This window comes from Triturus cristatus, chromosome 2_2, assembly GCF_964204655.1.
Source record: "Triturus cristatus chromosome 2_2, aTriCri1.1, whole genome shotgun sequence".
Classification (NCBI taxonomy): Eukaryota; Metazoa; Chordata; class Amphibia; order Caudata; family Salamandridae; genus Triturus; species Triturus cristatus.
This window is the reverse complement of record NC_140582.1, coordinates 436,985,382-437,057,470: the sequence shown is the minus strand read 5'-3', so window position 1 is coordinate 437,057,470 and position 72,089 is coordinate 436,985,382.

The following is a 72,089-nucleotide window of genomic DNA, read 5'->3' as shown; positions in this document are numbered from 1 at the left end:
TCTATGTATTTCTGAAAGATACCAGAAGGGGAGTTTAGGCATAGTCACTAACACATCTAGTGATGCACCCAGAGAGGGACTGATATACTTCTTTAGATATGCAGTGAGAACTGAATCCCCTAATCACCCATGCAGACAAGTAGTCCTTCAAACATGTTATAGGCCTGCTAATGCAGAGCTTGTGGGCAGTTTTAGTCCCCGGTTGAGTAGGCATTTAAAATAACTTGCCAATCTTAAACTAGCTTTATTGTAAATATAAATCAGCACTAAGGTAGGCCATAGATAGACGTACAGTGATGCATAGACTGACAAACCCAGATATAAACGTTTGTATGAACACACTCATGCTCACACTATCACACACAGGCAAACATTCATGCATACACCTACACACCCAGGCACTCTAATGCATACGCTAAGACAAACAGGCACACATTTATGCATACACTAACACACCAATGCAGAGTCTGGTGCATACACTGACACACCCAGACACACACTTGCGCATACACTGACATACAGGCATGTAGTGCTGCACACACTAACACACACCCAATGACACACTGAGCCATTCAGTAAGACACCCAGGCATATATTGATCCATATTCTGACACACCCAGGTTGACAGAGATGCAGATGCTGACTCACCCAGATACACTCTGAGGCATGCAGTGGTATACCCAGGCAGACACTGATATATACACATACATAACCAAGGAGACAGTGAAGGATAAACTGACATATCCATGGAGGATGAAACATTGCCATCAAGTGGACAGATTAAAAAAGTGGATCAATCCAGGTCAGAAGAAATGTATTAACAATAGAGCAGCCATCCACAGCATTCTGAAGAAGTTATTTGTGATGCTATTGATCTCTTTCAAATCAATCAAGCAAAAGGTGCTCCCATGAATTTGTGGGAGAACAGTTTAGAGGCTCGCTGTTTTCCATAACTATTTCCCACTGGAGCAGGTGGCTGCTATGATGGGCGCCCCATATAAATACCAGCAGCTGAATACCGGTCAAACAGATTATATTCAATGGATCCCAGATATTGTTAGTGTATTATATGCATATTCCATCTTCTATTTGAGAGTAACTGAAACCACATACTGAAGGCAACAGTTAACCTACAAAATCTCTCTGCGAAGGAATTCATTGACAAAGTTCATGGCAAGGACAAAAACTTGGAGTACAACTTGATTAATTTGAAGGGGTGCCAACACGTGACCAATGAGTATTGGTACCGTCATCATGGAGTACGGAAATGTATGTTAAGAAACCTAGGTGCACCCACTTGGTTTGTGACACTGAGTTGGGCAGACTACACTTGGGATGACCTGCTTGAATTTTTTAGAGAAGCAAACTCAAACATTAAGGACATGAATGTGAAGACAGCAGGAAAACTTTGCTCTTTATATCCTGCTAATGTTTGTAGATATTTTAATCACAGGCTTCAAGCCATGGTGTCTTTCATCTGTAACAAAATTAATTCTCCTCTTAGCGAAGTAATTGATTTCTTTAGTTGTAAAGAGTACAAAGCAAGTTGTGCTCCTCATATTGGTATGCTGTTATGGATAAAAGATGCATCAAAATTTAGAACAGAGTGTGATGAGTCTGTTCTCTCTTTCATAGAACAGTATGAGTCCCGCCATCCTGAAAACAGTGGTAAAAAAGGTCTGAGACACCAAGTTCTGCGTTTTCAAACACATAGATGTGGAAAGAATTGTCGTACAAAATACAGATGCAAAGGAAATTTTACACAAGATGTCTGTTTGAATGTACATGACCTATCATTTCCCAAGGAAAAGTGAACAGTTTTTTGTCTGCTCTCAGACATACACTGACACAAAAATCACAGAAAAACACATACTTGAGCAGAGGCCTCTAAGTTCATTAATAACTATAACCCTGCGATTCTAGAATGGGAAATGCTAATATAGATATACAATTTGTTGCAGACAACTCCATCACTGTTGCTCATTATGGCACTTCATATATTACAAAAGCAGAGGATGAAGGATATGTTGGAGCAGATTTCAGCAGAAAGGACTCTAACCAAGAAATTGTACAGCTTTAGCTTGAAAATTGCTTCTCTTGGAGAGATAGGGTCCTATGATTACTGTGATCGGTTGAGCTCAGCCAGTTTGTTCTCAAAGTCAAGGCCTAGCAAGTACCTAAAATAGAGTGTTGAAGTATTTCCCGGATATTTAGCACCTAACAGAGTTCAACCGGGAAAGTACAGACATTGTGAAGCCAAATTTGTTGGACATACACTTTCCAAGAAGGAGTCAACATCTAGAAAACATGTTACTTTACAAATGACATCAACACTACAGATATAGAAGCAATGTACGAGAATCATAGAAGAAGGGAAATAGGCAGGAGTTGGATGTGACAGTTGTTTTGTCAGACGCACAAAAGGAAATCTAATTAACCACAGAAAACTTGGTTGCCAAACTCCAGACAAAAGAGAGTTTTTCTATTAGGAACTTCTACAACTCTTTAATGGTGGAAGTGCTGAATTATAATTATTCTGAGACTATGACGGCTACGAAGATTCTTTCAACTCTGTGAAAGACAAAATTCAATGTTCAGTCTTTCCAAACTATCTGAAAATGTTAAATGATGAGATTGAGCAGGAGGAAACAATTGCTGCTGAGATAGCTAAGGAGAGTTCAAAAACAGCCAAAGTTCTGGACCACTGAGTCTAATCCTCTTGGACAACCAATTATTGAAAATGAAGTAGGGGTGGGCGGAATTTGCGTAACCGCGTTACGCAAATCTCCGTGAAACGGTAAAAAATCTCCGCGACCATGCAGAAATTCCGCGAACACGCGGAATTGCTTGTTCGCGATGGTTTTTCTCCTGTTCACAGTTGCTGTTTGCGTGCTCGGGGAGAAATATCTCGCAAACACGCATTTTGGGAACGCGAACAAGAAAACATTTCGCAAAGTCGCGGAAAGCAGAATTTTGGGCAATTTTGCGTTCTCTGTGGAACGCGAAATTACCGAAATTCCGCGAGCGGAACGGAATTTACCGCCCAGGCCTAAAATGAAGCTGCAATGGCCATGAATGAGGAGGAAAGTGCAATGGAACAAGGGAGACAGGAAAGTGTTGATTTGGAACAGTTAGTTGGACAAAGTATGACAAAAGGAAAAAAATGTACATGTGGTAAAGAAGAAACCACAGCATGAATTCATTCACAAGAAGAAAAAATGTACATGCTCATCATTTAAGCCAATACTATTACACATCATTGTTCAAGCTGGCACTGGGAAAAGCTTTTTAATTAAAGTTCTCACCGCCTACCTAGAGAGGACTACAGACTCAAATTTATCATGTGTAGTAACAGCAGCAATTGAATTAGCTGTACACAACATCAAAGAAATTACTTTACACCTACTACTTATGTTACCTGTTGAACATGCCAATAAACTGGAATACCAGAAGTTATCCGGTGAAGCTTGTCATGAAGTCTCAAGAGTACTGAAGAAACCAAAGCTTTAATCATTGATTAGGTGAGCATGGTCTCAAACCTAATGCTTGTCTTCATACAGTTGAGACTGCAACAGATTTTTAAAAAGGAGTATGACGAGCTATTTGGAGGAAAGCATTTACCAGTCTTTGGTGACTTAGTGCAACTTACCTCCATCAAAGAACTGCCTGTTTTAAAGACACTTCTCCACAATGAAACTCGGAACTCGTTGGGAAGTAAATTGGCAATATAAACATTTGGCTAAACTTCCAATACAAGGAACCACTTAAAAATTTGCAACAAGCATCTGTTGTGGAATACGAAAATATTCTGAAAGACATTAGAGTAGGAAATCTGACAAAGGAAGGGAAACGTTCCTTAGAAAGATGTCTTATCAACAAACTATTTTCCTCTAACAACACAAAAGCACAACTAATATTCAATTTCATTGAGGAAGGAAAATCCATAGTCTGCTTAATGCCTACACTTCAGGAGTGCTCTAATTTTAACGAAGAATTACTAAAACCAGAACAAGTACAAATTTGAGAAATTATAGCAATCAACAAAATGGAACACCAGGGGGTAACAGTATTGCTAAGTGGAAAACTACAAGAAAAAGTTGGATTATTTGGAGAAATCTGTATCCAGGACTGCAGTATTAAAAAACTGTTTATGTGTATGCAAATGTTTTGCGACGTAATTTAAATGTTACGGAAGGATTAGTAAATGGTGCAATGGGTAAAGTGATTGATTGTATTAATTTTCCAAATATGGATGAGGTTGAATAATTAGCCATAAATTTGATCACATTGATGGTGTGAATCAGATAGGTGGATATGTTGTACATTGTATGATTGTAAAGGACTCATATGTCCGGCGGCAGCAGTTCCTATTCTCTCTAGCCTATGCTTATTTATCCATAAATCATAAAGTTTAAGTGTAGATGCAGCTTTTATTAATATTGGTGGTACTGTATTTAAAGAAGGTATGTCATATGTAGCATGGTCTTGAGTTAGAGGATTGTCTGGTTTGTTTTTGGTTGATTTTAATGACAGGAAAGTTAGTGTCAATGCAAATTGTGTCAGAGAGTCCACTCGGTTAACAAGTGCATACACTCCTCATTTAGGATAGTATCTCATTTATGAAAAATTGATAATGTGTCCAAAGTGGAAGCTTACAGAAGAATCAATGGATGTTGCTGCACAGAAGGAAAAGAAGGAGAACAAGGAAGGTGTTATGAAGAAAAACCTGGAGAATGAGGGAGATTTTGTAGGTTGTCAGTTGTCAAATCCTTCTGGTGTCAACTGCTATGCTAATGTTGTTCTCGGTGAACTCTTTCATTTACCACATCTTCTAAATGCAATTGAACTGAAACCACAGATGCATTCTGTTCTGGACTATGTGGTTTGCTGCAACATTTACAAAGGGAGAGGACTGTAATACATTGTGCTTCAGGCATTTGACATCTAGGAGATATATGTAGTGTACCAGTACTATTGACTCACAACAGTCAACAAGATGCAAAAGAATTTATAACGGTCATCCTTGGAGTTTTAGAAGAAGAAGAAATAAATATGCATGACTTATTTGGACTGAGTTACACATGGAACAATCACTGTGAAGATTGCTCTTTTATGTCTACCACTAAAATACATTCTGAACTATTTCTTTACTTAACACGTTCAGAAATTCCAGATCCCAAAACTGTATCTTTGATAGATTGATCAAGAAGGCTAACCAAAATATGACCTGCACAAATTTTAGATCAGATGGTATGCCTACATTGCATACACAAAGAAGTGGAAAGTACCTTATATCAACCCTACAACAATGCAGAGCAGGTGTATCTAAATAGGAAACTAAAATTACAAACTTCAAAGCTGGGAAAATGTAAATTTCTGGAAGAACTTATACTGCTTTGGCTATTAGCTTTCATGAAGGACTTAATGGTATATCTGGACACTATACTGCCTGCTCTTTCAAAGAACTGTATTCAACATGTTGTGGCTGCTGATCCTCTTTGCCACCAGACCCCATTTGATTTCCAAATGATTTGAAAAAACTGCACCAAAATTGAATTTAGCAGAAGAAAATAGCAATTTCGGAATTGAGAACAGGGTTTTTTTCTATAATCTTTATGATTGTTTTTCCCCTTTGTTCAAGGGTGAATCTTTATACAGTACATCATTTATGATGTACGAATACAAAAGCTGAGAACAGTAAAAAAAAGGGAAAAGGAAATGCTTTACTATAATGTGAAATACTACTACTGTAGAAAAAAGTCTACTGTTTTGATTATAATATGTACTTATGCATTGCAAAAATGATTTTTTATTGTGGAATTTTGTAAAAAGTGATAGTAACCTATTTTATGTTATTTTTGTTTTTAAACAGATGCATGACACCATCTAATAGAGTTAAGAGATTTCCTAATCACTTCTTTCTGTGTAGTTCAGCAAACTTACTTTTCCAGGTACATGCCAAGGGACAGCCTGATACAGCCACTGAGACATCCAGAGACACACCTATACAATCACTAACACACGCAGTCACTCTCCCATGTAACTACTGACACACCTAATCACTCACCCATACATTTACAAACTCATCCTCTTACCCAGACAGTCACTCATAAACCAAGTTAGTCGCCAATACAGCTACTAACACAGCCAGTCAGTCACCCATACTGCTAGTGACACACACAATAAGTCTCTCATAAAGTCACTGATGCTGTCACTCACTCACCCATACAGGCAATCACACATCCACTCACTCTCCCAGACAGACACTCACGCCCAAACTCAGTCACCCATACAATCACTAACATACCCAGTCACTCTCCCATGTAACCACTGACACATCCAACCGCTCACCCATACAGTTATAAACACATCAACTCACTCACCCAAACAGTCACTCATACACCAAAACAGTCACCAATACAGCTATTAACACAGCCAGTCAGTCACCCATACAGCTAGTGACACACAGACTAAGTCTCTTCTACAGTCAATGACACAGACACTTACTCACCCATACAGGCATTCACACACCCAATCACCCACCCATACAGTCACTCATAAAACACTCAGTCAACTATACACACCCAGTCACTCTCCATATAACCACTGACACTCAATTACTCACCCATACAGCTACAAACACACCCATGCACTCATTCATACAGACACTCATACACCCACTTAGTCACCCATGCAATCAGTGACACACCCAGTCACTCTCCCATGTAACCACTGACATACTAAATCACTCACCCATACAGACACTGATGTACCCATTCACTAACCCATGCGCCCAGTCATGCACCCTATCATTCACCATTTATAGCCACTCACACCTACTCATGTACCTATAGAAACCATCACACACTCATTCACAAACCGATAAAGCCACTCACACACCCATTCAGGCACTCATACATCCACTCACATACCTACTCAATCACCCATACAGACACTCATGCATCCACCCACTCTCCATACAGCCATTCAAATACCTATTCACACACCCCTACACCCACACACACCCACTTACTTACCAATACAGCCAATCATGTACCCACTCACTTAGCCATACAAACACTCACACACCCATTCACAAATACATAAATCCACTGTCACACCCACTCATCCACATCCACTCATTCGAATACTTACACATCATGTTGCTCACTAATGCACCCACCCCCTCACTAGAAACTCACTCACTCACACTCATGCTCTTTCTTAAACATACACACATATAGTTGATCTGTTTTTAAACCAAGAAAGGCGCTCCTAACAAGAACCTTTTTTTTGTAATTTTTCATAAATTTTTTTATCAGCATTTTGGGGGTTTTTTACAAATAAAGTGGCAACTGGAAAATGTATTAACTTGAAAATCTCAACATTGGGGATACAGGTGACATTCTAGAAAAAAAACACAAAAAACAATAACAACACTTGTGGTGTTTTGCTGCTTCCAGAACTGCAGCAAACAATTGTTCCCCTACAGTGAGGCCTTTCTTGCAGTCCAAACAAAATGTCAGATTCTTAGCAGCTCCAGGAGCTTCACAGGGAGATGTTGCTCAACCTCAGTAGGTATACTGTCCACTGGTTCAATGGTTGTTGCATATGACATTGATGAATCTGTTGCACAGCACTCCCTCTAGGCTCTGGTCAAGTGCTTGGAATGGTATGTATTCAGGGAGGTCAGCATGCTCATTGTGCCACAAAAATCTTTCTTTGATGTATCTCTGCAGAGGGTTTTTTTTTACACAAGGTGCACCTTAGCCCTTTGCCACTGTTTTCTTTTCCCCAGACAGGACGGTGAAAATTTCCTGCATGATGGATTGATGCTTCACCGGGGGCTCCTTGTGTGATACATTCTCCTCCACACAGCTTGGCTCTTGTTCTCCACTGCCACCAGATGCCATTTTATTCTTAACAAGAAAGCCAAAAAAACTGCAAAATGATTCCCCAATATTGGAAAACAGCATGTGCTAGAATATGAACCTCCAATCTGATCACTGGAAGTGTGAAAAAAAAGAAATTGGGTGGGACCTTCTTTCTCGAATATTGAAAAGTGTCTTGTCCAATGATATCCGTTTCTTCCTTAGTCATGTGATATTCATGAACGCCAACATCATTGCGAAATGCCAACGTATTCGTGAAAACGGGAAATAGAATAAAACAATATTGAACCATAAAATTACTTATAAAACTCTTACTGTGTATCTCATATTAGTAAACTACTGATCACAAACATTAATTCAAACATGTGTATATATGTTTTTTAGACTTTCTAAAACTCACTCCAATTTCATGAATAACCGCGGTACCAGAATGTACGTATCGCAATATTTAATGACAAATTTGTAAATAAATAAATAAAAATTAAATAAAAGCCTTCTTGGCACACCTGATTCTTGATGCCAAAGAAAATGATGCCACGTTCTTGATACCCAAGAAAATCACAACATCTCTACCAAACAAAGAAACACTTCATATTGTTAGGAGAAAGTGCCCCCCTTTTTTGGTGGAGATTCGCCTCTTTGTAATCTCTTTGTCTTCTCTAAAGGAGGATTCATGTTATCACAGGTTTCTGGATGAAGACACACAAGGAACAATCACATTACCAAAACATAAAGAAGGTCACTGGATACATTTCCTCATGATCCATTATTCAGCTTTAGTGTAGAATACGCACCTGGCATTTACTCAATGAGGCAGCACTTACTACTTAACCAGTAGAAACTACTACAGTTGGGTAGACATTGTGTGAAAAACTGTGGACTCTTGTTGGGAAAACTGGGAAGTGGGGTTCCTTTCTAGCCCTGATACTCATTTCACAGTAAACCTCAATGGGGAGCACTTACAAATATAAAAATAGCAGGTGCCCCAAATGAAGCTCTGCTCTGTAGTGACTGTGATGAATTAGTTATTTCTTGGCCACTCTAGGTGAACGCAAAGAACATGGTTCTCCCTTTAAATAACTATGAGTATGCAAAAGTACAGAATAACCTGGAGGCATCGCCTGTTTGGCCCCGCCCGTCCACATTAGTAGTATGCAACTCACACACCCATACAGCCACTCACACACCAACTCGCGCACCCACAAAATCACTCACACATTCATACAGCACTTACAAACCCATTCACAGACCACTACATCCCCTCACACCCACATAACCACTACCCACTCATCTACTTATACAGCCACTCACATGCATCCTCTCAAAGGTTACAGGTTAAAGCTAGGAAATAAAATGTGCAAATTATCTTCCAAATTTACAAACAAAAATTGAAATTATGGGGACATTATAGTTAGGAAATAACATTCAAATACCTTCAAAATTCACTGAATAAACTAAAGGTTACAGGGACATTATAGTTAGACAAAAGAATTTAAAAAACCTTAGAAATTCACTGACAAAAAGCAAAGGTTGCAGGGGCATTGTTAGAACTGGGGGTCTCTAGTTGTCTGAGGTAGGTACCTTAGTCCAAATAGGGACCCTTGCTTCTAAGTCAGGGAACGGAAGGACACCTTCTCAGATAACCCCTGCTCACCCCCTCGGTAGCTTGGCACCAGCAGCCAGGCTTTTCTCCAAGGCAAATGTGTAAAGTATTTGCAACCACGCTCTCAGTAACACAGTGATAACACCACAAATAAACTCCACACGAGTTTCATAAAAACAATTATATGTTTATATAAAAAAAAGATATACGATGAGACCACACGATAAAAATCCAACATATGTGTATTTGTAATATTTCACCTTGCCGGTTATTAGGCCAGCAAGCACTTGATGATCCAATGCAGTCCTAATGCAATGCTATACAGTTCATAATGCAAGAATCAGGCACTTCGTAATGTAAAAATAATGCAATTTGTAATGCAACAATCAGGCAGTTCGTAATGCAAAAAGAATGCAATTCATAATGCAACAATCAGGCAGTTCATAATGCAAAAATAATGTACTTCGGCACCGATCACGGTGCTCTGGACGGTCTCTATGCCACTCTTATTGACTCGTGGTCAGCTACTCCCAAAATATGCCCCCAACACTGATATGATGGAAAACAAAGTGCAGCTCCACACTCCGGCCCCGGTACTGCCACACCTCGGCAAGTACGGGCTGCGATAAAGACTTGAGCGGAGGCTCATGCTGCAAAGCTGGTAAAGGCCGAGAGCGTTTCTCTCATAGCCCGCACCCCACCCCAGGCAGTGACACACGCACGCTCGCTGAGCGTTACCTGGGAGGTGCGATCTCAGTCTCCTCTAATCTCCTCGTGGCTAGGGCCTCTGGTGTGACTTCGTTGATCTTGGGCAGTGGAACTCGGTCCCCCGACGGTGATGGTTCGAGGTCTCTCCTTGGCAAAGGCAGGCTCGGGCCAGCAGTGGTGAATTCTCACAGCTCCTCTGGGGATGCCGATCCGGGCCAATGGCAATGACAATCGCAGCACTTGTGGTCACGCTGTCGATCGAAGCAGAGAACAAGACTGCTGCGGGACAAACAGTCATGGGGCAATTTCTCACGAAGGTCTCAGGCTGCAACAGGGCACACGCACACATTGTTGCTGAGACTCACTTGAGCTCCGGGTGCACATCATCACAGGGCAATCCTCACGAAGGTCTCAGGCTGCAGGAAGTACACGCACACTGCATCACTGAGACTCACTTGGAGTTCGGTGCACACGATCACAGGGCAATCCTCACGAAGGTCTCAGGCTGCACCAAACACACGCACACAGCGTCGCTGAGACTCACTTGGACTCTGGGTGCACACGATCACGGGGCAGTTCTTACGAAGGTCTCAGGCTGCAAAAAGCACACACACATAGCATCCCTGAGACACACTTGGAAACTTTTATGTTCCTGAGTTTCCACAACAGGGAGCCAGGTCTCCTCGGACCCTTGGAGACACGTTACTTTGGGACACAGCAAAGTCCTTTCAAGCAGGGGGACACAGCACACAGCTAAGTCCCTTAGCCTCTCCTTAGTTAAGTCAGCAAACTGCATGCCAGCCACAGAACGACAGTTGTTTTACAGAAGGATTACAAATTTATTGAATTGTTTGTGGATGTTACAATCTCACATTGCCCCTCATGAATAATTTGGAAAGTGATGATCCTATATGCAATGTTTGAACCTTCTGGGTAGTCCACACTATATAAAGGTGGCTCCACAATAAGAAATATCCCCTGGTGGACAGTAGCCTTAGCTTGTTCTTTAGTTTTAGAGGTGTTAAATGTAAATATATGTTTATTGTATATGCTCAATGACAAAATGTTCAAATAAGAAAATGCGATTTCAGACGCAGATGACAGGATAATTAAAGGTATCCGTGTTAAAAAATATTTGTGTATCTTTTCCTCCTTACCAATTGTTTATATATTGCAGCCACAGAACACACAGCAAGGGTCAGTCCTTCTCTTCAGTCTCTTCAGCTTGGCAGAGGTTCCTCTTGACCACGTGGTAGTTTCAATCCTTTTCAGTCTTGATCAGTCTAAAGTCCAGGGGTTTCAGCTCTCATAGTTATACCCCTAAATGTCTTTGAAGTCTTTGTGTTCAGGGGGCACTGACCCCTGTCCAAACCAGTTCTGGGTGTCTCCCTGCCATTGACACCTTCTTCCTTTGATAGTGGGGGTCTGGATCCTCAATCACTCAGCAGGAGATGGAGCCATTGTGTTATGGCAGCAGCCCATGCTTCTTCACCTCCGTGGAAACTCCTCCCCCCTACACTCCAGATGCAGGTCAACCGTGGCTGTCTCTACCACTTCTCTCCTGGGTCAAGACATTGCCCAGATCCTATCACATTCAAATCCAGACAGTAAATTCACAACCAGGCAGAGACACACAGAATTGTTAGAACCAAAAAAAGAGCCACTACTAAAAGCGTGGTTTCGAAACACACAATTCAAAAACCACCTTCACAAAAGATGTGTTATTAAATTGTGAGTCCGGGCACACTAAACATCACCTCTCCATCATAAACCTATGGGAAGATAGGTTGGAAACATATTACACAGCCTCCCCCATTCTGTCCTATGGGCAAGATGGCCTTGCAACAGTGTAAAATGAATTTGGCAGTTTTCCACTGTCAGGACATGGTACACACCTTAGTACATGTCCTACCTTTCACATACACTGCACTCTGCCCAGTGGGGCATCTTGGGCCTGCCATAGGGGTGTCCGATGTGCATAAAAAGAGAAGGGTAAGGCCTGGCAAGTGGGTGCACTTGTCAGGACAACAAGGCAGTTTAACAAACTGCCCACAGGCACTGCAGTGGCAGGCCTGAGATCTCTTTTCAGGGCTACTTATGTGGGTGTCACAATTAGTGCTGCAGGCCTACTGGTAGCCTTTGTATTACCAGCCCTGGCACACATAGTGCACTTTACTAGGGACTTTTCTAGTAAGACACACATGCCAATTATGGACAACCAATTACCATTACACTTTACACAGGGAGCGCTTGCACTTTGACACTGATAAAAAGTGGCAAAGTGCCCAAAACATCTAAGTTGGCAACACCATGTCAGAAAAAAGGTCTAGGGGAAGGCAAAAAGTATGGGGAACTTTAGTCAATCAATAAATCAAAATTACTTTATTCGATTTCATCACAAGGAAATCATAAAAGTGCATAAAAAACATCATGTACATGGCATATAATCAATAAACAGGTACAAAAATATATTGCTATAAGAAAAACACTTCATCACAATATTATTAGGTGATATACCAAAGTCTCTATTTAAAAATACCAGCTAAAAAAGTTATAAAAGATATTAAAATATGATAAAATTACAAAAGTTACATTGCAGCCCGGGACCTAATAATCGCCTTCAAATAAGTTTTAACAGCCAGGATCGTTGCCGGTGTTTCCAACATCTGTAATCTCAGAAATGCTACCCTGCAGTATCTAATATTCCAACTGCCTGGGTATAGAAAAATATTTACAGAATAAAGTGCAGTGCATTGTCGATTGTAATGACACATCATCACAGGGGCATATAGATACTTGAGGTGACCAAACATTTATCACCGGAAATAAAGCCATTCTATAAAAAGAGCCAAGTCAAAAACGAGCCAGGAGCATACGGCTGTAGCTATCAGAATGTTTTACACTCTCTTTGGACCATCTTTGATCTTCAAGGTATTTCATACAATGTGTTTTCGAATCTTTCCTCGAGAAGCTGCTAGGGTCTGAAAAATATGCAGGATGCCCAATGGCGTTAGTTATCGTTTTTATGTAATTAAACCACGCCATGTCATTAGCTCTCTCCAATTTAAGGCAGTCCAAGATTACGTCTCTATTAAAACCTGTCTCATCTGTGACCCACACCTTATGCCACAATAGTAGCGGTGCTATCTTGATGGTATCCAATATATAAGAGAGTCCCAATTCCTGATGGCAACTATAAGTGGCAGAAGAAATAGGAACTCCCAAAAGATAGCGGATAAAACCATTTTCACAGATTTGTATATTGTCTGGTTCTTCGATGCCCCATAAACCGGCCCCATACAACCCCGTGGAAACATTTGGCCTTATATACTTTCAAGAGTTCTGGAACAGGTCTTCCTCCTATTCTTTTAGCAAAATTAGTAACTGCCCCCAGGGTTCTACTAAAATTAAATTTTCTGGCCTTGATGGCTGATTTCCATGTTCCCTTTTTATCGAAGGTAATACCTAAATAACAGAAGGTACTGGTATTTTCTACCTTTCTATTATCAATGAAGATGTTACCTCTGCTTTTACCACAATCCATGGTGTATGTCTTTGTTATGCTCACTCTTAGACCCCTCTCTTTCATATAAGTAACAAAAATATTTACCGCTCTTTGGAGGCCTAGTTGGGTCCTTGACATAATCACCGCGTCATCGGAGTAGAGTAAAACAGGGACGGGGGTGCCCCCAATTGTCGGATAATCATTTTGGTCTCTAATGAGGTATTGTCCCAGGCTATTAATATAAAGTGTAAAAAGAAAAGGGGCCACTATACACCCCTGTCTGACACCCTTCTCAATTGGGAATTTTGCCGAGCACTCCCCCATCTTCCTATAACGCACCCTCGCCCCCGCGTTCCTGTACATTTCCTTTATGAACAGTATTAAAACCCTGTCCACCTTAAGATCTTCTAAGGTATTCCACAACATGCCATGATCAACCCCATCGAAGGCTGAACTCAAATCTACAAAGGTAAGAAAAAGTTTCCCCCTCTTCGCTTTAGTGTACTTGTCTATAATCAAGGCTAAGTTCAGTCCCTGTTCCATAGTTCCCATGCCTGAGCGAAAACCATATTGTAGGTTTGTTAAAATACCTGCCTCACTCACCCAGGTTTGAAGTCTGTTGAGAATTATTCTCCCCGCAATTTTCAGTAGAGCGTCGAGGAGTGAAATAGGCCGATAGCAGCTAGGCTCATTCCTGTTCCCCTTCTTAAAAATGGGTACCACTATCGCGTCTGACCACGTAGGAATAAGTTTAAAGGTGGAACTACTATTTAAAACCATCGTTAACAGTGGAACCCATAGGTCAATATTTGATCTGTAGACATCCACAGGTACTCCATCTGGGCCTGGTGCCTTCCCTGCCGCACTCTCCTTAATTGCCCTTATAACCTCCTCCAAACCCAGTTCAAACCCAGGGGGAAAACATCCTGTGCATCCGCAACTCGGCTATCTGAAACAGCTCCCATGGATTTATAGAAGTCCCCAAAGAATTCCACCCACCTTTCACCCGTAATGGCCACCTCTATAACATCTACCTCTCTATCTAGATAGAAAGGAGCGTTTACAGCCTTCCAAAAACTAATATTGTCCCTCCTTAGACTGGCCTGATGTAGATTTTCCCAGGCTTCTTTCTTTAGCTGGCTTTTGCGCTTTTTCCTGGCTAGGTGATAAGCAATCCTCGCCTTTTTTATGTCATCCCTACATTTAGGTACTACATGCAGGATCTTTTTAAGATGGGTATGAGCTCTGGTGCAATCATCGTCAAACCAGCCCTTTGCTTTCGATCTCCCGCAGTTATTTTCCCTCCTAAGGAGTCTGTGGGCTTCCTCTGATATCTTTAAAAAAGCAGAATAAACATCTGTAGCAGCACTCCCCTGTGTGAGACAAATATCCCATTCAGCCTGAGTTTTAATAATTAAACTATGCAAAAATGCTTCAGGTTCCATTTTAGGGAATAACCATTTTTGGTCGCCAAACACACCCCATGATCATAATGTGCCTGGACCTTACTCTTTATACAGTTTCTCTGAGCAGACAGCTTTAGGGAAATAGGATAGTGGTCACTCATAAAAATTTCCTCCGTAGTGCACTCCAAAATGCTTGAAGCGTATCGCTTGGAGAGGACAACAAAGTCAATCGTAGAGGTGCAACCTCTCCCATTGAAAGTTGCACAGAAAGGTGTAGAATTAGAACATAGCTCATTGGCAAAACCTAGGTCAAATTGATATAAAATATCATTGAACATCTCCCCGCTTTTATTATGCGTGAAGTGCGAAGAATTATCCTCTTTATCTTCCCCTAGGCCACAAATGCCCCGTTCACTGTGCACGCAAAGACAACAGTTAAAATCCCCTACCCATAGTAGGGGAATATCACCTATTATGTTATCGTCTGTAGTTTTTAAAATATTACTTAATTCCCTGAAGATGATCTCTTTACGGTCTATTGGGACATTATTATAAAAGTTCACTAAGACCACCTCCTTGTTCCACTTTAGCCTCAAGATCAGAATCTGGAAAAACTCAGTAAAGTGCCTTATCCTAACATTAGATGCCCCAGCCTCAACTGAAATATATGTACACAAGCCCCCCTTATTACAACCCAAATTAGTGACAATTGCTTGGGTATGAAATGTACTAAAACCCTGAATATGAAATTCCCTCTCCAGCCATGTTTCTTGTAAACATATTATATCATACTTTTCAACTAAAGGTATCCAATCAGGATCATGTACTTTAGATTCTAAGCCTGCTATGTTCCAGCTCAGAATGTTGCAAGAGCTTGCTTCCTCCATCTGCCTCACTTTTTCCTTATGCAATTCTTTTTGAGATGTTCTTGACTGACCAGTATTAACTATTTTATCAATAGTACCTAGTTGGTGATCAGTATCAACATCATCAAACTGGCTCCTATCAATCGCCAGTGATATCCCTTCAGTATCCTGGGTATTACCAATGTTCGAATCCCTAGTGGCCCTGCCAGCCTCCAACCCTCTACGGATCACACAATTCACATGGGTTTTCTTACACTCCTGATTATCGAGTTGTCAGTCCGGATCGTCCAACCGTGACAAAAGTTCATAACGATTGGGATGTGACCAGTTTGTAGTTAGTGATTGTAAGTCACAAGGGTCACTGGTTACTCTCCTCCCAGAGGGGGCATTATCGATGGTGCTCATTGCACTATTTGATCCTATCTTAACTAATGGATAAAAGGATCCTAAAGGTAATATAACAATCTCTGAATGGACCTGGCGATTAATCCTCGCCCTGTACAGGATCTCCCTTATCAATCTAGGGTCACTAAAAGTCAAAACTATGCAATCCTCCTTAAGTTCTTTTCTGCCATTCCCGACCCATGGAACACGTCTGGCCATTTTAAAATGTTTAAATAAAGGGTCGCACAGGCCGATCCGATTACCCAGCCAGCGCAACAATTTATTACATAGCTCCCTCCATGTTTCCTGGTTAGGATGGACCAACTCTGGGACGTTTGCTAGTATGACCACATAAGGGTCGGCTGCCGGAGGTAAATCAAGGCAGAACTGCCCTCTCATAAAGTGTTCTCGGGTCCTACATGTGTCTATATTACTATCAGTAGGTACCTTTTGTCCCTTCTTGTCTTGTTTTCTCTCTCCACCCATGCCTTGAGCTGCAGATATATTATTAGAATCTCTAGGCACACCAACTATACTCGTTAAATTTACAGGAGTATTTATAATACGATCTTGCAGACTCCCTACATTCTTGTGTAGCATCTCTGTACACTTTCCTGTGGGACCTCGTGTACTAGTTTCAATAGCCGCCATTCTGTCAGATAATGCTCCCATAGCATCTATAAGATGTGTTTGAAGGGTGACTATGATATTCTGTAGGCTTTCCATTATCCTTTTCTGACCCTCCAATATCGCCGTGATAGAGTTATTACCCACATTATGGTGCATTTTTGGCACATTAGATTTATAAACGTTTTTTTTCTTTACGTTTTTCCTCTTTTTCCCCCCTTCTCAATATGTCCGATATCCAAGGCTTGATCGACTATTTCAGTTGACTGGCGGCCCTCCGAGCGTATAGATGTCTTACTACGCTTTGAGGGGTGGTATGAATCCTCGCTCATCCCGCTATGATCACTTAGGGTTATTAAGTTGTCCGTGAACATTATACAACCATTACGCAAGTTCCTGCGGGTGCCCTCCTTTCGTGTAACTTTGGGGCTAATGGTATTCCCTTTCTCCACGGCAATTACGTCTCCACCCCCATTAGTTAATGTCTCTTCCACCATGTGAATCTGTTCTTCAATTTCTCCCATGGCCCCTGTGAGATATGTCAGGAGTGATTGTTGGCCAGCCCCCTTTTGTTTCGATGTTACACTACTCCCTTTCCGTTTAGACATTCTGTGGGGTCATAAACACAGTACTCACGCTATCGGACCAATCTTAAAGAATACTTCCCAGTCGTCACTTCTCAAGGGGGGAGCCCAGCCCAGCCTCTTCCGGCCGCGGACGGGCCCGCCCTTGGCCCGAGCTTCGCCCGGGTAGCGCCCAGGCACGCCCGCACGCGTCCCGTGCTGCGTGTGCCCCGTGCAGATTAAGAGGGCTTTTGGCGCCCTCTGATGATGCCGATTCTCGGCGCGGAGCAAGGCCTTATGGGGGATGTAGTCCTTCTGCACCTAAAGGCCGCTCCCCTCACGGCAGCGGCTTGAAGATAGATGACTCAGTGCCCAAAAGCCGTTCCCCTCATGGCAGCGTTATGTGAGCTGTAGATCCGTTCACCTTACTGAGGTCAGAGAAATGGAAAGCGCGTCCCGCGCTGCGTGTGCCCCGTGCAGATTAAGAGGGCTTTTGGCACCCTCTGATGATGCCGATTCTCGGCGCGGAGCAAGGCCTTATGGGGGATGTAGTCCTTCTGCACCCAAAGGCCTCTCCCCTCACGGCAGCGGCTTGAAGATAGATGACTCAGTGCCCAAAAGCCATTCCCCTCACGGCAGCGTTATGTGAGCTGTAGATCCGTTCACCTTACGGAGGTCAGAGAAATGGAAAGCGCGTCGTGGGGGGATCAATCGCTAAATAACTGCAAAGATTATTCCAACGCTTCGTCGTAGTCACATCCCTCATATTTACTAAGGCCCTCTCCAGGTAGTCAGCCATGCCTTTTCTTTCCCTCGGCACCACGGTGCTTCATTGACAAACAGAGTGCTCCGAGAGGCCACGTTCTCTGCCTCTGATTGCCGTCATCAGGCGTTGATTGCTTAGTCAAAAATGGCCAAGTCCAACAGGCATTATAGTTAGGAAATAGAATTTAAGAAAACCTTAGAAATTCAATGAAATATGTGAGCTCATAATCAGTGCATTGCGGGTGCGTAAGTTATAATTAGCTCAGGTAACTATAACTGCTGAATTTCAATGCTCATGTACGAGTGAAATCTAAGCCTAGCTATAACGCCATTATAACCTTTGGTTTTTTCGGTGAATTTCTAAGGGTTTTTTAATTCTTTTTTCTAACGTTAATGTCCGTGTGTGTGTGTGTGTGCAGAGTTGTGTGTGTGTGTATAAATATATATATATATATATATATATATATATATATATATATATATATATATATATATCCTTTCAGGCATAGAATGATGCATAAATTACGCAAAAGAGAAGCAGAGAACTGTGCAGTTCTCAAGTTGAGGTGGAAAGCAGCTCCTGTTTAGAGCACTCTCAACACTATGCTTAAAGACTTTGCTGTAGACATGGCAAAAGAATGTGCCCCTTTCTATCTCAGCATGGGTGGCACTGTGCTATCCCTATGCTTAAAGACCTTGATAGAAAAGCAGACATTTGAGGTGAGCAGATCTAGAGTGTCGCTGGTGTTGAGGGTGCTCTATACGGGAGCTGCTTTCCACCTAAACTTAAGAACTACCTAGAGTTCTCTGCTTCTTTTTTGCATAATTTATGCATCACTCTAAGCCTGAAAGGGTATTGTTTTGACTTATACTGGTTGCTCCCCAGTGTCTGGACAAAGCTATACCTTTCTGAAGAGCTCTAATGAGATCGAAACACATGTCAGGGGTTGCTTTTATTCATTTCAGGTTGGCTTGGATGGTATTTTTCCAATTCAAAGCTGTAATAATGTGCCTGGAGTAGTAAAAGGCTTTTGTCACTTTCTAGCTCGGCATGGACAGCACTGTGCTAGTCCTGTGCTTAAAGACTTTTCTGTAGGCATGGCCAAAGACTTTGTCCCTTTCTATCTCGGCGTGGATCGCACTGTGCTAATCCCATGACTTTGATAGAAAAGCAGACATTTGAAGTGAGCACAGAGTTCTTTGCTCCTTTTTTGCATATATATAGACTGATACAGATATTTACTTATTTAAACATTACTCGCTAACCCATGTATTCACTAAGATACACTTAATCAGTCCGTTATACTCTCAGTTTTACAAAAAAATTCATCCATTTACACACTTCTTTACCCATTTATTCTTCCATCGAGCTTGAGATATACATATATAAAACATATTTAATTTTCAGAAAAACACACATTCACTGGATGATGTCATCAGTGATGTCATCAGTGATGTCATTTGAGATGTCATCAGTGATGTCATGAGTGATGTCACTGACCATGTCATGAGTGATGTAATATGTGACGATATCAGCAGTGCATTGCGGGCGCGCAAGTTATAGTTAGCTGAACTAACTATAACAGGGGAATTTCTATGGTTTTGTATGAGTGAAACGCCCCTGAAACCTATGTTTTTTTCAGTGAATTTCTAAGGTTTTTAAAATGCGAATTCCTAACTATAAGGGCCTGAAACCTATGGTTTTTTAGTGAATTTCAAAGCTTTTTTAAATGCTAGTTTCTAACTATGCCTACAGAGGTAGGACATGTGAAGAAAGAAGAAAAACACACAGAAAGAAGAAAAGGAAATGCAGAAAGAAGCAACAGAAGTCCTCAAAGACGAAGAAAAGTGCAGGAAGAAGGAAGACGTGCAGAAAGAACAAACAGAGGAGCAGAAAGAGGCCTTTGTTGCAAAAGCATCCTGTACCCTCAACTTTTTCAGATGGGTACTGGTGGTAACTGACTCTGACTAACCAGTCCTAGAGCCAGTGCTAAGCTAAAAGACACTTAGAATACAGTTAAAACACCTACATACACTAGGGAACACTATGCGTTGGGGTACCCCTGTTATTAGCATGACCTCCTCTGTAAGCCCCTAGTATATAATAGGGCAGGGGGATTAAAATTACTTCTTAAAACGCGCCACAGGGCGCGTTTGCACACTGGTGAAGGGAAGGGGGGAGCTGAGCTGACGTGTGCAAACACGCCTTGTGGCCGTTTTAATTTGGAGGATAAAGTCCCCTTGAATCCTGAGTGTCCCTTGGGTACAACTAGCACATCAGGTATCTCTAGTTAGCACCACAGAGCTGCGTTGCAGAAAAAATGGGCACGGCCTGGACCACCTCTTTGTAACGCAGCGCAGTAGCGCTTACTGGAAGCACCTGGTGGACTAGTTGGCCCCCAACGGCCCTCAGTATTGATTTGGGAATTATTTCCCCAAATTAAAACGCGCCATAGGGCGCGTTTGCACACGTCACCTCAGGACCCGTCCCCTTCCTTCCCCACTGTGTGAACACACCCTGTGGCCGTTTTAAGTTGGGAGATTAACTCCCCTTGAATCCTGAGGGTCCCTTGGGGCAAATTAGACCACTAGGTATGTCCAGTAAGCACCATTGCAGAGAGGTGTAAAAAGGGGCACAGCCTGCACCACCTCTCTTCAACGCAGTGCAGTGGCGCTTACTGGAAGCACCTGGTGGGCTAGTTGGCCCCCAGGGTCCGTCAGGATTGAAGGGGAATTATTTCCCCAACCTAAAATGCGCCCCAGGGCGTGTTTGCACACGTCATCTCAGGTCCCGTCCCCTCCCTTCACCATTGTGTTAATGCGCCATGTGGCCGTTCTAACTTGAGAGATTAAGTCCCCTTGAATCTTAAGGGTCCCTAGGGTCAAACTAGCCCAAAAGGTACCTCCAGTAAGCGCCACAGAGCTGTGTTCCAGAAAGGTGTAAAAAGGGGCATGGCACTCTGAACACCTGTCTGCAACGCAGCTCCCTGGCGCATCCTGGAGATAACTATTGGGCTAGTTGGCCCTCAGGTACCCTCAGTATTGAAAGAGAGTTAATCCCCCAACTTAAAAAGCACCACAGGGCGCGTTTGCACAGTGGTGAAGGAAGGGGGCATGGCCTGAGGTGACATGTGTGCAAACACACACTGTGGCGTGGTTTAAGTTGGGGAATTAATTCCTCCTCAATCCTGAGGGTCCCTGGAGGCCAACTAGCCCACCAGGTACCTCCAGTATGCGCCAGAGAGCCAGGTGTTCAGAGGCCACGCCCCTTTTTACAACACTCTGGAATGCAGCTCTGTGGCCCTTACTGGAGGTACCTGGTGGGCTAGTTGGCCCCCAGGGACCCCAGTATTCAAGCAAAATTCAACTCAGGCCCCACCCCCCTCCCTTCACCACTGTGCAAACGCGCCCCGTGGCGTGTTTTAAGTTGGGGAATTAACTCCCCTTGAATCCTGAGGGTCCCTGGGGTGCAACTAACCCACCAGCTACCTCTAGTAAGCGCCACAGAGCTGCGTTGCAGAGAGGTGTAAAAAGGGGCATGGCCAGGGGGTACGTTTGCAGAGTGCTCAAAGGAGGGGGCGTGGCCTCCGGAGCGATGCTGTTCCTTTTTTTACATTTAGTTTTTTAAGAAGTGGGCTGTGTGGCCCCCCTTCTTTCCCTAATATTCTTGGCCCTGGGGACCCCATCCCCCAGGGCCTGCCCCCAAATGTATTTATTTTTTAAAAAAATTGGGAAGGGGGCCGTGTTGCCCCCCTCCTGAGGCCTTAATCGGGCCCGGGGACCCCATCCCCCAGGGCATGGCCTTTTTAAAAAAAAAATATTCTTTTGGAGGGGGGCGGAGTTGCCCCCCTCCTCAGGCCACTTAAGGTCCCGGGGACCCCATCCCCTGGGGCCGGCCTTTGTTTTTTTACTTTTTTTGTAATTCTTAAAATTTTGGGGAGGGGGGCCACGAGGCCCCCCTCCGGGGCCACTTGTAGCCCCGGGGACCCCATCCCCCGGGGCTGGCCCTCTACGGTGGGGACCGTGGGGGGGTCCCCAATCCCCTCACGGTCCCTGCCGGCTCCCCGCGTCCCTCGGGAGCTGGCATTGCTTTCCACATGGGGAGATGCTAAGATGCAGCTCCCCATGTGGAAAAGCAATTTGGTTTGAATTTTGAAAGAGAGAGCAGGGAAACCTGCTCTCTCTTTCAAAATTGAAACCAAGTTTGCTATAGCAAACTACAGTGTCCCGGGGGTGGGCACCCCGGGACACTGCAGAAGCCGGCCCTGGGGGATGGCGGTCCCCAGGGCCATCACAGGCTCCACTAGGGGGACGTGTGGCCCCCCTCCCACAATCTACAGAGTCCCGGGGGGTGGTGATCCCTGGGGCTGGGGGGTCCGTCACGGACCCACTAATATAAATATTTGGAGCCCCGGGGAGGTGGCGGTCCCTGGGGCGTGTGGGGGGCTTGAGCCCCTCACACAGGGTATTTTTTTTTTAAATAAAACCCTGGGGTGGTGGTCCCCGGGGCCGCGGGGGCCGTGAGACCTCCACCTTTCATTTCTTAAAGCCCCGGGGGTGGCGATCCCTGGGGCTAAGGGGGCCTGAGAGCTCGCCGCAACTCATGTAAAGAAGCCCCAGGGGGTGGCAGTCCCTGGGGCTGGGGGGGCCTGAGAGCCCCCCCACCTAATTTAAAGAAGGCCTGAGGGGTGGCGGTCCCCGGGGCTGGGGGGGCCTGAGAGCCCCCACATCAAATATAAAGAAGCCCCAGGCGGTGGTGGTCCCCGGGGCTGGGGGGCCTGAGAGCCCCCCACCTAATTTAAAGAAGCCCGGGGGTGGCGGTCCCCGGGGCTGAGGGGGCCTGAGAGCCCCATGCACATAATTAAAAAAAGGCCCAGGGGGTGGCGGTCCCTGGGGCTGGGGGGCCCCTCTGGGCCCTCCTTTACACAATGACTATTGCCCCCGGGATTTGGCGCCCCGGGGGCAAATTACCAAAGATGCGGGGGAGCTCACGCTTCGTTTTTTTTTTATCGGCAGGATCCGCGCACCCAGTGCAGATTTTGCTGATTTCCCCCCCAAAAAATTGGGGGTCCTTCTTGGACCCCCTGAGCAGGCCTAGCGGGTCAGGGTGTTTCTACCCTGCCCCCTTTTTGCGTTTTGCGTGTTTTTACTTCTGTTTTCTTGTGCCTTGGTTCTACCAATGCACAAGATGGCTGCCAACACTTCCTGGTTTGGAGTGTTGACAGCCAATTAGCATACAGCTCATGCTCGGCAGGGTGCACGGATCCACCGCGCCCATAGATATATATGTGATTTTACTTTTGATTTTCTCAGAAACTACTGAATGGATTTACACCAACTGCGACTAAAGGTTCCTATGGAAAATTGCATGGGGAAAACACGTTTTGGGACCCCCTTTTTCTCAGCCCCCGCTAGTCGAATCAATCTGAGACTTTCAGGATAGGAGCCACCGGAGCTGGCCAAAAATTTTGAAAATTTCATGAAGATTCGTCAACCGGCGCCAAAGTTATTGGGAATAGAATGTTGCAGATTTCCTATGGAAAATAGGTCCTAACTATAACTACCTACTAGCAACCGCCAGTAGGTAACATAAAAATATATTTTTTTTTCTGCACAAAGCTCCCCGAACGACCCAGGATTCCTTTGCATATATATATATATATATATAAATATATATATATTCCAAAAAAGCCTCCGAGTACTGGAGCCTCTGACCCTACAGGGCGGCCTCAAACAATGGGCACGGAGCAGCCCATCATATGTAACACAGCAGAGAACTTGAGGCCCATTTCAGGAGACAAAAGCGTTTATTTCAAAGGCACAGCCACACACTTATTTCCAGCTCCTTACGCGTTTCGGCGAACAGCCTTGGTCACAGGTAGGAAAAAGGTGAAATGCAACATGCATCCGTGCGTGCTCTTTATTTTAAAAGTCACATGACCAGTTCATACAATACAAGTCCCATAATGCAGTGTACCAGATTTTCAATGTTACTGCATGGCATCATAATAGACGCGCATTTGTTGAAATGTTTTCAAATTCATTTTCGGTACCTGCATTCTTTCAGTGAGATATTATTACCAACAGGCATGTGCTTTGTAGGATTTGTTGATCTTCAATTAAATCCTTTGCCTCTGAAAACCGCTTGTCTACAAGAACGATCGAAATGAGAAATCATCCCTTCCGAATCCCTTCCTTCAAGCAATCACCTGTTTCGCACTAGTGGCACCTCCTAAGTAGGCTTGGTGATTGCGAGTGGGTCAGGCTCCTCATTAATGTTCCAAAAAAGCCTCCGAGTACTGGAACCTCTGACCCTACAGGGCGGCCTCAAACAATGGGCACGGAGCAGCCCATCACATGTAACACAGCAGAGAACTTGAGGCCCATTTCAGGAGACAAAAGCGTTTATTTCAAAGGCACAGCCACACACTTATTTCCAGCTCCTTACGCGTTTCGGCGAACAGCCTTGGTCACAGGTAGGAAAAAGGTGAAAATCAACGTGCATCCATGCGTGCTCTTTATTTTAAAAGTCACATGACCAGTTCATATAATACAAGTCCCATAATGCAGTGTACCAGATTTTCAATGTTACTGCATGGCATCAAAATAGACGCGCATTTGTTGAAATGTTTTCAAATTCATAATAGGTACCTGCATTCTTTCAGTGAGATATTTTTACCAACAGGCATGTGCTTTGTAGGATTTGTTGACCTTCAAATAAATCCTTTGCCTCTGAAAACCGCTTGTCCACAAGATCGATCGAAATGAGAAATCATCCCTTCCGAATCCCTTCCTTCAAGCAATCACCTGTTTCGCACTAGTGGCACCTCCTAAGTAGGTTTGGTGATTGCGAGTGGGTCAGGCTCCTCATTAATGTTCCAAAAAAGCCTCTGAGTACTGAAACCTCTGACCCTACAGGGCGGCCTCAAACAATGGGCACGGTGCAGCCCATCACATGTAACACAGCAGAGAACTTGAGGCCCATTTCAGGAGACAAAAGCGTTTATTTCAAAGGCACAGCCACACACTTATTTCAGCTCCATACGTGTTTCGGCGAACAGCCTTGGTCACAGATAGGAAAAAGGTGAAATGCAACGTGCATCCGTGCGTGCTCTTTATTTTAAAAGTCACATGACCAGTTCATACAATACAAGTCCCATAATGCAGTGTACCAGATTTTCAATGTTACTGCATGGCATCATAATAGACGCGCATTTGTTGAAATGTTTTCAAATTCATAATAGGTACCTGCATTCTTTCATTGAGATATTATTTCCAACAGGCATGTGCTTAGTAGGATTTGTTGATCTTCAATTAAATCCTTTGCCTCTGAAAACCGCTTGTCTACAAGAATGATCGAAATTAGAAATCATCCCTTCCGAATCCCTTCCTTCAAGCAATCACCTGTTTCGCACTAGTGGCACCTCCTAAGTAGGTTTGGTGATTGCGAGTGGTTCAGGCTCCTCAGCTATATATATACATATATTATCTACTGGAGGCCGCCAGTAGATAGTTATAGTTAGGACCTATTTTCCATAGGAAATCCGCAACATTCTATTCCCAATAAGTCTGGCGCCGGTTGACGAATTTTTGCGAAATTTTCCAAACTTTTGGCCAGCTCCGCTCGCTCCGCTCCTACCCTGAAAGTTTCGTGGTGATTCGTCAAGCATGAGCCGAGAAAAAGGAGGGTCCCAAAATGTGCTTTCCCCATGCAATTTCCCATAGGATCTGTTGTCGCAGCTACAGCCTGAACCGCTGAACGGAATTACACCAAATTTGGCAAAGAGGTAGTCCTCAGTTCAGACTCGTGCCCTTTGCATAAATGGTGTGAATCCGTTCAGTAGTTCCTAAGAAAATTAGAGTTAAATGTACATATTTATCTATGGCCGGGGAGGATCTGCGCACCCTACCCGCACCGTAAGCACACCCTCCCTATATATAGTTAAACAATTTTTTTGGAAAAATATAAAAAAATATGTTTGAAAAACCCATTAAATTCAAATGATATTTTTTAATTTTTAAAAGAATTAATTGAAAAAATAAGTTTAAAAAATAGTGATAAAAAAGTATTTAAAAATGAAACACACTGAATTTGAAAAAATATAGAAATCCAATCAAAATCATTAAACATGATATCTTTAGAGATAAGTTATAGATAGGAATTAGCATTTAAAAAACCTTTGAAATTCACTGAAAAAACCATAGGTTTCATGCACGTTATAGTTAGGATTTGGCATTTAAAAAACCTTTGAAATTCACTGAAAAAACCAAAGGTTTCAGGGGCGTTATAGTTAGGAATTGGCATTTAAAAAACCTTAGAAATTCACTGAAAAAAACATAGGTCTCAGGGGCGTTATAGTTAGCTGGACATTTCCCTCGTACAAAACCCTAGAAATTCCACTGTTATAGTTAGTTCAGCTAACTATAACTCGCGCCCCCGCAATGCACTGCTGATGACGTCACATATTACATCACTCATGACATGGTCAGTGACATCACTCATGACATCACTGATGACATCTCAAATGACATCACTGATGACATCATCCATGTGATAAATTAGTGCATCTTCTCACACCCTAATATAACCTTTGATACACCGACTCAAAATTTCAGAAGGCCATTTTGAAAACCATAGATACTCCAATACCAATAACTACATACCCACTCATTAACTCTTAGGTCTAATACACCTCCACTCACTCACCTGTACAGTCACTCATACTTCCAGTCACTCCGTACGAGACTATCATATGCATTTATACACCTATATAGACACTCACACACCGCCAATCATCCATTGAGGTACTGACACACCTAGTCAGTCGTGCAAATAATTAAACACAGTCCAATTTACTCGCCTATACAGTTAAACACACTCAAGTTTACTTACTCATAAAAATAGTACCACATTCTTACGCTGTTATACAATCATTGATACAAGCACACACTCATCCATACAGCCACTCTCACAATCACACACTCTCACATATACCCACTTATATACTCTTACACACATATATACTGCCTTTCACATATGTAGTTAGTCACACATGTACCACTGAGATATACATTAAATCCCTAACACACCCATACATACATTCACCCAACCATACAGTCCATCACAGATGCACTCTTAAAACCATGCACCCATAGAGTCACACACACCCTACCCACACAAACACTCAGGCACCCATACAGATACTCAGACAACCAATCAATAACCCATATAGACACTCATATAGCTATTCACAAAACCATGCAGCCACTTATACACCAACACACAGACACATACAGACATTCACACAGTTTAGTCACTAGTCTGCAGTAAGATACATTTAATGACTCACTTACAGAGTCAGTTACGCACCTAGAAAATCATCCATTCACACACTTGTACACCCACTCATTCTTCAACAGACCTTTCCCTATATATATATTAAACACAGAAACACATACTCACTGGATGATGTCATCAGTGATGTCACTGACCATGTCATGAATGATGTAATATGTGACATCATCAGCAGTGCATTGCGGGGGCGCGAGTTATAGTTAGCTGAACTAACTATAACAGGGGAATTTCTAGGGTTTTGTACGAGGGAAATGTCCAGCTAACTATAACGCCCCTGAAACCTATGTTTTTTTCAGTGAATATATATATATATATATATATATATATATATATATATATATATATATATTCGCTCACAATCCTCCCAGACCAAAGGATTAAAGGGTCGCACACTCATAGATTAAGCAGTTTCTTGCATTTATTTCCTCATTTGCAACACACGGGAAAGGTGACAGACCAACGCGTTTTGGATTTACAAATTCCTTGTTCACGATCCTGACACAGCACAATGACTGCGGATAGATTCAGATGAAGAAAACACAATAAAAAGGTGATCGATAAATGCTCGGAAAGAGCAAATGATAAACCCAGAAAGGAATGTTTAAAACCAGAAAACAAAGAACGAAAAAATGACTCTGAACCCATCAGGTTAATTATGGATTATTCGCAGGAGTCCAAGGCAGTAACACACATTTTGAGAATAAACTGGAGGATCTTGCAATTGGATGACACTGTGGGCAAAATAGTAGGTAAACATCCAACGGGCACCTACCGAAGAGCAAGGAATCTTAAAGATCAATTGATTCACAGCCATTTCAAAGGAAAAATAAAAAATGAGACTTGGCTCAAAACGAAGGGATTTATGAAATGTCATAACTGCAAGGTCTGCCAAATTGCAAAACCTACAAAAGAAATCAAATTGGCCAACAACAAAGTATGGGAAATTAGAGAGCTGATCACATGCAAAGCCCAATTCACAGTGTATGTGATAGAATGCCCTTGCCCTTTGATGTACGTGGGCAGTACCATTTGTGAATTACAAAATAGGATAATGGAACACACAAGAGTCACAACAAACAAGGATAAAACAAATGCAGTATCCAAACATATGGGGGAATGTCATCAAAGTGACTGGAAAACACTCAAATTTCATGGGATTGAAACAGTGCCGGTAATGGAACGTGGTGGAAATAGAGAAAAATTGCTACGTCAAAAAGAATCAAGGTACATCCTAAAACTGCGACCGTTAACACCTCATGGCCTCAATCAATCGGAGGAATTATATATTCATTTATCATCCTGGACTTAACTTCCCAATATGAAACTTGAAATAAAAAAGAAATAAAGAGGAAATGAACACAAAACAAAGGAATAAAGTTTTTTTCAAAAATAAAGAAAAATGGAGAAAAAATTGTTGGAGGACAATTGAATCACCAAAATAATAAAAAATTATTTTGAGGGTAAACACACACAGACAATGAAATAGTAAGAAAGGAGGAATGGGCCCCAACGAGTCATGACGAGATTGATCCATTGATGGAATAAAATGAAGAAATCAATTGAAATAGGAATGTGTGGACCCACTAGAGGGACTGATAAAATGAACTCAAAAATGAGGGGATGCAAATATTTTGCTGTAAATAACTGATGTAATAAGCCACTCGAAATGAGAAGATTGTAAACCCACTGGAGGGACCGATACAAGTTATTTTTAACATCGGGAATGTAAATAATTGTTGGGATAATCATCGATGCCCTTTCCCATTGGGTAAAAGTAAGAACTGTATGTGTGTAAGGGTAAAACATGAAATAATCTTTTGTATTGAGCACATTTAATTTTGTAAATACACTGTTTGTTTTTGAAATGCATAGAAAGATAAGGGGACTACTGTGGTGTCTGCTTCCAGCTTGCTGCTCAGCCAGTGTATGGTGTAGAATGTTAGCATGAGTGTATGATGTCATAGAGTGTTGTATGCGTGCATGATTGTCAGTTGAGAGTAGGGCTGAGCAGCAAGCAGGCTGCTCCTGTTGGGGTTTTGTTCATTGTACCTTACTTCATTTATTTGTTACCTAATTAACCACATGAACATACCATCCTGAATACGGACCATTCTTCCATTACAACACTGGCGACGATCTGAAGAACCTACATCTGTTTTCTCAAGGACTTCTGAACTTTGAAAAAGTAAGCAACTACAAGGTATGATCTTGTAACTACTTATGAACCTTTAAGGCATTCTGGAAACCTTCGTACTTTTAAGCTTTCTGGCACCCTACGAACCCCAACAGTGACCTCCCACCGGTCGCCCTCAACACCTACGTTCCAGTCTCTACTTCAATTCTTCCTTTCGGCCTACTGTAACTTACCAAGGAGTGTTCTTCCTATTTACGCGCATTAAGACTTTCAATACTGCTTTTACTGCTGCCCTGGAGCGTTATGCTACTACCTTGTGAATGCACTTTTTGAAACCAACATTTCTGTCTACTTTCTCCTTCTGCTATTTGCGTCCTGATGCCAACCTTCCGTCTTCTCTTCTGATTCCTACTCACAGCTGACTCATCTGAAGTTGATGCCAGGATATATAGCGTTTGTGAGCAAAGATTGAAACCCAGCTGGTTTCGCAACAGCTACCGCTGTCAGCTGTGCGTGGTGTCAACCGTGGAATTTGGTTCAGCGTTTTTGTCATGTAGTTGCCTGCGGATAGTTTGGAACTGTTCTACCGTTAGTGTTGTGCAGATTATCATAGGAGATACAACGGTTGAGTTGCTAGGTTTGTGAAATGAAGATTTGGGTCTACTGCTATCTCCCCTAATGTGCTTCGCTTCGGAAAACCGGTTTTAACTGATGAATACAACTAAAAGAAAAAGTCATCAGCACACGCATGCTTTTATTGTTTGAGAAGAAGGTTTACGGTGTTTGGAACATTAGCGGCAGGTACTTTAGTTATTTTTCTGGGTTGTGCCTTGCCTCCTGTATGCAGCCTCCTTGGCAGTTGAACCGCCTCCGCCATATTTTCAAATACTGCTCGAGCGCACAAACAGCCTCTCGCGCTCTCACCGTCATTTCTGCTGCCTCCGTTTTCTCGTGACATCTACTGCATTCGAATCGGAGCTGCATTCCTTCCTCTATGTTCCAGCATGCATCGACGTGCCTGGAGCCACCCGGCGCGCCATCGCGCTGCGTGCCTCCATTTTGCCTGGCACCACCGGAGCTCCTTGTACCTTCAATTGTGCTGCCAACCATTGCCAACCATTGCCAACCACGTGTTTTTTTCTCAAGCAATTGGCAAACTCGTCACTCGTCTTCACCTCCACATCAAGCACTACCCATTCCTTGCTGGGTGACAATGATGAGGTGTTTCCAGCTTGTAATCGGCATTTTGATGTACTTTCTTTACAGTTTGTTGGACCCAAAGAGAAAAAGAAGAAATGGAAGGAAAACATTTCTTTTATTTTTTTTCGTCGTCATGGCATCGTGGGTACAGCATTGTAGTTTCATTGGCCACGTAGCAGTGCCATCTAGCGGTCATCTAGCACCACTGCACCTTTTTGGAAAATGAAAAGTCCACGTTTTAGCATGTTAATTGCAGGGTACTTCATGTGTGGTGCATTTCCTTCCAAATCCGTTGTTCATTACACGACGCAAGGTACTGTTCCATTCCGTATAATGCTCCAGCTCTACAATGACTATGGTGACCACTTTATTTGTTTTATCTCATTATTTTATTGGAACGTAGTTTAAAGTTTAAAATGATTATCATTTCTGTTATGAACAATTTTGCCAACATGCATTTCCTTGTGTTCTCGCATTTCACGCTGACATTTAGGTGCCGATTACGATCCGGTAAAAACCGGGTACGAACCGTCGGTCGGAGCGTATTCTCCGTCCGACTCGTACTCGGTTGTAAAACATTACAAACATGGAATTACGATTCGCACGGAAACACCATTTCCGTACGAATCGTAAAAAACACCGACCGACGAAAATATGCATACGAATGTGATCCGGGAATGCTGCAACGTGACGTCGGGACGCTTCCAGGCAGCGTTTCACGACTCAGGAAGTACGATTCGAACCGACAGCAGTCCGGACGGCAATATTTTTACGGCACCCAAAAAGTGCCGGAAAAGCGAAGTACGGCGCGAAACGACCAGAGTAGGTGGCCCGGTAAGCGCCGTACCCCCCCCCAGCCCCCGCATGTACGCGCCGTACCCCCCCCCAGCCCCCGCATGTACGCGCCGTACCCCCCCCAGCCCCCGCATGTACGCGTCGAACCCCCCCGTGTATGTACACCCGAGTACGTGTCGAACCCCCCCATGTATGTACACCCGAGTACGTGTCGAACCCCCCGTGTATGTACACCCGAGTACGTGTCGAACCCCCCCGTGTATGTACACCCGAGTACGTGTCGAACCCCCCGTGTATGTACACCCGAGTACGTGTCGAGCCCCCCGTGTATGTACACCCGAATACACGGGGGGGGTTCGACTCGTACATGCGGGGGCTGAGGGGGGGTACGGCGCGTACATGCGGGGGCTGGGGGGGGGTACGGCACGTACCGGGCACCTGTTTGGACGTCTCCATGGTTGTTATAGGAGTTCGGTGCGGACGGTCTTTTAACCATACGGTTGTACATTCGGACGCCCGGGACGGATCGTGATTCCCCGGTCGGACTTCGCTTTTCACGTTTGTACGGTAAATCGTCCGAGGACGTGTCGGACACTTTTTCCGACCCGAGGACGTGTGGGGAATTATTCCCAATGCGACTCGTATGGGCTTTTTACCATGCGAATCGTGATTGCCAGTTTGTACGGCACTTGTACGATTCGTACGGTAAAAAGACCGGATACGAGTCGTACGGGAATTTTTTTTACCGGATCGTAATTGGCACCTTAGTGTCACATATTGTTAGTATTTATTTACATTTTGTTACAGTACTTGAGAGGGCCAGTATTTACATGGTTTAGATCATCTGTTTTAATAGCCTACGGGCTGTATACCTTCTTTACTTTGATTCCTTCTCAATTTTTGTTGGAGATTCTTCAGTGTTTCTTTATAGTATTTATTGCAACGTTGATTGGTTTAAAAATTCCATAGGGAATTTCTTTTGAGATCTAAGAGTGATTTTGCTCTTGTGTTGCGTGACTTGTCAGGTCACCAACACTGTTATCCATTATGGTATGTTACCTTGCCATGTTGCGTGACTTGTCAGGTCACTTACTATGTTATCCAAGGGTTACCTTATTTTACATGGCCTTATCCTTCGTGATTCCTGTTTCGTGATTCGTCAGGTCACTTACTAGGTTATCCAAGATGTTACCTTATTTTTACATGTTCCTTGTCCTTCGTGATTGTCATTCACAATGTTTCTTTCATACATTAGTGGTTACATTACTTTACGTTGCATTTCCTTACTGTGCCTTTATTTAGGGCATATGTTGTGTATGTAATTGTGTTGTAATAGCTTATGTTTGTTAATTCTGGTATCTTATCTACATATTCTTGTTCTTGGGATCTATGTCACTCTGTATTTTCATCTTACATGGTACCTGTACGTTGATTTTACATTGTAACGCTTTACTATTTTACTATTCTCATGTGTATTTTCTAATTCCAAATGAGTTTTCCTTACACATCTCTTATTCATTTGAGAGTGTTTTTCTGATCTTTGACTTGCACTGTCTGTTTTTTTTTGCTGTTTCTTCTTGCCATCTTCATTCTGGTATGGCCAACTAGTATGTTAGGCGGTGATTTGGAGCGTCAATTCCTTTTGTTATGTGTGTTGCATTTCTATTGCTACGGTTTTGTTGTCCTTCCGTATTTTGTTAGTTTTCTTTTAGCTGTTGACATTTCCTACTTTTCCTCTTCTTTTGCGCTTCCTATTTATGTTTTCTTTGTCGTTCTATTAAAGGGGGAAGATGGGTGTGTGTTATTTGGATTATTCCTGTTATTCCTTGTCGAGGTTTGCATTCCCTTTTTGCTTCCTTATTTTAGTGTTTATCTTCTTATTGTTAGTCTGCTTATTAATCCCATTGTTTTAGGGCAGAATCCTCTATCATAATATTTGCAATATGTTCTCTTTTAGTTACTTTCCTTTATTGACATTCAGACTGTTGCTTCTTCCCTTTAATGTCGCTATTATGCTTATTCTTTGCATTTGCATTTTTGGTGTTTTAGGGGGGAGAAGTGTGGTGTCTGCTTCCAGCTTGCTGCTCAGCCAGTGTATGGTGTAGAATGTTAGCATGAGTGTATGATGTCATAGAGTGTTGTATGCGTGCATGATTGTCAGTTGAGAGTAGGGCTGAGCAGCAAGCAGGCTGCTCCTGTTGGGGTTTTGTTCATTGTACCTTACTTCATTTATTTGTTACCTAATAAACTACATGAACATACCATCCTGAATACGGACCATTCTTCCATTACAACAACTACGTCTCCCATAAACCTCATGAGTTGAGCAAACATCTGACAGGAAATTATGTAATGGTTTCAAAATGTATATTACTGTTACCTGGTAACCGTTACCTCAGGATCGTGAACAAGGAATTTGTAATTCCAAAACGCGTTGGTCTGTCGCTTTTCCCGTGTGTTGCGAATGAGGAAATAAATGCAAGAAACTGCTTAATCTATGAGTGTGCGGCCCTTTAATCCTTCGGTCTGGGAGGATTGTGAGCCAATATTGAAGCGGCTTGGTTCCGCCGCAGTATACCGCTCCCACAATGAGCGCAGCAAGTAATGCTACAAAGATGAACCAGCCTTGTGAAATATATATATATATTTTATGGTTTATTTATTTAGAATATTTGGTAAGTAGCAAACACATTCAATTGCTAACATTGCCATGCCCTATCGTTATTCCTTGTATTTGTTTTACTACTGTGTAATTGTGTGCAGTTATATTCTCCATTTATACAGTAGTAATTTTAAAAAGCATGTTCAATGTTTTTAGAAAAATACGTCTACCATTGTTTCTTGTTATCCTGCTGCCTATGTGCTCTTTGCCGTCTGCTCATTTTGAACTGAGTACCACAATTCATCACAGTTCCAACTTACTGCCCATCAACTTCTCGAAAGTGATTAATTGCTTGTACGGATATTATTGTGGAATTATTTTTATAACCCAAGCTTTTGCCAAGACAAATTAACCTGAACGTTTTCTAGAACTCATCAGACAGAACACTGGAAAATTCATATTAGGGTTAATATAAATCACACTACAGTTTTTGAGAACATAAAGTATATATTTATTTCTTCACAAAAGAGAGCAAAAATAAAAATGTGTCAGCATGAAACTTTCCGAATATTATAAAGTATGTAATCTCCGGTAATAAGTGTAAATCATGACACAAAAATCACTCCTGCTGAAATGTTATGTGCCTTCCTTAATTGGGCGGAATGAATGACCTTAAAGTTCTAGTACACTTTAAACAATTTTTCTGTCATTTCAACTTATGCTAACAGCATATTTATAAACAAAGCGCATTTGATTTCTTTCAAACAAGTGGTGCAAACCCGGTGCAAAGTGATGCGTTGGGATCTACTTTCCAACGCAAATCCTGATTTGGATTGGAATTGCCTAAAGTAGGACAAGTTGTGCTCTTGTGCTACTTTGCACTACTTTGCATCAGGAGGCGTTCCATGGATGGTACAGAGGTGTTATCATGCAATCACCCATAGGTTTTAACTCAAAATGCTTTCTACAAAAAATAGTATCCAGGACTTTGCACCAAAAATGTATGCCTCCTAGAAGCAGACGTACGGTTTAGAACAAGTTTTCTTTTCTCAAAACCTTTTAAACTTTGCATGTGTATTGTACCCTACAGAACACATGATAAGTGAGAAAATTATTAAACCAGGTACAAGCATAGTTTTGCACTGGAAGGATATCCTTCTTGTACCAAACCTATGCTTGGCAGAACATACACATGCTTGCACTATGGTGCAAGAATGTGTGCATTGGCACAAGGGAGCCAAAAGTGTGGCAGCACAGGGGAACAAAAAGGCAGCTCCCTATTTTAGCAGATGTAGTGTTGGTATTCTCTCCTCATTTGATGCATCGCAGAGCAGCAGCTTTGGATGCTGGGCTTCCTTGTGTCAAGGGTTATTAAATTTCCCATTCTCCTTTACTCTTCAGCACCTTGAGCTAGGTTGAACTTCTTAATACTGGCCTTCAGTGCTATGAAAACTCCTACCGGCGTCGAGCGGCTTGAAAAAAACTTACTATGCAGTGGCGGCTCGCACAGGGCGTGCTGGGGGGCGGGGCAGGGGAGGGGCAGGGTGGGGTGCTAGAAAATTCGGACATGCGAAGGAACGGAGGAACATAATAATTACATTCCTTCGTTCCGTCGTATGTCCGTGTTTGCTACCCCCCCACCCTGCCCCTCCCCGCCACACCGCTCGCAGCACGCCCTATGCGAGCCGCCACTGATACTATGACATAAAGAATGCCACATTGGTATCGTCAGCAACAAAACTTTGAACTTGCTGAAGGGGAACAACCTCTGCATCCACGCCTGTAATGTTTGGGCCCACTGCCCTTATAAGAGCTTACCTTTCCACACCTGTAAAAAAATTAAACATGATCCTGCACTTGCATGACAGCATGTTTGAGAGGGAACTTTTCTCCTGTGCTTTAAACAGCGAGATTTTCACAGTAAGCCCTCCTGCTCTGTTATTCTGTCAGAAATATGGCCTCAGTACAGACTATTGTTGAGGGAGGTGATAAAGCATTGAGATGTTAAGTCTACCACATATGGTGATCATGGCAAATGACTAAGCTGTTGCATATGTTGCTATAGTTTGAAGATTATGGCATCCAGCAGCCATCACCTGACCTCCATCCATTTAAGTGTGCAACTACATCAGAAGGTCTCTGAAGGATGCAGTAAATGTCACTTCCAGAGTTACCTAGAAAAGGGCACTTGCTAGCCCACTTTAAAACCATCCTTACAAACTCTGTTGTTCTACTACTTACAATCACTCTCCTTTCCCTTATTCTTTCTATCCTTTTCTCTTCTTCTGATGTTCTAGCCATTAGTACCTTCCAGCAATCGTCTACTGTTATGATTGGGCCTCTGTGTTTCTGGGAGTTGGTATACACGGTCAAACAGAAGTCTTAAAAAAATTACCAGAACTAACCACCCTGGTCCTCGTGCTGCTTGACACTGCTTATAACCTGCCACTGCTTAAAGCCAGTGGTGGTTGTTTGCAAAATCACATCAGAGGGACGCAAAAAATATGCACACAAAAAATACACATAATATTATTCACAATACTATAAATATACATGTTTTCAAAAAACCACTTACCTGACAATGCCACTCGATGTTCTGCAGCACGTATTTGTTGTTCTGCAGCATGTCAACGCCGGATCACGAAGCCCACAGCCAACTCTCTCATCCAATCAAGACTCTGTTCTTCTGCTATTAAGCAGCATGAGTTAAGCATCTTGATTGGCTGGAGCGGGCATGCTCAACGCTTCTAACGGCACTATAGACCTGCGCCTGCTCTCCAACCCGGCTGTCTTAGAGGTTCGAATTTGCCAAGCCCAGTACGGGTTTGCGCGAGACCCGGTAAGAGCACTGTGAGAGCGGGAGCAGCAGTGGAGCAGCGGGAGCAGCGGCGGTGGTGCGGGACCCGAGGACCACGGGGGTTCGAGAAACCGCAAACCTGGTCTGAAACTGAAGCCGTGTTGCCGTGAAGCCACGTTGCCGCGTTGGTGCCACGTTGGTGCCGTGGGAGACCTCGGAGGCTGCGGGAAAGCGCCAGTGCTCTGGTGCTCTGGTGCTCTGGTAACGAGGAGAGGAGCAGAGCGGAGCAGAGTGAGGAGTGAGCGGTGGCGGCGAGCAAGCAGTGAGCAAGAGCGCTGCAAGAAACGCCGCAAAACTCCGAACAACGGAATGTGCCCGGCAGACAGCCCCCAGACTGACCCCCAGACTGGTCCCCTTTCACCAGAGATGAGGCGACTGGACTTTTGTCGGGGGGGTGGTATTCGGTGCCGCGATAGACTGTGGAAGGAGCCGCGGGGAGAGCGACGCAGTGGGAGCAGCGAAAAAACCTGCTTAATGACACACCAGAGGGTTGCCAGTGCCGAAGTAACACTGCCTGGCGCTGTGAATCCGCAAAGGTTGTTTCAATACGGCAGGAGCCGCATATTGGAAAGGTTGTTTAACACAGCAGGAGCCGCTCAAACTCAAGCTCAAAATGAGGCAGGACTCGTAAGGCTCCCTCGAGGAGGCACTCTTCAAAGTGACAGGAGCTGCAAAAACCTTCAGGGCTGATTTGGGTTGATCAGGCCGCAGCACTAGCAACGCAGTGTTACATCAACACCAATCCCATCACCTATTGCAACTGAATAAGGTCACCAGTGGTGCCCCCACGGGATACAAGCCAATATCGCGAAAAAGAAACATGAGATCTGGGAAAGTTCGGCAGGCGGATATAGGCAAAAACAAAAAGAATAAAAACAAGAATAAAAACGAGCAAGGGCCAGAAATAAGCCAAAAAAGAAAGGCCCCCAGACAGAGAGAGAGGCTTGTCTCGGCACCAACGCCGGAAATAAAATCCCTTAGCCCTGGTAACAATACCGGGATCCAAAAATTCTTCTTTCGAAAGGACCCAATGGCCGCTATATACGCACCAACTGTAGAGACAGCACGGCTGCCAAGTCCCATAGCACCAGTAACAAGGGCGAACAAAGGTTACGATAAATCGGGAACAACCGAGCAACAGCAAAAGTGTGCACCCACCTCCAGTAAAACAAGTCCCCCTTCCATACAGCAACAGCCAAATATCCTCAATACACAAAAAATTATTTCAGACTTACAGAAACCAATCATGGAAACGCAAGTAAGTAGATTGGTAACAGCAATAGCCCAGATACACCACATCACCACACCAACAATCCAAGCATTTGGGAGAGGCGCAAATGAGAACAATAAAAACGAGCACTTGGAGGAAATAAAAAACAAACCAGATGATCCAGGAACGCATCTGGACGACGCCTGGGCAAGCTCATTTTCACTATAAAATGATACCAACATGTTGCAAATACTAGAAACCAATACCCAAATGCAGGAAATACCGAACAAAGTAATTGAAGGTAATATCGCGTCACTGTGTATTGGGAAGGGAGCATCGGGAAGAGCAGGAATGGTGGTATCTACTCCATCAAATCAGAATCAAAGAAAAGACCCACAGACAAACGCACAGGAGGAAGGAAGTTTGTCATTGAAAAAAAATCAACTAAACTTGTCATCATCAATTACAATTTCATCGGTCAGCAGGATTGACAAATAGATGAACGCACAGGAGGAAGGAAGCTTTTCAACGAACATAAATCAATTAAACTTTTCATCTCCGATAACAATTTCATATGTAAGCAGGATTGATCACGGGTCTAAGGATATTGGAAATTCCCATGATGAACTGCATACGGCACCATGGAGTAATACTCTAATAAGCACACTGGAACAAGCAATCAGGGTTCTGAACTTTCAATCAGATAAAATGGAAGTCCAGATTGACCTTATAAACGTAATTGCTGGTCACATTGCAGGCATAAAAACCAAGCTGGATTCAATTACTTCCCTTGTAATGCACAGGGGATCCTCTGAACCACAAATAAACAATCCTAACCTGCAGCTCAACTGCGGCTGTGGTAAAATAATAGATAAATTGGTCAATCTGTCCGAAATATTAAGTGATATCCTAGGGGCAGTGCAATTAGCAACAAATTTCAAACAGGAAAGGGGTAAGCAAAAAAGACGCCGAGGGAAAGGATCCGGTCAAAGACAAAAATACATGCAAGGAGATAAGTGTTACTGACAAAAGAGAAGCAGAACAAGAGGAAATAGAGGATCTGGGTTCTGAAACAAGGGTCCATCAAATCGAAGTTACACAGAGCACTATTGACGCTTCAAAAACTGTAAAACCCACAAAAAACAAAGAAATCGTGCTAGAAAAGGTAGGGAAAAATATAATATTCAATCAATTACAAAATTAGAGAAAATATTCCCTATTTTTTACAAATCAAAAAGAAAGAAAATAAAGCATTGATAGTAGGTACAATGGAGGATCCAATAACGGACCCAGATCAATCAAATCATACAACATATTGCAACAGTTTTAATGCAAAGCAAAGTGCACCAAGTATTCTGGCCATTACTAACAAAGAGAATATGTATCAGACGCTGCACACAACATCTAACTATCGGTCGACCGCAGAATCCGCGCCAACACCCGGAATTTCAAAAAGGCAATTAGAACAAACCCAACATACTGAAAAGGGAGAAGGGGCGGAAAGAACATTGCAGGTCCAAATAAGAACTAGATCCAAAGAGGACAGAGGTTCCAGTCCAGATAACGGAGCTCAAACTGCCAGTAGGGAAAAGGAGGACAAATCAAGGCAATTAAAACAAATCCAAAATACCAAAAAGGGAGAAGGGGCCGAAAAAACATCGCAGGTTCAGTTAAGGATCATATCCGAAGACGAGAGAGGTACCAGACCAGAGAACGGATGGCAAACAGCTAGGAGGGGAAAAGGGGGCAAAAAACGAGAAGGAAGGGAAATAACACCAGGTAATAAGGCGTACGAGATAACAGACAATAAAGAACATGGTAGCCAAAACTCAATAAAAATCACAATAAACAGAAAAGGCAGATTATGTAGGATGCCCTCTACCGACCAGCAAAGTGAGCCAAAAGGGCCAGTAATACATATAGAAGTTGGTAAATTGGAGCAAGAGTCAAAAGAAGTAAGAGGCATATTATCAAGCACGGCGTTAAAATTATCGCCGCTTTAGCGGCAGAAAACTGCCGCTAACGCGGCGATAATGGGCTTGATAATATGCCGCAGAGAATTCCAATAGAAGCCCATGTTGACACCAGACCATGGGCTTCTATGGGAATTCTCAAGGACATATTATCAAGCCCATTATCGCCTCTTTAGAGGCAGTTTTCTGCCGCTAAAGCGGCGTTAATTTTAACCCTGTTTCTTGATAATATGCCCCTAAATAAGTTGGACACTTTACAGGAACAGATCCACAAAGAAGTCAAGAAAGACATATTGATAATGAAATCTCGAATACCAAAAATATACAGGTAGAAAAAGAGGAAAGTTTGGGAAGTGCCAGTTGCTCTGAAAATAACCTGAGGGAGAATACATCAAACTTGACATTTGTACCAGAATAATGCACAAAAGGAAGGCAAGACACACTAAACAGAGGGAATCTTTTAAGGTTGTTTAAAAAAATTCCAGAACTGAAAGGAATACCATCGCATGTTCTTTTAGCCGTGGAATTTAAGTACTCCCCGGAAACCCCAGGCATTGAAGAGACTTTGACTACCTGGTCCTCAAAGGAACTAGTGGACAGGATATATGCAACCAGAACAACATTCGAACTCTGGGGAATCATACTGAGGCCGTACAAACACCGAAGGTACCCTTACCCCTTCCTAATCAACCAGAGGATTCAAAAACTGGAATACGCATCTGTGAAAAAGCAAAAAACATGCTTACACGGAGCCCGATCCACCACGCCACCGGGGCGAACAAATTCAAAAGAGGGCAACGAAGTAGCGAGGCAGTCAAACCTTGATCACTTTACAGTTGACAGTACGGACTGGTCTTGGGTGCCAAAAGTACTAAGCAATACGCGTACCTAACGAACAGTCAAACTTACTTATGATTGATAAAAGGTGGGGGTAGATAGGTCAGGTTAAAGAGGTTCCCCGGGGCAGGGCCGTGAGTTGAAGGATGGAAGTCAGAACACGATAAAGATCTGTTCATGGAACGTCCATGGATTTAAAAATTTGGGTCATGACCATGAAACTCTGTCCTTCCTTGAACAACAAGACATAATACTCCTTCGAGAAACTTGGAATATGAAACCAACAGCAATATCAGGTTACATAGAAGACATTCTAGCAGAAAAATTTGCAATATTCGGTCACCCGAGGGGAGGCTTATCAATATATATATCACAAAAATATGGTTGGCTAACAGAAGAGTTAGATGCCGGGGTAAACTGGATGCAAGTTACAAAAGTTACTGGAAAGCGAAATTAGAACAAAACAGACTGGCAACTAATTTTAGTCAACGTATATGTTCACCCTGCAAAAAAAAATCAGAATGAAAAATTGACAATACTAATAAATCTGATTATTGCACTGCAAAAATCACACGAATTCTGTCCTTTGATCATTTCAGGAGACTTCAATAGTAACCTAATAAAACAGAATAAAAGAAGGAGGCAGGAGGACTGGGGATATCAAATAATAACACAAGAATTAGAAAGGTACGGCCTGTCAATCCTGAATGGTAACACTACAGGGGATAGGTCAGCAGCCATAACGTATTCCAATAGAAAAAGTCAATCTACAATAGATTTTACCATCACTAGCAGTAAACTAGTCCCAAGAATAGACTCATTCCAAGTCTTCCCACGTATAGAAAGTGACCACCTCCCACACATCACAAATCTTAATATAAACCTTGCCCGGGCGCAAAAAATAAACATGCTGGGACAACACATAGAAAAGTTTAACCTGAAGAAATTAAGATGGCGAGGATTAAACATGACGACCATAATGGACACTCTCAAAGAACATATGACTCAAATAGGGCCACCGACAGAAGAAAATCGAATACAAATTTGGGAAGACCTAAGCCTCTTCCTAACCCGAAACTTTCCAGCCACTAATAGAAACACAAAAAGAATAGACATCAGAAAGGATCCATGGTTTAACCTCTCTCTATGAGATGAAAAGAGAAGGATGGCAAAAGAGGCACGAATTCAAGCCATGGCGGTCAAACTGGGTAAGAAAACAGACAAGGATAAACTAAAGGATCTACAGAAGAAATACAAGAAGATGCTGAGGGAAGCTAAGACAGAATATAAAGAAAAAATCTGGGCAAAACTATTGTGGGCAAGTACATTGCCAAACAGCAGGGAATTCTGGGGCATCATAAATAATATGACAAAGGGTAGAAAATTACAACAAGAAGCGGGAATTGGCGAAAAAATCTTGATAGAGCACGTACATAATAGGCACAGCAGTGAGAGAAATGACAAGCACACAATGGCAAAACCCCTAAAAGATCTAAGACCGGAAGTAGAAGAACATACCGGTCAAGCAGTAAGCAGCAACGACTCAAACGATCTGATCGATATAAAGCAATTGAGAGGAATAATAAAAAGATTAAAAACAGAGGGGGCGGCAGGCCAGAATGGATTGCCCAATGCACTATTTAAACACGCTCCAGACCTTTGGGCTGATAACCTCGCGTCCTTCTTTAATCTGATCTACAGACAGAACAACGTCCCCAAATCTTGGAAAGGGAACATCATTCACCCAATATTCAAACAGGGAGACCACAATAAACCAGAAAACTGTAGATTGATATCACTGATTGATGTTGAGGCCAAACTACATGGATCATGCCTACTACTCCACCTTCAAGATTGGATGGACGAGACAAGTATAATTCCAATGTTTCAAACCGGTTTAAGACCAGGGATGGGCACCTTAACATACCTGGCCACGTTGGCACTCTTAATTGAAAAAGCAAGAAAAAAGAAAACACGGCTGTTTGCATGTTTCGTCGATTTGAAAGCCGGATTCGACAAAGTAAGCAGAAATCGCCTCTGGGAAAACTTAAGGGCATGGGGGCTGCTGAGCAAATTACTGGATGCAATAATAGCCCTACACAGTGAAACCTGGGCTAGAGTGAAACTAGGCGATGGACTTAGTACCGCCATCAGTATCCACACACAGCAAGGCCTAAAACAAGGCTGCGTCCTAGCCCCGAGCTTATTCAACTTATTTATGGCCGATATCAGTAAACACATGCAAGTAGCCGACTGCCATCCTCCGAACATAGCCAAAGAGTCAATACCCTTACTACAGTACGCAGACGATGTTGTGGTGCTGAGCTAAAGCCCCATCAGGCTGCAAAGAGCAATTAACAACTTAGTCATCTATCTGGACGGAGAGTGCTTGGAATTAAATAAAGACAAAACCAAGGTTGTACGTCTTGTGGACCCTAAAAAAAACAAGTTTAAATGGTATGTAAAAGGGACTTTAATAGAAGAACAAGCGGCCTACAAATACCTCGGCTTAAAACTAGGGCGAGGCTCAACACACAAGGAACACAAAATGGATCTAAAAGCAAAATTACAATCATTAATTTTTGCGTTCAGACTACTGAATAAAAAACTGGGTTGCCCGAACCATGCACATCTTTTAAAAGTGATGGCAGCACAAATTGTACCGACATTGTCATATGCCCTAGTAGTTTGGTGCGGCAAAGAGGTGGAACTGCTAAACGATCTTCAGACGAAGGTTTAGAAAGCTGTTTTTAATTTACCAAAGTCTGCCGCCCCAGCTCAGGTTCGGCTGGAATTCGGCCTTCAGAATCAGACATTCTGGAGCATGAGCAGCTTCATGAAATTATGCCACAAATTTCGCGCATCTGAGCTGGGGTCATTGAACAATCTATGCTGGAAAGAAATCAAAATCTAGATGGACCAAGACATTCTACATTCATGGGGAGCATACCTGAGAAAATCATTGGCGGAACTTGACATACAAACAACATGGGACAGCCAGTTAGACCAGGTAGCTTTTGGTAAACTGGCAAATAAGACAGCAAAGAAGAAGTCTTTCCTAGAAGACAAAATAACAACCTCGAAACGCAGGCATGGGTGGACTGTGATTAACTCTTACATATCAACAAAGCCTTAGGCCTATTTAGTAACACATTTCAGCGCTGAGTTAAAAAAGAGTTTCACCAATTACCGTTTGGGCATGCATGATTTGAAAGATCTACAACCGTCCTGGCAAAGCAACCAACAAGCAGCACACTGTCGACTATGCGGCTTTCGTAACGAAACGTTAACTCACCTGCTGTGTGCTTGCCGCGCAGTTAAGGAAATAAGGAGGGGGCTTTTAAACCAATTTTTAATGAATTGAACATTCGCACTTGCAGGCAAGCCGTGATACGTTGGCTGTAAGGTTCCTCTATAATCTTGCCTTGCCGGGGTGTTAAATACCTGGCAAAAGTAAGGAAACTTTTAATGCAAGCTGATTTAGAAGACACCAATAAAGCATGAACAAGGACGGCAGGGGCTTCTCAAACATGGCAAACGTATTGTATGTTTTGGCATTTTATATGGCCATTTTATCTCAAACAGGATCTAGCCAATTTATTTCTAGACAATTTCATTCACTTGAGCCTTTTTTTAAAGTTTTAAATAATAGAACTTTCCCAGATTGTTTAAACCGTTAGACAACATTTTCTGCGCATTATAACATTATTCAGATTTTAAAATATTGTAAAACGCATCGCTGAAAAGTGGTATTTAATGGAAGATTAAGTTTAATATATTTTTTAAATTGTAAATTGTAACGATTTTAAGTAATCATATACAATAAACTATTTGACTTGACTTGACTTAACTTGAATTTGCCATGTCAATTTGGCCATAGCACGGTGCTGGCCAAACCAACTTAACTGGCCACTCCTCACTGCTGCCAATCAGCTGCCAACCATTGGCTACAGTGACGCACTTGCCCTGACCTGCCCTCGCACTCTGTTGGCAGAGTGCACAAAAAAACAATGATAAAGGGGGCAACGCTCCTCCGCTCCCATGGAGGAACGGCATCTGCTTTAAGCACTGGCATTGTATTGTTTAACAACCTCTGTGCACCAAAGCTCTTGTCACTTGTTTTCTGAATGATTCCTGCCCTGCTACTTCCATAGTCTGTGTCCTGTTCCAGTGTAGCTTGCAGATTCCTCCCAGCCCTGTACAGTATGTTGCTTTTCTCTCTTTTCTGACTTTAGCCTGCAATCACCTCTTTAATGTCTCCCTAGTTGTTTTTTTCTTTGGTGCTTCTTTCCCTGTGTTTCTGATCCCAGTGTCTCCTTTCCTTACTCCTTGTGTTTTTGTTCATACAACCTGTATCTGCTTCTCAGGCTCCTAAATGTTGTTGCTTGTTGTATCTGCTCATTACTTATAGTACCCTCTTTCAATCTATTCTTTATGTTGCTGTCAATGATTCTTACTTGTTGCAGTTGCTAAGCTCTATTTGCATGACCGTCCCTTGTGTCCAGATTTGTCCTGACATTTTCCCTGCCTTATTTGTTGCATTTCTTTGGCCCCTTGCAATTGTTTCAGTTCCTTGGCCCCGTGCAATTATTCCTGCTGTCCTCATTCCTCAGTTTTATCTTACTACCATTCTCTTGCCACATGCTGCAGTTGTTATAATATTTGAAATTTCCACGATCAATTCAGTTTCCAGCTTTACCGCTCTGTCTTGCTGGTTCCTTGCTGCCACGCCTGTTTCTTCTTCCTCATATGCGCTTGTTTATTTAAAGCAATATTCTCTCTGCTGCTCTCATTGCATTCTACTTGGGCCCTTTGCATTTGGTAAGCGTCCTCTTTTGGCACCACCTTTGCATCACTGTATATCTTCTTTATGATTAGGGTTCAGCTCTGGATTTCAAGAGAAAATATCTGCTCATCCTTTGTTTTATTTTTAAAAATTGCCTTCAATGACTGAACTGTAAGAATAACCTGCACATAGACGTTACGTTTCTCTATTTATGCAGGGTCTGAGTGATACTTATGTACAGCTGTAGGGGTAATACAGTATCATTGTCAAATTATTGGTTCCTTTTTCTTTTTGTGCATGTTACTGTAGCCTTGACTTTTATATCCTTTATTTCTTCTCATTCTCCTGCTCCACTTGCTTATTTCTGGTTGTAAGACCTGGCATCTTTTGGTATGATTTCCCCTGTTGTTTTGCCTTCAGAACCCCTGATGTTGCCTCTCTCCTGAACTTCGTTTTTTCTGGCTTTAGAACTCTGTGCACTTTTTCACTGCTGACCAGTGTGGTAGTGCATGTGTTCTGTGTCTAAAATATAACAGCATTTGGTTTCTCCATGATTGGCAAATTTGGTTTACTTATAAGCCCCTAGTACATGTGTCCAGGCCTGTAAATCAAATGCTAATCGTGGGCCTGCAGCACTGATTCTACCACCCACATGAGCAGTACATTACAAATGTCTAAGGACTGCCACTGCAGAGCATGGGTGTGCAGGTTTAAACTGCTATTTAGACTTGACAAGTTAACCTGCTTGTTAGGCCTAAACTTTCCTATTTATGACACATAGGTCACCCCAAGAGCATGCCCTGGACAGCACATGGGCAGGGTGCAGTATACTTAAAAGGTATGTCATGTACCTTTCATTTCTATGTGTCCTGGTAGTGTAATACTCTTACATTTCACTACTGCAAGGCCTATCTTTCAATAGAGTAAAATTGGAGCTGCCTTATAACATTTTACAACTGTAAGTTTCAATTGAGAAACAATAGGAAAAGTAAGTTTGGTATCTCTGGACTCACAACTTAATAACACACCTTTAGTGAAATTGGTTTTTAAATTGCAGGTCTGAAAATGCCACTTTTAGAAAGATGGCATTTTCTTACTTAAACCATTCAGTGCCTTTTGCCTGTCTCTGGAATATGCATCTGGGTGGGGTGACAGCTGGGCATTGTGTATTCCCTCTAGACAGTCACACACAAAGGAAGCTGAGGTGTCCCACTCACATCCTGATGGCCCATCACAAGGCTGACGAGTCTTCCTGAGATAAAATGAATGGAATGAGCAGACACTTGCACTTGAATAGGACTGTGCTTGCCACCACACAAAGAGCTGTATACCCCCCCTATAGTGAGTCTGAAGCCAGAGCAAATAAGGGCAGGGTATTGTGCACTACAAAGATCTGTCTTTGAAGTCTCCCTACTTCAAAGACTTAAATGGGTATAGGTACTGGAACTTTGACACAATGTACTCGGAACAGTTCTGGAACTGAGAACCTCCTACCAGGAAGAAGAGCTCTTGTGTTGCAAGGAGGGACTGCTCCTTTGCTGCTTGCTTTGTTCTGTTGGCCTGCTGTTTCTTGCCTATGAGTGAGAGGACTGAACTTGACTCTCTACATCCTGCAAAACTAAAGTTTCCCCAAGCCCTCTTGGATTGCCTCCTGTTTTCTGAAGCATCAGGGATATCAAAGGATTATTCTGCATCTTGCTACCAGCACCTGGGCTCCTCTGCTGTGAGTTTCACTCTGCCAAGTGGTACCAATACCAGTCTTGGGCCCTTGGAAGTGAGTGTTTGATGCTGCAACCCATGGAACCAAAGCATTGAGGACTTCGTGCAGTTTCAGAACCGGCGCATTTCCCTACAATGTTGACTCATTGCCCCTGCCTGCACTGTAGCCGCAGACACTGCTCGCTGACTGCATCACCCACAATCTTCAATGTAGCGATAACTTTCCTGGTGCATCACCTCCACACCGCTCTGTACTTCATGCATCGCCTATAGCCAGTGATGGGAGGCTAATGCATCGGCCCAATGCCCATCGCTTCTTTACATCGACGCATCCACAGCGTTGCTCGGCTTTGGAAATGGCGTACTGCCTTCAACAGTGCCACACCCACTCCTTTTGCACAACACATTGTCTACGATCTTCATTGCAGCCACAATGTTGCACTCACTACAGAAATGATGCATCACCTTCAACAGCGATGCATCCCCTTCTTTCCCCATGCATCGTCTACGAACTTCAATGCATCCGAGGTACTGTCAGTGGGTCTGTTTGATTCCTAAATCTGACCCATACTCCAGAGCAGTTGTACTGGGCCTTTGGATTTGCCCTGTTCAAGCGTGACCAGATAGACCAGATAGCCCCAGTTGGAGCTACTGAAGTCTAAGTACTGCATTTTTGGTGAATCTTGGAAAATTCATATCTTGACTTGTATATATTGGATTTTTATCACTTTGGTCTTGTTTAACTCAGAATATTGGCTATTTTTTTTAACTGGGGTGGAGTACTTTTGTGGTGTTTTCACTGTGTTACTGTGTATGTGTCTGTGCACAAATAGTTTACACATTGCCTATTTAGTTTAGCCTGGCTTCTCTGTGCCAAGCTACCAGAGGGTGAGCACAGTTAAACTGTTAGTGTGTACTACATCTACCCTGACTAGGATGTTGATTGCTGCTCAGACAGGGTGCCTACCTCTGCCAACCATTAGCCCAATTTCTAACACTGTTGTAAAACATTGTCTATTTCTCTTAATACACACACCTTCTCACAGCTCTCTTATCTGATATTTCTTGACATTAAAGTGTACACCCTGAGGGGATTCACATGTTCGCATATTGCGGAGCTCCGAGGCCCCACTACATTTATTTTTCCTTAAAATGGAACTAGACAGCTATGAGTCTACTTCTCCTTACACTGCATGGTGCTCTTAATACTGGTTGGATGGGTTGATGAAGCAATGCCATGGGAAGCCAAAGCTTTTCTGCACACGACCCCTGCAGATTAAGACAACTGCACCATGTGGACGCGAGCCTCAGAGGCCCTACCGCAATAGGGGCTGCTGGTGAGCCTGACCGCCTGCCACCCTCCATGTTGGATGTTTAAAGACATTTGATTGCAGGCCCTCTTGGGGCGAGTAGCCAGCTGGTGTGGTTAAGGACATCAGGCCCCACCCTACTGGAGTAACTGCCACCTGGGCTGCATAGGAGGTGCCGGGGCCACCCTGCAGAGAGGTTCCATTTAGTGCAGCAATTTGGCTTTTTTGGCATGCCCTGAGTGCTGGCCAAGAGTGTGCTGCTAGCAATCTTGAGGGTACTTACAACACTACCTGTGATGCTGCCTGTCTGTGCACCATAGTAGCTTGGGTCTGGGTGCGCAGCCGTGGCTCCTCTCAGGTAACTTTGCCGCTTAACATATCCTGCAGAGAGGCTCAGTCTTGGAGGCACCAAGGGTGGTACGGTGGCTGGATCATGGCACTACAGGGACCCCAGTGGGCCTCTTGAAGGTCTTGTCTTGTCACACCAAGTTGGGTCTTTGTGGGAGAAAGTACCTTACTAGATCATAACATCACTCTGCCATGAACTGATGGCCAGCGGTGTACCACTGCTGTGCTGTATCACACTACCGGTGGGTGCCAGGACTTATCAACTAGAGTGCCCATTTTTGGAAATCATTAGCCCTTCCATTGTTATATCTGCCTAGACAGTGCAGGAGCTGTGTTGCATCCTTGATTGAATGTACCAGATTCCTCAGCAACCCACAACATGGGCACATATAACCCTAAGCAATGCAAGATGGTGTTCGAGCGCAGCAAGACGCTGGAACACAAATAAAACCCACCTGATGGCACTGCAGGGGAGGTAGATACAGGGAGCCCTTGAGGCTTGCTCCCACCACAGACTCCATTTTGAAGGGTCTTAAGCTAGCCTTTCCTCAAAAGACCACACACCCGACTCTGTCAATACATGGCTGGATAGACTGACAGACAGAATTGATCCCCAGACTTTTAACTAGATGGAGCAGAAAGAAAGATTTCATACTTGGAGGAGAACGCTACAGCGACCACAGAGAAACTACATACATTGGAAAAACTGGTTAATACTATAGTGGCTAAGAATAAAGAATTGGAGGCCCCCCTCCTGGGGTAATTTCCAAGATCAGGATACAGTACTGTGACTGGCCCAGGAACAGGGCCCTTTGCAATATCAGGAATCAAGCATCTTTTTATACCCTGATTTCATGCTGGCCGCGCTGCACTGCAACACGCCCTGCGCGCACAATATAAAGCATGCCATACTTTGAGCCGAGTTGGGGGCTAAAGGCCATGTTTTTACATCAGCCACGGAGAACACCAAACAGTGTGGTAATTATCTTAAGACGGAAATTGCTATAGACAACTGACCGAACAGGACAAGTGTGGCAACCCTCTGGGATGCATTTAGGGCCTAAATCAGGGATGCAACAGTTTCTAAACATGAGGGGATTCTGGTTCATACTCGCACCCAACTGGAGCACACATAATCTGCAATCGAGGTGTTAAAACAACAGAGTTCCACCACTCAGCAAACTGTAATTCTTAGGGAAACTCACAGACTTCTGCAGAGTTATAGAGAACTTGCGGACAGGGGGTAAGTAAGACAGATCTTGACAATATGGAGAGGGGGAGAGACCTGGAAGCACACTGGCCTGGTTACTGAAGCAAGATTGCAAACAAAGCCGCATAGTACAGCTGAATAGTGAAAAGAGAGAGATGGTCATGACTAGCGAAGAGAGGTTGACATACTATAAGCACCTGTTTAATTCCCAAATGCCTGACCACTCTGAGCACATTGAGGACTATCTAAATGAGGTGGTGGTAGTTTAGCTTGATAACTGTCATCTACTGTTTTTGAACGAGTCCTTTGTAGTTGAGGAGGCCATTGCAGCCATTAGCAGTCTGCTGTGAGGCGAAGACCCCAGTTCAGAAAGACTATCAGCTGATTACTACAATGCTTTCAAGCATATATTAGGGTCTTGGCTGCTTAATGTATGTGAAGATGCATTTTAGATGGGAGCATTGTCCTCCACAACGCTGGAGGCGACTACTACAGTCTTGCCAATGCCGGGCAAGGACTTAAAAAGATGTGCATCTTAACGGACCCTATATTTATTAAATCTAGATAATAAGATATTGGTGAAGATAGTGGCACATTTTCTCTCCCTATTAATGTAAAAGCTGGCATCCCCAGAGCATTCTGGCTTCATCTCACATAGATCGACTATGATCAACCTTCGAACAGTGTTTTAAGTCTTGCGTCAATTAAATCCTGAAAGAAAGGCTGCGGTGGCCCTGCTAAATGCAGATATGGTGTTCGACTCACTGGAGTGTCCTTCTTTAGAAGCCACTCAGACGTGATATGGTATCTCCAGTTACTTCTTGAAAAATGCTGATGTTGCTTTATGCACACTCTGTGACTAGGGTGAGGGCTAATGGTTTAAAAATGTTTGCATTCTCGATCACTAGGGACACAAAGGAGGCCAACCCTATGTCGCCTCTGCTTTTTATTTTGGTCATGGACCCATTGGCCCAACTTGCAAGAACCCCAAATGCATAGAGGATTATATTTCTGGTCTGGCAGATTGCTACATTCAATGGATGCAAATGATATCTTATTGTTCATTAGATGCCCAAGCAGGAAATCCACCGCCCCCCAATTAGAAAGCTGATAATGTACCGCAGGTTTTCAGGGATAAATATCAATTGGGTAAGACTGAGCTATTCCTGCTCCATATACTACTTTGAAACTGAAGATAGAATTTCGGGTGCATCGGGTTGATGACTCAGTTAGATATCCTGGGATGATACTGCTTAGGAATCCCAAGGAACTGCTCTGAATGAATTATGGCCCAGGGGTCCAGAGGCTCAGGCACCATGGAGACTCCTGGATTAAACTTCCGCTTTCTATTGTGGATTAAATAGCGCAAGTAAAGATGTTTTGTACTTCTCAGTTTTCTTTATCTATTTATACATATCCTGATTCTCTTAATAAAGTGTTCTTCCAGATGCTTAACACACATCTCATAAGATTGCTCTGAGCAGGGAGGCAACGTAGAATATGCAGGGATATAAAGGTCTTGCCATATAAAATAGGGAGGTTTGAAGTACCAGATTTCGAGCTGTACTATTTGGAGGCGAAGGGACAATTTGTTTGCCACTGTTATCACCCTAATCAGAGCCTTCAATACCTGATACCAGAGAAAGAGCAGGCTGACGCGACACCCTTGACCTCCCTGTTGTTGGCTGGGCTAGCTCGTCCCAGGACGGAGATACTTCCAGCAGCCTCAAGATGATGAGCCTGGAGGGTCTTTGGAAAGATGGCTGGGGTCTCGTTCCTATACTTGCCTGCACTGCTGTTGATGAACAATCCTGTGTTGCCATTAACTAACAAAGGAACAGTTGCGGATTCCCTTGAGATAGTAGGCCTAGTCGAGATAGGACACCTTTACATAGGGGAGGTGTTTGGTGTTTCTAACCTTGGACCAGTTGTAGACTGAACATGAGACATCCCCATTAGACATTTTTACTAAAGACTAAGACACACTGTGAAAGACAGACCCCCAGGCTTCTGGAGGAGCCGCTGGAATTCATACCACTCATGCAAATCATTCAATCTCCAGACAGCACAATGTGAGTCTCTAGGCTATACTCATTGGTCTTTGACCTGAAGGTGGACACGCAGAGAGACATGCACAGGCATGGGAGACAGACTGTAGGACCAAAATAAATGCCAAACCATGGAAATACTGTTGCAGACAAGCCCAACAAATTTCCACTAATTACAGACATAAGATAGCGCCCTAAAAATGTTTGTGCTTAGCCTTTTTCACCCCATTGACACAAAATGGGATAGACCTGAGCAACTCACACAAATACCCCGCTGCCATGTTGACCATGCAGATTTCATACACCTAGGTTGGCAATGTGGGCTGATATTGAGATTCTGGCACCACATGTTCAAATCCATATCCTCCATGACTGGACTTGGTGTGGTAACTAATACAATGATGGCCTTGTTATTCTCTGTCAAAATGATGACACTTTCATACAGGCAGTCCACGGCCATGGAGCTGCTACTCGTGAAGCGCAGAGTGACCCTGCTTTGGAGCGCGATACATGTCCCCAAGGAGAACAATTGGATCAAAGACCTGATCATGTGTAACAAATGGTGGGAGATGTATGCAGAACTGCAGCCCCTCACCTCCAGTCCCAAGGAAATATGGGACCCTCTCCTGGCATACACAGTTAGAGCAGAGGGGTTGTCTGCCGGAATGCAGGGACCCGGGGCCTTCAGAGCTGGGAGAGTCAAAAACTTAGGGGTTGATTCCGATCCTGTATTTTTTTTTTCCGTACGACTTGTATCCGTAATTTTTCCCGTACGAATCGTACAAGTTCCGTCCCACCCGTGAAGTACGATTCGTACGGGAAAAATACATACGGATCGGCCCAATCTGTACAAATTGGATCGGGAAAAGTTGTACGAGATGGACCCGGACACTTTTCCGTACAAATCCTAAAAATACAGTCCGACCGTACAATTACGATCCGGACTGGCTTTCCGATTTAGGATTCGTACGGAAAACATCCCGTACACGGGGAATGACTTTACCCGCTACGAAGCAAACTTTGTATGACTCGTATCCCGGAAAAAGTTGTTCCCGGGGTGTGAGTCGTACAGGGGTATGAGTTGTACAGGCCCTCCCACCCATGCATATGTACACACCTAACAACAACATTGCGTATGTACGGTGCGTACCCCAACATCGCGTATGTACGCACCTTACAACAACATTGTGTATGTATGCACCTTACAACAACATCGCGCATGTACGGTGCTACGCCAACATCGCGTATGTACGGTGTGTACGCCAACATCGCGTATGTACGCACCTTACAACAACATTGCGTATGTACGGTGTGTACCCCAACATCGCGCATGTACGGTGCATACGCCAACATCGCGTATGTACGGTGCGTACGCCAACATCGCGTATGTGCGCACCTTACAACAACATCGCGTATGTACGGTGCGTACCCCAACATTGCGCATGTATGCACCTCACAACAATATCGCGTATGTACGCACCGTACATAGGCAATGTAAAACAGCACAAGGAGGGTCTATTCGACTCGCACAACACCACAAAACACGTCTACAGTGCACAAAACATGGAAATGACTGACCTGGCCACATCCAAACAGGCAAACATCGGGGCAAACTCACAACCACCCCTTATAACACATCCACCAAAAATTCAAAATGAGGCCCACCCACAAATGGACCAATAAAAAGGCCCACACACACAATCCATGAGCCTTTGCAACAGACTCACTGCAGCTAGAGAGCACACACCAACAACTGCACCCATCCACCTTAACATATACACCTTCACACAACCTCCTTCACACATACCCCCTCTTCACATTCAGACCCACAACTTCACATTCAGACCCACCCACCCACAACCATCCACACCCTCACCCCACACCATGCCCACAGACAAGAATCCTAAGTTCACAAGGGAGGATCTGGAGATCCTTGTCAATGAAGTCATCAGAGTCGAGCCACAGCTGTTTGAAACATTGGTCAGACAGACCATCATAGCCGAAAAATCACGGCCGTGGCAGAGGATCGTCGATAGGGTGAATGCTGTTGCACCCATCAGAAGGACCAGGACTGAATGCCAAGCCAGGTGGTACAATCTGCGGAGGTCAGTCAAGGGAAAAATTAATGACGACTACTCCCAGAGCAACATCACTGGAGGTGGTGGGCCCCGCAGACCAGTACATTTCCATCCCTGGGAGGAGAAGGTGATGGCCCTGCTTCCGCCGATGGGAGTACATGGACTTCAAGGAGTTCCAGAGCCTGGTGAGCACACAAACAACTTATGTAACATGGGGGTAATGGCATCCACACCCCAACTACACAAAATGCACGCAACTACCCCCAAACACTCACTGCCAGAACCACAGTCAAAAACAACGCTAATGCCACTAACATGTGTATGCCCCATTGACAAAGCTAGGCCTGGGCGTAGTTCGCGAAGTAGCACTTCGCGAAGCTACGCAAAGTGAAGTTCGCACTACGCGAGCTACGCGTAGCACTTCGCGAACTGCGTAGTACCTTGTTCGCACTGTGCCAGATGTCGTTTTCAATGATTGCACAGTGCGGACAAGCAACCGGCACTGTGCAATCATTGAAAAGGGCATCTTGCACAGTGCGAGCTGTAGTTTTCTGCTGCTCGAGTAGATTTTTACTCGAGCTTCAGCTTTCTCAACGCGAACTGGTAGTTTCTCATCGCGAGCGGTCGCGAGCATACGCGACCACTCGCAATGAGAAACCTGACCTCCTCGCGTTGGGAATCTCGCCGGGAGGTTTATTTTCCATGCTCGCGATCGCCAACTTGCAGTTGCTGATCGCGAACAAGGAAAAAGTCTCGCCGGGATGTCATTTTGCTTGCTCCCGGTCGCCAACTTGACGTTGAGGACCGCGAACAAGCAAAAAATGACCGCAGCACTACGCAACACTACGCTACGCGTGTTCGCACTGTGCTACATGCAGTTCGCGTAGTGCGAAGTAGCGCGAACTTCGCAAACTACGCGAGCGTAGCGTAGTGCTTTGCCCAGGCTAAGACAAAGCAAGGCCATGCTATGTCCCATGCTACACGAAGCACGAACCCAAGAATGGATGTCCGGTATGCTGGGAGGGTGGGTGTCACAAGACGCATTGTTGAACTCCAAATCAGACACAATTGCCCTCATCCCGTATGGCCCGGTTACATACCCATGCACCATGCTCAATGCACAAGGACTGTGAAAGTACTGACAAGATAGCTAACACTGGGCCCTGGTGTAGGCAGCACAAGACCCTCCTGTGACCAGTGCAAACACAAACACCAAGACAACAAGGTCAGATATCTAGGACAGGAACTCATACTCACTGTCATGACAGCATGCTCCATGGGGGACAGCTACATCACCTGCGAGCCCCAGTGCCAAATCACACTACACCCACCAGCAGGCCCTGTCACACACACCCCTTGCACAAGCAGACACCCCCGGGACAGGCAATGGATTTACCCACTGTCACAATGGACATGTAACACAACAAGACCAATACATAGCCGAAGAAGCATCCAAGCCAAAAATCAACAAGTTAAAGACTCAGGAACACATATCAATCTGTCCCCCGCAACATACCCATCCACAAGTGAACATTGAGGAGATTGCTAGGCACATACAACTACCTGGAGGAACAGTGCCAACTAGAATGTGTATGAAACATGGATGTTGCATGAAACAGCATTAACATTGTCTGTCTCTCACACACAGGGCAACGTGATGAATCTCCCCCCAACAATGGGGGTGAAGAATCACAGTCCTAGGCTCGGGAGAAACCTGATGCCACCGGCAGAGACGCCTCTCAACACTCCGCCTATGACTCTGACCGACCTGGACCCTCTGCTGTCCAAGCCCCTGCAGCATCTGGTTCAGGAACATCTGTGCCAACCACCACCCCCATTCCTGCCACATCCCAGGAGACACTGAGGAGCCCTGCCCGCAGTGAACAACCGAGCCAGTCTGACCAGGAGGGTCAAGTTCGCCGGGCAACCAGGAGGAGGCAGACAACACCACCACTGTCATCCCTCAGGGGTCCCGTAGACCCGATGTGCCCACAACGGCAGGCCAGGCTCGTGTGGGCAGGGGTTGTGGGAGTGGAGGCAGGCGGAGGCGAGAACCTGACCAGCCAGCTGAAGAGACCGGTATGTCACACATACACAACATCATGGAGGCATACTGGCGTGACACCAGGGAGATCAGCCAGGTAGTTGGGACACTCACAGAGATAAAGGGGACCATCACAGAGATGAAGAACCAGCAGGCCGAGCAACATGCCAGTCAACAAGAACACCAAGGACGGATGGAGGCAAGACTGGCTGAGCTCCTGGCGGTGCAAAGGGACATAAGCCATTCACTCTGTCGGATCGCGGACAACATGGGCAACCCTCCCTGTGCCACCAGGCGAAGACCACCACCAGCCACAGGGAGGGAGGAGGAGGAGGATTTGTCCGACGGAGCGTCCCAAGCTTCGTCAAGGCCTGCATCTGAGGGTCCCCTGAGGAAGGTGGGTCGTCCACGGAAAAGACCGTGAGAGGCAGCGGCCCATCCACATCTCCCAGGTCACCTGGCCTGGCACCTGGCCTTCATGTGCAACAGCATCACCTCATTGACTGACATTCTCTGCCACATGGACTTGCTGGTGACAGTCTGACCAATGATGCCAAACACTGTGGTCTGGACTCTGCTGCTTTCAAATGCCAAGGATCCCATCTCCCCCTGGGAACTTTGGATGCTATGGTCCCTGTATTGGACCTTTTTCTTGCACAAATCACGCCCCAGACCTATAATAAAAATAAAAAAAATTTGATGTCGCAGTCATTTCGTATCAGTCCACAACATAGGTGTGGGGATATGTCAAAGTATGTCTGAGTGTGGAACTAACTCCAGCCATCCATACACTGGGATCTGAGTCCGGTCAAGGACACACATGGGTCACAATGTATCATCAAATACAGACATGGAGCCCAATACTCACCAGTGACGGCCTCAAGCTGATAAGGGGGGGCTTGCAATACTGCTCGGACAGACCAATTTGGAAGAGTATCATGAAGGCGTAGAGGTCATGGGTCATGTGGAGGTGCCCGGGGAGGGAGTCCCAGGTCTGTTTGGCGAGGTGGGTGAACTATATCCTGCATGCAGTTGTTCTGTGGATGTGATGAATGGTGGCCAGGGCATGGTTGGGTGCACGGAGTTGGGCCAACGGGGTGTTGGATGACAGACGTCCAAGGTCGGTTTTGGGTCTGGGGTTGTGGACTGCCTCCTGAGTGTGGGTGAGGAGTCTGAAGGTGATCCTGCAGCAGACAGTGAGCCATTGTAGCTATCTCAGGTGGACGGTGATGTGGCTGGGGCAGGGGATGTTGAAGATGATGTGTGCGGATGCACCCTGGATGTGGACAACTTCTCCTGCAGTTTTGCTGTTGTTCCTCCGTAGAGGGCGTTGCTGTAGTTGACCCGGCTAGTGTCGTGGACCTGTGGGACGGTCTGTCTTGCCTTGGAGTGTATCTATCTGTGGATCATTTGCAGCATGCGGAGGGTGTTGCAGCATGAGGTACAGATGGTGTTGAGTTGCATGGTAATTGTGAGCGACGAGTCCATGATGAACACCAGCTTGCGTGTGTGGCCACTGGGTACTGGTGCGGTGCCCAAGCTGGTGGGACACAAGGAGTTGACCCAGCCGTAAGGGGACAATCCTCAGATGATGACCTCAGTCCTGTCCAAGTCCAGCCTCAGGTGGCTGATGTTCAGCCATTCGTCAACGGATCTCATGCCTTCTTGAAGGTTGGATCTGGCAATGGCTGGGTCTTTGGTGAGGGTGAGGAGCAGCTGGGTGTCAATGGCATACGAGATGATGATTAGGACATGTGCGCATGTGATGGTGGAGAGGGGGGTCATGGAGACATTGAAGATCGTCACGCTGAGAGATGAGCCCTGGGGCATGGGCCAGATGACCCCAGTGTACCAAATGCTGAAGGGTGGAGGCCGACTCCCTGGGCTTTGCTGGTGAGCTACTTGGTGATTTAATCCTGGGCCCTCCTCTGGATACCAGTGTTGGAGATGTGTGAGCTGACAGTGTGGTAGCACATGGTGTAGAATGCCGTTGAGAGGTCAAGGGGGGTGGTCTCACCATTGTTGAGCACGGCAATGTTGTCGTTGGTGGTGGCAATTATGACGGTTCCAGTGGTGTGATTACTGTGGAAGATGGTCTGGTGCCAGTTGCCTGGAGCTGTTTGCATGGAGGAAGTCTGTCGGTTGCTCGTTGAGTGTCTTCCTGATGACATTTGCTGGGTACAGAAGCAGGGTGATGTTCCAGGAGATCCTGCGGTACTGCCGTCTGTTGTTTAAGAAGGGCCTGGGTCTCTGCATGCCTCCAGCTCCCATGGAATGTAGCAAACTCAAAGGAGACATTCATGACGTGCTGGACGTGGGCTTCAAAGATGGGGAATGATGTGGTTGAGATGTTGTGTGGGAAGGAGCCTGATGGAGAGCCAGTGTGGATGGTGCACATGAGCCAGGTGGTGTATTTGCTGCTGACGGGATACAGAACCTGAGGGGGGTTTGTCCCGCGGATAATAGTGCTGTCTCCCTCTGTGTGCCAAGGCTGTCGTGTATGTCCATGAGCTTGCAGAGGTAGAAAGTTGCAAGGGATTTGATCTGCCTTGCAAGGGTGGGGTGTCTTTTGGATGGAGAGCTGCTGTCAGTTCACTCACAATGCTGATGAGCTCCTTTATGTCGTGTGTTTTGGTGCCTCAGCCCTATCTGAAGGATCTCCACTTGTCCTTGCTGATGATATGGTGATGGCTGTGTGTGGCGTTTTCCAGGGCTGTAAGGTAACTTATGGTTCTTTGTGTTGCAAGGTTTGCACAAGAGTCCGGCTAGATCTGTATGAGTCCACTAGGTCTGCCTTGTCCCAGGTGGCTTAACTGTTGTTGTGCTTCACAGGAAAGTCCATCAATGAATGTGGCAATATTGTTGGATCAGTTGCTGATCCAGTGTGTGAGGTTGCAGGGTGTGGCGGGGGTGTTTGTTTGAGTATCCCACACAGCTTGTCTGTGGTGTCTTACATCAAGCATCTTTGGGGGATCGGTAGCGGGGTGTGGGGCAGTGTGTTGCTTGTCGGAGACATGGATGCAAATGTTGATGGACCAATGATGGATGCTGGTGTGGTTCTCCTCCAGCAAGAAGTTACTGGCCCCCAGCCACATGTAGCCTGTGGAGGTGAGGGCGTGCGTGCAGATGTACGTGTTGATGGCTTTGTGGAATTATGGATGTAGGCCTGGAGATCTGTAGATGAGTGTTACTCTGAGGGTTGCCAGGGGGTTGGTGCAAAACCGGATTTGTGACTCTGTGGGTGTACTTGGGAATAAATTGCAATTCATCCTCCAGGGTTGTTGGTGCCGTCCCTGCGGGTGATCTTCTATCCATCAGAGATGGCAATGAAGAAGTTGTGTGCTGAGGATGCTTTCATCCAGGTTACTGTCATGAAGGTGATGTGTGGTGCTGTTGTGTTGAGGAGGTAACAGAGTCCAATGGCGTGCTGGTGGACGGAGTGGGTGTGGAGTAGGAGGCACATGACCTGGTTGTTCTGACAGGGTCTGGTAGGCGGGGCAGCGCTGTGTAGGCAGTTGGAGTTGCACACTCAGCATGCAAAGGTGTCGTGTGTGTGCTTAAGGGTTGCCTGATAGCAGGCGGTTGCTTGTCTGGTGGACATTGCTTGGAGGGTGGCTGCAGCATGAGCCTGTTGTGTGACGTGGGTCATGCAAGGACCAGAGGGTCGTGCACTGTGCACGTTGCATGCGCAGACGGTCCTGCCTTTGGCACGGCATTGGCGCAACAGTGGCACAGACAAGCTGCTGGCTGCATTAAGAATGGGTGGAGGGGGGAAGGGAGGACCATTTTGGAGGCATGTGGGTTGCAGAATCAGGGCACTCGGTGGGGCGGTGCCGCAGGTGAGGCAGCAGCAGGCGGAAGGGGTGAGAAACTAGGCAAAAAGTAGCACACAAAGACAAGGAGGTCAGAAAAGCACAGTGCAACAGGTGTATGTAAAGGAAGGAGTGTCAGGTTACTCATGGGTCACTCCGAGAAAATGTATGAACAATCACCAAAAATGACGGCCACAGGATCAGGCAACAAAATGTGGAGCTGCGCACAGGAGACACACCGTCAGCAGGCGTTGACGTCCCAATGTGGGGAGCAACCTGCACAAATACATACACAACCAGGTACTTCATGCACAATAGAGATTATTAGCCATGAAGAACTGCATGCATGTTGCCGAAGTACACATACACTCATATGCTCAATCTTTGACAATTATGCCATAGATAACGCATGCAAACTGGCAAGAGATCTGCAGTGACAGAGATGAGGCACTTTGGATTGTGCTGAACACCTTTATTACACAAACTCACACAAAGGGAAAAGCATCCTTATGAACAGACTCACAGGTAGGTTGACAGAACATGTGGGACATACGCCGGACCCCCCCTTCACAACACGGATGTTGTAAATCCCAATGGACTGGCACAGAAGTTAAGGGGATGAGCCAAACACATCCTGCTGCACACGGAGAGGCTGCAATTCACCATAGAGCCTGTTGTTGTGATGTCCCACACTATGTCCCCCCGTAGCATCCGCAATGTTTCAGAGGCAAGGTTTACGCACATTGATGCCTTCATCAGACTCCACACTCCACTTCAGATGACTGTCAAGAAGGGTGACTATCATGTCATGGGAGTGATGCTACATGTTATATACTCCATGGTGAGAAGACATGTATGCATGGTACCACAATATGCACAGAAGCAGTCCCCACACATTCCCAACCCGTACCACCACCAAAAAGCCTTGCTGCAATCCTTACCCAAACTGACATTTCCACATGTCTGTGCATGGAACGCTGATTCAGCACACATTGCAATCCTCATGAGGAATAGCAGGAGGACAAAGATGACACGAGCAGACAACAGGCGCAAAAACCTGGGAATGACAGACACACAAGTAGTCACCTAAAACAAATCTCGCCGCACACATGGTCAGTTACGAAACATGAACAATGTTGGACACATGCAAATTTCAAAGAAAGTCTCTCCGCAAAACTGTGTGGCATGACATCATCGCTCGAGTGACACATCAGTACACACATCAAAGTCACTTTGCATTCAGTCAGCTGAACACACACATTGCAACACATGCCACTTAATGCTACAAGCTTGCACACTCATACCCAGTGACTCACCATTATGAGAAGAAGTTGCGTTTGAGCTGACTCCGGATATCATCCTCCTCCTTCTCATCACTTGCCTCGTGACCAAGCCCTGGATCCTCCACGGGTGGATGTTGCTGCTCATTAGGATCAAGGATGAGTGGCACTGCCTTCTCAACGGCCATGTTGTGCAGCATGCAGCACACAATGAAGATTTTGCACACCTTCTCCGGTGCATATGGGAGGGACCCGCCTGTCTTGTCAAGGCACCGGAATCGGCTCTTCAGGAGGCCAAACGTCCTCTCAATCACTCTCCTGGTCTGCCCGTGTGCATTGTTGTACCGGTGATCTGCATCTGTTCCTGGGTTGCAGAGAGGTGTCATTAGCCATGGCATGTTGGGATATCCAGAGTCCCCTACATGGAAACATCATGTAAATAAGTGGGTCAGGAGATGCCGTAAGAGCCAAAGATACCGCAACACACAGGACAAACAGAGTATACCCACCAACAAGACATGCTCATTCGTTGTGCAGCCGCAGCATCATTTGTGGCACCCTGCTACACCTCATGATGTAGGCATCGTGTGCTGATCCTGGAAAACGTGCACAGACATGGGAAATCAGCATGTTAGCAAGACACACCACAAGGGCATTTCTTGAGTGGTAATGTTTACGGTTGCGATAGGCTTGCTCCTGTGCCTGTGGTGGTACCAAAGCCACATGTGTCTCATCAATGGACCCAATGACATGGGGCATCCCTCCCAGGGCATAGAAATCACCCTTGACATCTGTCAACTCCTCAGGAGTAGGAAATTTTATGAATTCATCAAGGTGCTCCAACATGGCTGCCAAAACATCACGCAGGACACGGCTGAACATTGTCTGTGACATCCTACCAACATCAGCTATGGTCAATTGAAACGTACCTGTGGCAAAAAAATGTAGGGCTGCCATCACCTTCATCTTGGGGGTCAGCGCAGTAGGATACCTGTGTCGCGGTTGGAGGTGTGGTGCCAGCTTGTCGGTCAAGTCCTCAATCAACTGTCGAGTGAATCTGTAACGCCGGATGCAGGCACGTTCCCTCATGGCAGCCAAGTCTGGCATTGGTCTTGGGACAGGCGGTGCCCTGCAGGACATTGTTAGGAATAATGAAGATTGAGAGTCTGCCAACATCAATGTCAATGAACATAGCACATGCTAAACTGCTACTAAACATCAGGTAACTATGGAGTCTGGTGTGTGCAATACATCCAGGACACATATGCCAGCTTGCTGGCACTCCTACGAAAAGCAAGATACACTTGTTGATTGTCAAGTCTACATGACATGTCCTGAAATGAGCTGGGGGCAAGTCTGAGTGAACAGCCAGAGATATCACCGGAGTGACACACATCCACATAGCTGCATTGGAAGGATGTCATCTCATCCAGACCATTGACTGCAAGGCACACGCACAGGTCACATGGAATGTCAAATGTACATATGAAACACATTGCGATGAAGGGGTACACGTGACAACAAAAAAACACAGCCATTGAGACGACGCAGGCATGTATACCTGTGAAAATATGATGTCCGATGCACACAGAACCTACAGCCGTGGGAATCAACATGTGGCATTGTGTGCGTAGATGTGTGCCATGCCCATCTCCACACAGACCCATGTTGGATGCACTAACAACAGATGCAGTTGACGGAACACTAACAGCAAGCTCATGGGAACACATGACACACACCTGACATAGTCACATAGAGGCATGCTGATCGTGACATGTCAGTTGATAGAGTGTCCCTGTCCCTGGCCTCAGGAGACAGGTGCGGGTGGTGATGACTGTGCCATCCCACTGCTGCTGTGCATGACACAGTTGGACTACAGACACACATGTGGCAAGTGTCAAGGTGATGTGTGCCACATAGTGCCCCATCACACATGACATGTGTACACAGGTCATCACACATCAATTGTGCAACTAGATGAGATGACCTGTGCAGTATCACTGGCTGACACACCTAGGGCCTGCACATGAAAGTATGCAATGACAAGTACTTGATGGCCATCCTTGTGCTACTTGTAGCCCTCCATTCCTGGCGTGTGTACGCCTCGTATCACTATTGTACTGGTGCCGTAGGGGTACGTGTGAAATGCACCGTACCCACGCATTCATTGCGTGTGTATGGTCCATATCACTATTCTACTGGTGCCGTAGGGGTACGTGTGAAATGCACCATACCCACGCATTCATTGCGTGTGTATGGTCTGTATCACTATTGTACTGGTGCCGTAGGGGTACGTGTGAAATGCACCATGCCCATGCATTCATTGCGTGTGTACGGTCCGTATCACTGTTCTACTGGTGCCGTACGGGTACGTGTGAAACGCACCGTACCCACGCATTAATTGCGTGTGTACGCATCGTATCACTATTGTAATGGTGCCGTAGGGGTATGTGTGAAACACACTGTACCCCCACATTCATTGCGTGTGTACGGTCCATATCACTATTCTACTGGTGCCGTAGGGGTACATGTGAAACGCACCATACCCACGCATTCATTGCATGTGTACGGTCCGTGTCACTAGTCTACTAGTGACGTTGGGGTACGTATTAAATGCACCGTACCCAAGCATTCATTGCGTGTGTACGATCCGTATCACTATTCTACTGGTGCCATAGGGGTACGTGTGAAACACACCGTACCCACGCATTCATTGCGTGTGTACGGTCCGTATTACTGTTCTACTGCTGCCGTACGGGTACATGTGAAACGCACCGTACCCACGCATTCATTGCGTGTGTACGCATCGTATCACTATTGTACTGGTGCCGTAGGGGTACATGTGAAACACACCCTACTCCCACATTCATTGCGTGTGTATGGTCCGTATCACTATTCTACTGGTGCCGTAGGGGTACGTGTGAAACGCACCATACCCCCGCATTCATTGCGTGTGTACGGTCCGTATCACTATTCTACTGGTGCCGTAGGGGTACATGTGAAACGCACCGTACCCATGCATTCATTGCGTGTGTACGGTCTGTATCACTATTCTACTGGTGCCGTAGGGGTACGTGTGCAACGCACCGTACACATTCACTTCCGTTGTTGCGGTATGCAGGGGTTGCTGGACACGCCACCCCAAGTGACCAGACCCTGGTGGTAATGTATGGGCTCCATATTATAGGTTTGGATTTGGGTATGGGGTATGTTTCCTGCCCCTCACCCCCACCCTGGCCCCTGGGTGTTGTTCTCACCTTCTGCGGCGTGTGCGTCGGGTCCGGTGCACCAGGTCGTAGGCTAGGAGGACCGGGATGACACGTACAATGGGATTCATGGCGTGTACGTCGCGTACCAGGGCTCCGTTGCGTAGCGGTTCGCGTAGGACTCTGCTTTTCCAGCTGTGTTTGCTCCCGTAAAAAAAGAGTGACGTAGGGACGAATCGTACTTGCTTGGCCGGAAACCGCTGCTTGAATACGTCCACACGTCAAGTACAAGCTGTTCCGGATCAGAATCTTTGGTTTTTTTTACCCGTACGGTCTTTTGTACGAAACATACGGAAATAGGCTTTCTGTACGAATCGTACTTCCTAGGTTGTACGGAAAGTTTACCGGGTACGAGTCGTACGGAGAAAACGCTCCGTACAACGATTCGTACAGCCTTTTTCCAGGATTGGAATCGGCCCCTTAGATGATAGTATACCCATGAGTTATGCCATGAGACGCCAGTTTAAGGGAAAGAAGTAGAACTAGGTCAGATACCCATTAGATCCCATCCTTACAGTATGATATGAAAGACAGGCTGATATTATGCAAAAGTGATTGTGTCTGCATTCTCGACATATGCTATGCTTTATTGTGTTTGCAGAGTTTTGTTCTCTCTAAGGAATATTTAAGGAAAATCATTTAAAATAATGTGCTCCCCTTGGAAAACGTCTTAGTTACTTTCCTATTGCAGGCAATTACAACTCCAGCACCAAGCAATGCTTGATTATTAGTGTGAAATGTGTTAATATTAACTGAACAGAGATACTCACGGACACAGATCAGCAATTGCCATATCATTGGGGTGCCAACATGAATACAGCCATTTCAACTAGTTGCAGATCACAAGCGACAGATTCCTAAGTGCACATAAGGATTCGCCTCTAAACAGCAGGAACATCAGTTTGATACTTCAAAGCATTTGCAGTCCCCTGAGACTCCAGCAAGCTATTCCAAAGGGACACAAGGATCATCATACCATCACATGCACAAACTTGCTGCCAGTATTTACTGGTTGGTCAATGTTTATTCTCAAAGCCCTACAATAATGCTATATTCATCACCACAGCAGAGCCCTCTGTCCCAAACCATAAACACAGCTTGTGGCAGATGTGCTTCTACATCAAATCGTAACTGTCAAAAGTGCCAATATGATAGCAAATTATTTTTCAATAAGTAAACAGGTAGGAACACACACTACTGACCTCAGGTCAAAAGAGAGGATGAAGGCTTAGTGAGAACATTGTTCAAAGTGCAGCAATAGAAAAGCAGTGAAAATAGATGCAGATGTACTATCATTTTTTTCAGTTGCAAACACTCTGAACCTGAGTTTTGCAATCCCAAATCATAGATTGTTCAATGTAGGAATGCCTATTAGGAGTTGGTAAAGTTTTGTAACTGAAAATCGATTTGGTATTTGGAAGTAGTGTGTTGTGGGTGTAATTTCCAAATACAGATTCGATATCCGATATATTAGTGGCTAGCGGCTGTAAGAATGGTAGCAAACCATTGAAAAGTTAACGACTCGCAACTTAGGTTAGTATCAAATTTGCAAAGAGGAAGGGATCTCCTTTGGACTCCTTTTCCCTTCTTCAGTTTTGTAAATGTTTCAAGGGAAGTAGGCAGTGGTCTAGCATACTGTTAGAACTGGGGGGTCTCTAGTTGGCTGCGGAAGGTACCTTAGTCCAAATAGGGACCCTTGCTTCTAGTCAGGGTAAGGAGGGACACACCCTTAGATAACCCCTGCTCACCCCCTGGTAGCCTGGCATGAGCAGCCAGGCTTATCTCCAAGGCAATGTCTAAAGTATTTGCAACTATACTCCCAGTAACACAGTGATAACACCACAAATGGACACCACACTCGTTTCATGAAAATAGCGGTATCTTTATAAAAAGGAGTAAGATGAGAACAAAGAATAGAAATCCAACATATGCGTATTCGTAATATTTCACTTGGACGGTTATTAGGCCAGCAATCACTTGTAGGTTCTTGCGGTATTAATGAGCAATTCAGGATCTCTAATGCAGTCCTAATGCAATGCTATGCAGTTCATAATGCAGTTCGTAATGTAGCAATAAGGCAGTCCTTAATGCAAGAATCAGGTAGTTCGTAATGCAATAATAATGCGGTTCGTAATGCAAGAATCAGTCAGTTCGTAATGCAAGAATAATGCAGTTTGTAATGCAAGAATCAGGCAGTTCGTAATGCAATAATAATACTGTTCGTAATGCAAAAATCAGGCAGTTCGTAATGCAAGAATAATGCAATTCGTAATACATAAATCTGGCAGTTCGTAATGAAATAATAATGCGGTAAGCCAATCTGCGCTGTCAATTCGGACACTACTAGGCCTCAACAGCAGAGACAACGGTCGTAAGCTTACAGGGGTAGCCCCGGTACTGCTGGGCAGGTACGGGCCGCTCGGGGACTCAGCGCGTCTCACGCGGTGCAGCGGTAGAGAGATCGGAGCACTCCTGCACTCCTCCTGCACGCCTCCCCAGGCCCCACGTGCTTGCGGCTCCTGACTGGTGTCCAAGCCTTACCTGGGGTGGTGCGCTGCCTCGCTCTCTCTCTCCACTTGCCGGACGTCCTGCTGGGCAATCGCAATCACGTTGCGGCTCTGTTGCTAGGCGACGCTGTCGCCGGACGGGTTACGGCACTGCCTTATCCTTCGTTTATGATCTTGGGCAGATTCCTTTTGATGAACAACGATCACGATCCCTTTCACCGTGTAGCTTTCCTAGCTTCAAGAAATCCTTTAGCACGTTGCGGCTCGGGCCGGCGGCGGTGATCTTTACTCACAGACTCAGCTACGATGACGGCTCAAGCCACAAACAACAATGCAGCAACGTGTACAATGTTTCACACTGCGGGGGCAATGCAGTCCGGGTGCACCTTGTAAACAGCACCACGGACCACGCGGCCATCTCAGGCATGCAAAAAGCACACGCACACAGCGTCACTGAGACACAGTTCTTAGGTTCCAGTAAGCCTTTAGCACTTTGTGGCTCGGGCCGGTGTCAGCGATCTTTACTCACAGCCTCAGTTACAATGACGGCTCGGGCAGCAGTGTGGACGATGTTTCACGCTAGAGGGGCAATGCAGTCACGGGGTACCTCATAAACAGCCCCAGGGACCACACGGCAGTCTCAGGCATGCAAAAAGCACACGCACACAGTGTCGCTGAGACAAACTTGGAAACTTTTATGTTCCTGAGTTTCCACAACAGGGGACCAGCTCTCCTTAAGCCCTTGGAGACAAGTTACTTCAGGACACAGCAAAGTTGTCTCAAGCAGGGGGACAGAGCACACAGTAAAGTCCCTTGTCCTCTCCTTAGTCAAATCAGCAAACTGCAGGCCAGCCCCAGAACACACAGCAAGGGTCAGTCCTTCTCTTCAGTATCTTCAGCTGTTCTGATTTGACAGAGGTACCTCTTGAACACAAAGTAGTTTCAATCCTTTTTCAGTATGGATTTCAGTCTTGAGTTCATGGGTTTCAGCTCTTACATTTATGCCCCTAAATGCCTTTGAAGTCTTTGTGTTCAGGGGCTCTGACCTCGGTTCAAACCAGACCTGGGTGTCTTCCTGCCAGTGCACACCCTTCTCCTTTGATTGTCAGGGTCTGGGGCCCAGACACTCAGCAGCAGGTAGAGCCATCCTCTGGTGGCAACAACACAGCCCTCTTCACATCCAGGGGGCTACTCCTACCCCACATCAAATGCAGGCCAGCCTGTTTCTGTCTCGCCTGCTCCTCCCTGGGGTCAGGACACTTCCCAGACACTGTCACATCCAAACCCAGGCAGGCAGTATACAACCAGGCAGAGGCACACAAGATGGTTTAAGACAAGAAACCAGCCACTTCTAAAAGAGTGGTTTCTAAACACACAATTTAAAAACCATCTTCACAAAAAGATGTGTTATTAAATTCTGAGTTCAGGCACACTAAACTCCATCTCTCCATCTTATGCCTATGGAAAGATATGCTGGAAACATGGGACACAGCATTCCCCAGTCTGTCCTATGGGCAAGTTGGCCTTGCATCAGTGAAAAACGAATTTGGAAGTATTTCACTGTTAGGACATGGTGCACACCTCAGTACAAGTCCTACCTTTCACATACACTGCACCCTGACCAGGGGGGTACTTTAGGCATACTATAGTGGTGTCTGATGTGCATAAAAAGGGAAGGTAAGGCCTTGCAAGTGGGTGCACTTGCCAGGACAACAAGGCAGTTAACAAACTGTGTGCAGGCACTGAAGTGGTAGGCCTGAGATCTCTATTAAGGGGTACTTGTGTGGGTGGCACAATTAGTGCTGCAGGCCCACTAGTAGCATTTGCAGCACCAGCCCTGGCACACATAGTGCACTTTACTAGGGACTTTACTAGTAAGGCACACATACCAACTATGGACAACCAATTACCATAACACTTTATACAGGGAGCACTTGCACTTGACGCTGATCAGCAGTGGCAAAGTGCCCAAAGCATCTAAGTCGGCAACATAATGTCAGAAAAAGTTCTAGGAGGAAGGCAAAATGTTTAAGGAACTTTAGCCAAACAAGGCCAAGTCCAACACACACTACTGCCAAAACCTTAAGAAATCATTTAAAAACGGTTTCTTTAGTGGAATTCAATCACAAACCAGGTAGTATAATGACCCTTGTAGTCCACCATCCACGTAAATGCATAAAATCAGAGTCACTATTTGTAAACTACCTCATGAATATGAATGAGGTTGGTCAGTTTGTGAATCACTCCAATTTGGAATTTACCAAACTGACCAATAAGTACATAGGTCAATTCACAAAATTCTACATTAGTCACAAATGAGCATAGTCAATTCTCATTGCACTGCACTGAGCCCTAACCTCAGGTGACTCATGTGAGAAAGGGGAGCCAAGTGAAAGGTAGTCTAAAGATAGGAGGATTGGCTCTAAGTGCATGGGAAGCACCACTGGGTTTATTTGCATTCGCTCTAGCTATGGGGATATAGAGAAATATGAATGAGTCCTTCTCACTGCTGATACACTTCAGCATTGCCTCTCTCAATTGCTATGGCTGCATGAAACAGTTTCAGGCTGTGTAGTAATCTGCCAAATTCTTCTCATACCCTACTCACTTTGAGAATCAGGTTCTTCTCATCCTAACCCCACTCTTTCTTTGCATATTCCTGGATAGCGCAATGAGCTGGAAACAAGAGCTGCTTCAATGTAGACTGCAAACTCCACTCGCCAACTTTCACTTTGACTGTGCTGCATATGCAGCAAGTAAACATCTGCCATCACTGGACACTGATTGGAGAAGCTATCCGAGGTGTCAATTGTGACAACCATATGATTGCCCATATTGGCTACCTAAGAGATAAGGTCACCCAGTTATCTACAAATACAAAATCAGATTTGAGTGCAATTTGTATAATTATTAATCTAACTGATGTCTCAGGATGTTGAAGAGCCAGTACACCCAGTACAGTGTTTGTTTTCTTGAATAAATGTAGTTTTTGTGAACAATAACCACCAGTGCATCATAACTGCAGGAGCTTCTCTACATGGTGTGTTATGGAGCAGAGATTCATTAATAGAGTGCCACATTCCTCAAATTATCCTTTGTCAGCAATGCGTGGTGGCATATTCATAAGATAGCCATGTGTCACCAATGTGCAGTGCCATATTAACATGATAACTCTGTTTCACGAAAGTGAAGTGCCACATTGTTCTGATAACCATGTATTGCCATTGTATAGTAAGTAGGCCACAGTAAAGCAATGATTATGAATGGTTTAACTATGCATGAACAACATCTGGCTACAACCATCATGATATAGTGTCAGTGCTTAGAGGGGAGGAGCACAGATCACCTGACATCCCCATTCGATTATAATGTATAAACGGCATGAGTTACTTTATATCCTGTTGCTTCAGTTCCCTTAGAAACACAGGTAGATTCATGCCTATATCATGTGCTATATAAAGACTATGTAGTGTTGTGTGATCCTGTGCAATAGGACCCTTGTGGTCCTAGACGAACTCCTTACAATGTTAACCAGTCGGTTGGGAGGTATTTGGGTGTGGTCAATAAAGTCTATGATACAGTATGTTCAGTTAACGGTTCCATGCTGAAGAATAAAGACGTGCATTACAGAGCTCTGTGTATGGCATAGTTATTTGCGTGCTCCAGAGATGGGGTAGATGCTACAACTGGTGATGAGAAGGAGATACGTGGCAGAAAAAATAGAGTTTTCTCCCTGAAAGTCTTCTGAGATCCAGCACACTGCTTGTGAGTGCCAAGTGTGTGCCGCAAGAAGCAAGCTACGGTTGGCATTTGTGAAGTTAAAGCGTCGCTCTGGCTTGTACAATGCCCTCAAAGGAAGTGAAGGCCCTACGAAGTAGCACCATCAGAAAGCCTGTCAGAAGCCTGCTGGTAAGGCTGACAGAAGAGATACTGCGCCACAGAGTAACAAAGTCATCATCAATACAAAACAGAACCGCTAAAGGCAGCGACAGCCAGGTGCAAGAAAGAGCTAGAGGCAGAGACAACCAGGAGCAAAAGAACCACTAAAGGCAGCGACAACCAGGTACGATGCACAAAGCTAAGAGTGGTGACAAACATGTGCAAGAGACAAAACCGTTACTCACTGTCAAGAAAGAAGATGGCACCCTATGACATAAGCCTGGGCGAGACGACCCAGAGGTAAGCATATGGCTGATGCTTACAGAATTGCAGGTTCAAGTGAACAGCAACTGCTGACGGGACTCCATATACTCTCAATGTCAGAGATTCCCAATACAAGTTATGATTCTACAGTGTTCCTGAAACAACCACCACCACCATTTGATACCACAAAAACACAGAATATTGGCACCAGATGGGCTGTATGGATCGAAAGTTTTGATGACTTTATAGATGATCT